Here is a 72,089-nt window from a genome sequence, read left to right on the forward strand (position 1 = left end):
CCACAATTTTATATCTAAAACCGTAGATAGGAAAGGAGTAAAAACAAGAAAAGCATAAGAGACCTCATGTATTTCAAATTCAAATCATTTTTTTCAAAATTAAAAAAAAAAACGACCTTGCCTATTTATTGTTGGCTTTTTGCTAGGAAGCATCATTATTAAGACTATATTTCAAAATAGATTAAATTATGCAATTAGTTGCTATATTTTGACAAAGTAATAAATTTAACCTTTGTATAATAATTTGTGAAAATTAAATTCTTATATTTTTTAAATTAACAATATCAATCTAATTATTAATAGTATTAAAAAATTTCTATTATTTATGAAATCATGGTATTTTATTACTAATGTGGCATTAAATATGATAATCTGTTAATAATGATATGATTCAAAAATTTTATTTTTTTTCTATCTCTCAACATTCTTTTCCTAAATCCAAAAATCTATTTGTCATTTTGATTAGTTATTACCTATACCAAACATGCTATTATTAAAAAATTAACTGCTTTGAGCCAATTATCAGCTTGTACGATAAAGACACTTGGTGTTAATCAAAAATAATAAATTTAGACTCCATTTTAATTAATTTTTTATTCAATATTTATTTTAAAAACTTCTTAAACTTTTTCAAAAAATTTAAATAATTCTTTTTCATTATATTTAATTAAATTCCTGTACCTTTATTTTAAATCAAATAAACTTTTATAATTAAAAATTAATTAATTAGTATTCACATCAAGTGCCATTTTAATGCCATATGCTAATTAATTATAACAGAATATAAGACGACCATATATGACTATATTATCATGCCACATCACTATCTATTAAAATAAATTAACTTGTCACATGAACGTTACAACATAAAAATAATAAATTTAACTAATGACAATTAATCAACTGTTAATAATAAAAACATATTTAACTCAAAATAAAATTAAAAATTTTAATTAAACTTTATAAAAAATAAATTTATTTAAAATTTTCTAAATAACTCAAAAATTATTTTAAATATTATATCAAATAAAATGAATAAAAAATAAAAATAAAAAACAAATGCATAATCAATCAGACGAAAATAGCCAAAAACGACATTATTCTAAGAAAAGTACATATACCATCGGAATCCACCCAACAAGAAGTATATAGTAACAAAAATATTTGAAAAGGAAAACAACAATAGTATACAATGAATGAGAGAGAGGGAGCTACTTGCCATTTGGACACTCCAACAATGAAGAAAATAACAGAATTAGGCTTACCAAATAGGCTCCTGATGGATGAAAAATGGTAAAATTTTGATGCACCCACTATATAGCTTCTATACACTATCAAGTCACTAAATCTTAACACCTTATTAATGAGGTATTTTGAAAGAAATAAAAAGTTGATATTAAAACCTGATACCGTTTTGAGTCCTTATCAACCTTTTATTTCTTTCAAAACAATACCTATTTATGAGGTGTCAGAATTTAATGGCTTACTGTATATAGAAATTATACACTGTCAATGTATCAAATATTAATCCACGAAAAATTACCTTACAAAACAAAAATTTGCCCCATGCTGTCGGGGGAAATTCCCTTTCCATTCTGCTCCAACAGCCAAGCATAAAATATCACATTGCAGGTGAATAATGTGCATACAAACTGAGATATGCTGCAAAAATGGTTCAGGGCTACCACAACCCAACCAGAAAAAAACACTTCCAAACTTAACCCAATTTTGCTTTCCTTCTTTATGCTATCAAAAAGGACAAAAGAATGTGGATGTTAATGTACAAAGAACATCAAACTTCATACTAGTACTAGAGTTATTTTCCTTTCCTCACCTCTTTTTTGGGGTACCGCAAATATGATCCATCTCTGAAACATAAACCCCCACGATTTACAATATATGCTATAAAAGAATTGATCTACTAAATGAAAATCGCCATTACCCAACCATACGTCAGACTTGCTACAAGCTTTATGCACCTTGGCAATCCTTTGTAACATTCCAAAATGCTTCTGGTATAGGAAACTATACAATACCATCGTAACTGTTTCACACAGAACTTTTGCACCGACTTCAGAAAGAATCTGCTCTTTTTAGTTCAGGCAAAAAAAAAACCAACACACTGCAGCAAAAAGATGCTTGGCTCCCACTTTCAAACTATCCATGATGACAAGCCAAGAGTTTCACCAGATGCACATCTTTTGCAGGAAAAAAGTTGCTCAAAAATGTAATGAATGCACATTATTTGAGCTACTTCACACGAAATTCATGTCTGAATACGGTTAGATTCTGGGTGAACTTGTCTCTGTTCTTTGAATCTAAGCTTCGAGTAACATCTGTCATAAGTTTGTCAAAACAAATGGATAGCCTCTGATGTTGATCCACGGGCTGCAAAATGATGCACGTGTCATATGATGGACACTAAAGGAAAGGAGTAAGATAGGTGAAAGTGAAGATAGTAATAGAGAGACAGAGAGGAACCGAGGAAATTTATTAGTCCTAAGCTAAAATCATCACTAGAACTAAATATTGTGGCCATTCACAACATGAAACCGACGGTTAAAAGAGTATTGCAGACAAAAGTAAAATTCTAATAAGTACAACTTGAAGTCCAGACAGCATCAATTCCCTCTTCACAAAAGATTCATACAGCATAATTTAATAAAAACAAACATCACAAAAATTGCACAGCATAATAACAGTGCCACCAACAGTAGTAGCAACCTCTGTCCTCTCTGTTAAGAGGATTTGAGTAATTTTCGGTATGTCAGAATTTCTAATAGTAATTGTTCACGTCTAAAATAATAGATCACAATCAAAATTCATGTGTTTGTCAAAAATTATAAATTGATGCAACCACAACTGCAACTTTCTGCAATAGCACTGATTTTTAAAGGATACGCCACTTCATACACAACAATTATGAAAGATCCATATAAACTTTAAGGTTTAGTCGACACACTGAAAAGTAACTGTACCCTGGCTTCATAGCAGTGGAAAAGTTACTAGCATCCCTTTCTGTTTCCTAATTTTTAATTTTGACCTCAATCTAAGACATTGAGCGAGAAAATTTAGAATAAGGAAAACTCTAAAGTTTAAAGTATCTATGACCCATTCAGGTTTCATCCATGAAAGATGCTACTCCAGAAGGGTCCTTAAAAGCCATTCCAAGCATGGTTCTAATGTTATGCAAGGTCGAAGCATAGGCGCGGGGGGAATAAGGATGAATTGATGAAAAATATCTAATAAAAGGAATATTAAAGTTGAATAAAATGATAAGGATAATGAACATGAAAATTTAAAAATTTCTTTTCACGGTTAAGTGAAATTATTGGATATATAAAAGATTAAATAAAATTAGTCTAATTACTAACTTTTTTCAAAAAAAATAAAGAATGGAAGTTTCACAACCTTAAAAAACGTTGAATTTAAAAAAAGAGAAGCCCGACAGAAAATTAAAAAACGAAAAGCTATAATGTACAATTGATTTAATGTACACAACATATATACTTATATACTAATTAGTTTAGCTTTTTTAATTGTATTTTTTTGTCTACATAAAAGGCAATAATTTCACATATAATTAATGTCAACATGCTTGTTTGATTAATTCAAAAGATAATATCATTTTAAGAAACTAAAAAAGTTTAACGAATAATAATTATATAAAAAGGGGGTAAATTTTCTATTGAAAAAGGAAAGAAAATCAAATTACTGATTGAATCCAAAAGCAAAAATGTTAACAACTTGCCAAATTTACCATTTCATTGTGAAATTTCCTAAAGGGGAGGGGGAGGGGGCCAATAAATTCTCAGTGGGCCGAATAAGATTTTACCAATTTTTGGGTGAAAAGATACATATGGCTAAAGGCAGCTTTGGGGAGCAACGGCCCCTGCCACCACCTCTGCCCCAAAGTCAAAGTTTGTTCATATGTATTTGTTGTCAAAGTCCAACTTGAACTAGGATTGTTTCCAGTTTGCTGCATGTGGTTTTGACTAGTAGCCTTTTTATCTAAGGCTTGGTTTACACTGTCATTGATCCTTCATAATCTGATGTTTGGAGACTATCAATTTTGATCCTAAGACAGTTCATTTGAATCAAAATGCCTAAAAACTTAGAAGCTATCTAATGTAAAACCTTTCCATCATTTTATATTAAGTTATATGAAAATTGTCCAGGTATTATGTAAAGGGAATCATATTGTTTTAATGGTAACGCTGATCTTCATTACAAATACAATTTCCTCGAATTGACTAAACAATTAAGCTGAGGAAATATTTAATTGGCAAGTAGCAAGGAAGCCATAGCCACTGAGCATCAGCCATAGAATGTCAACATGTTCTTACATGTAGCAGCTTTAATGAAAAAAGGGTATGACTTTGGCTAATACTATGTTGCTGATCCAATGCTAAGGAAACAAACCTATCTTCAAAATTTCGTTAACACATATGAAATTTGTAGCAACAACTACGTGTAAGCAGAAAATGTCTTGAAACAGCATTAAGAAAATATGTTGCTCATCCAATGGTGAGCAAAAACAAACTATCTTTGCAATTCTGTTTACACATTTAGTCCTTACAACACTAGAAGGACAGAAAAACATGTAGAAAATAATGTCCAAAAAACTCACCTGTGAACCCAAAATTTGAGCTTTCAGATCAGCAAATATCTGCAGAGCAGTAGCAGTTGTCAACTAAATATTTAAGAAAGTTTGCATGAGTGTTAAAATTCTAAAAGTTCAACGAGAAGTGATCAACTCCAAATTCAGTTGAGATTTTGATTGGTTTTTAAGTATCAGCAAGCACATAACAGAACCATATAATACGACATTGCGGCTACAGAGTACTTGCAGAAGGAAAGGAATAACAGATGGGCATAGGTTAACAACAGTGTGGAAAAGAGAAAACTCAATAATTTGAAATCATACTATTATAGATGAAGACAAAATATCAAACTGATTCATGCCCAATATTATAATTCAGTCTTAAAAATAAAGTACAAAGAAAAAATGATGGATTAAATAGCACTGAGAGAGGGAGACAAGCAGAGCAACAGATTCAAATAACAATTAAGCAAAATATTGCAGCCAAACAGAATTTTATTGGTTGAAGACTCTGGAGGAGGGAGGGACAGGATCATACAAAAATAAACTTAGAAAAGAACCATGAAAAAAGGGGACCATGATGTGGAGCAGAACTTGCTGGCCTCCTTTTTTCCGTCTTTAAAATAAACTAACAACAAAAAAGGGAGAAGAAGCACTGAAAGAGAAGAAACATGAAGAGGATTGCAAAGACCAAAATAGGGAATAAAATCTAGATTATCATAGTAGTCAAATGCTTTCTAGGCCAAGGTACTACATGCTAAAAAGGGCAGTCACTTGTGAGGAGATGAGATCAACTGAAGTAAATATCTTAGAAACCAACTATAAAATTCTATGTGATATTTATAGCATAAGCACGTCCTTTTTTCCGTTGTTTGATGGGGGGGGGGGGGGGGGGTGGATAAATAGCACATCTTAGTTTGGTAATAAAAAGTCATAGTTTCTGCTGGTGTCATACATGAACTATCCATAGCATAGCAAGGGGTTGCAATTAGAGCCTTTCAAGTCAATCAGGGTGAGCACCTAGGTGCCACAGACAAACGCCATCTAAAAATCACCTAGCACCTAATCCTATAACATCCTTCTGCAGCTTCTTTCTTGTTGAAGGCCATGGCAAATGCCTTTATTTATGCTGCCCTTCCAATTTTAAATATATCTAGCTACCCTTGTGACATGCAATAAAAGTAAGAGAAAAGGTGAGCAAGCAAGGGGTGTTGGGGGGGGGAAAGGAAAATATACTTATTTATGATAGAAAGCAGCAGGTCAAACTATAAATTCTACCATAAGTTTCTATAAGAACCCGTCTCAATCTACAACTCTCTCATCTCCAATATATATATATGATAACGTTAATGATATGAGAGTTTTACAGACAACAAGAAGGATCTAAGTCATATGGTAATTAAAATGACAACGTTCTTCTATCCCAAAATTCTAGCATAAAGTGATAATAAAAACCACATCTTGATGTGTAAACCACACCATATATCAAACCTGATAAGGCTTAATGATAACTAAAAGCATGGTTGCCTTTACATGGCCCATGGCCAGTTTTGTCATAAACGAACCGGGCCATATGGTTGAACTGGTTCAACCGCAGACCATTAGCCTCTCCAGTCCAGACATGTACATCAAGTGGCATGCAATGCAAATTAGTCAAAAACCAGAGAAGCCGGCAACTTGTTGACTTGGCAAAAATAGTTGTTAGAGACAAGTAAAAGCTATCAAAAATCAAATCATATCTTATATTTTTATGATCCAACTATTTAAAAAAAAAATCGAATATGGGATATAAAAAATCAGATCTACAAAATTTCATAACAGATCTGTCAAAAGTTTTCATAGCAGATTTGGTATAAAAAAATTTCATACCAAGATCTGTGCTAAGCTGCTGGCTTGGGCAATGATATAAATGGAGGAAGAAACTGAGAGAGAGGAAGAGAGAAACACAGTTGGAAGTGATGAGAAGAAAATGAATTAAAAGAAAAACAAAAAAAATATAAGAAAAAAACTAGCTAAATGGAATTACAAAAAGAAATGAGAAAAGAACGAAAAAGGAACAAAAGTTTGGCGTAGCAATGTTGAGCCTGCTCTAAAATCTTCAAAGGTTTGAATTATCATGGAAAAAAAATGAAATGAACAAGAAATTGATCAAATGGAGGCAGCTGGAAGCACTAACACATAATGGAGGCAGCTGGAAGCACTAACACCACATTTGTTATTGATATAATTAAAGGTGAGCTGTTAAGGCATGAGAAGTTGTAAGGTAATTTATGTTGACATCCTAAAGATTAAACAGCTAAATCGAACCATTCAAACAGATTCTCATCCTGATCCGCTTATAGAAACACCGTGCATGACAATGTTTTCTATCCTTATTTTTCACATTAATAATGCTATAATTTTACAGACAGGACCAAGGATTTGAGTCATACAGAATGATAATGCTAACACATTTTATTCATGTTTCCTTACCAATCTTCACTATACAAATTTCTAAAAATGTTCCATAAGTATATAATTGTGAAAAAAAATCAATCATCTGTTGGACATAAACTTAAAAGAGGATTTAGCAGATAAGTTAAAGGAAGTATCAGCAAATCATCACCTGCTCACTGATAAGAACTAAGCTCAACATAGGCCTGCTAAGACTCCATTGGTTGCCACAATCCTCAAATAAAACTATCTCGAATAGGGTCTTTAATATCTGTAATGAAAGAACAGAATGTAATTGGACTGTCTAAAAAACAAAAGATAGGGAAAGAAGCCATCACGAATATTAATGGTTCAAACCACAATGCAGGATTGATGCCTTATAACAGTAACTGATGTTAGCCTTTAAAGTTCAACTTTCAAATATTAATTATGGCTAACATTATGTGCTATGTAAAGTAGGAGTTAATCTCTTAATATTACATGAAAAGGAAAGGCCATTATTTCTTGATTATATTAGCAAGTTACCAACATTACTGATTTCACGACCTAGATTAGGCATGCATAGCACAATCTAAGCGCATGAAGAGAGGGCCTTTTAACTTATTTATTTGTAGACAACCAGAAATGAACATGTACATTTTGGTGCATAAAAGACTCACCAAATTCCAAAGCAAAATAGGTTTTTAACATCATACTTCAAGTCCATCAAGCATAGTATCTTGAATTTGAGGTCATCTTAGGTAAATTCTGAACACATCTTAGGTGAATTCTGAACACATTGTTCACCCGGTATTTCACATACCCTGTTTCTTTCTTCTTTTCTTGACCAGATATGGCCAAGACTATAATTCTTCTAGGCAATTTGGTAACATGCATAATCACACAACTAAGAATGATGAATTTGCGCTTTCATTCAATTTAATAAAGGTAAATATTTTATTCAAATACATCCTTTTTCTAGTTTAGGATATGTCACATTTCTATATTTTAATTTTCTAAAATCATTTCTCATCAAAACAATGGTGTAGCTTGTATGTATGACCTCCATATGGTGATTCAAGTATTTGATTCAAATCCCTATTTGACTATCATCTGAAATTCACATATGTCAAAGACTAACATTTTGCTTGGTAGAGGGAATGGAAAAGGGAAAATAGGCTTTTTATAAGAAAAAATAAATAAACAAGCAAATATATATATAACTCACAAAAAAGACTTTTCTTCTCATATACATTTGAAATTGAAGATAAATACCAACATAGAAAATACTCACAAAATCTATAAAGCAATCAAACAATGCTGAGAGAGAGAGAGAGATGGCATTTTAAGCAACCTTTTTTGTACATGTACATACTGATATTTGCTGAATGTTACCTTAAATCAGAAGTAAATTAAATCTCTTCACATAGCATTCTCAAAAATTAAAAAAAATAGAATAATTCAAATACTTATCAAAATCTTTATTATAAAAATAATTCACGGTTTAATCTGTCACAAAAATAGCACTTATCCGCAGTAAGAAATAAAAAAAATTATCTTAATAACAGATATTAGGTTCACAGGTTTCGTTTACGAAAATCTATATTTTATTTACAGAACTTCATACAGTAGACCTAGCACTGAAAAAGATTTAGTGGACTGATCATACTTAAGTAGCTTTTTTATAAGATTTACTTATTAAATTGATAACTAAATACATTATAATTTCAAGAGTTCATAGTACTTTATTTACAAATTTATAGTCTTCATTAATAGACTTGAGTCCACATGATTATGGGCTTACAAAGCATTTGTGTTACTGCAAGTCAATCTCACATTATGTATGTTATGGTAGATACATAAATATTTCATAGGATGCAATGCGATACAACATATTTCACAAGATAGACTTGAAAAAGTTCTGAAACAATATGACTCTGTATAATGTACTGGAGCCAACTTTACATGATACATCAAGCTCTTAAATAGCACATGAATAAGATAACAGTGGAAGAAAAATCATGCTGTAAAAAATAAGCTAAGCAATCGAATGGGACAAAATGTGCAGAAGATTTTTGTGTTTGAGTTGTGTGGTATTATGCACCAAAACAATAAGATGTATTAAGAGTGTATAGAGAACATAGAGAGGAGAATGAAACAAACCAAAACACACAACACATGTACTTCTTAACACTAAGTGCAAATAATAATGAGGAAACATAATATATTAGGAACTCCATCACTTACTTGTGGAAACAAACTAGGACAGTCTGCAATATGCTGGGCAAGTTTGACAGCAGCTGGTGAAGTGGGTGCCTCCCCCATAGTGATGTTGTTGAAGTAGAAAGCAGCCAAATTATCAACAGCAGATGCACACTGAAACAAAATGTTTAGACTCTGAGATTGAGTTTTAAATATATATGTGGTATAAAGGCTGGGGAAAGGAAGGTGGTTAGGGACATCAGATGTAAAATTTCAATAAAGAACTCAGTTAAATTCTAGTTTTGTGATCATGAAACAGCTTGAAAAATAAAAATAAACAGTTCTAGCAATAAAAGAAGAGCAGGTAAAGATCCACAGAATTCACAGCAAGATACAAACCTGTGATGAGATATTTGTATCCAGGCCTTTTAGACCAGATTCAAGGGAACCAACAATATGCATAAACGTTGCAGCATCCAAATTCAATATAAAACTAATGTGGCTGTTGAATAGAACCTCTAAGAATGAGAAATAGGCCCTCGTTAGCTGCAAAAGAATATGTAAACAATATGATATTGCCATTCATTCTAGTAAAATAGTTCAAGACATTTACATAACAGGACGATAAAGAAGCGCTAATCGTGCCTCAGTAGATTTTTACATAACAGGCTGATCCACTATTAGATCTTCATCATTTTTATTTTGGGTGCTTGCTTACAAAAGCAATGTTTGTTCTTTTCCTTTTTCTTTTCTAATCATCAATCAGTTCTCAACTTTCTTTTCACTGTCTAATGCATGTATTTTCCCTTAAAAAATCTCTTCCTCTTCCCATCTACCATTCTCACACCTCACAATAAACCAGTGGCTAAAGTTTACTATTAAAACAACAATCCATTTCAAAGTTCAAATTAACTAGCATTGGAATTTAAGAAAAGAAAAAAAAATCTACAAATTGAAGGTAATGTAAAAAGATATAAGTGAAACCATGATTTGATTCATCATTTTTTCTAAGTGAGAAAATTGCAAAAACAAAAGGAAAAGAAAACCAACTAAATCTAAGTTTGGACATCCAAATTTATTAGTGAGAGAGACACATAGAAGAGTAGATGGATAAGAGGAGGAACAAAGAGAAATGTCTATTATTGAGAGATTTACAGTTTTTAAAATTTCAATGAAAAGATTGAGCCTAAAAAATTGAGAACTTTAAATCTAAATTGTTTTGGGAATGGATAGTAGAGAGGACGGCAGACAAAGCGAATGATACAAAAAGATTGAATAAACACTATGAAAAATTAGAGAAAAAAATTTGAAGGGTGACAACATCATAAAGAAGGACCAAAAAAGTCCTTTTAGGTGAAAAAGTACAAAAGAAGTGGTTGAATCTGAAAATGATGGTAGTGCATCAGTTGTTGGAGCATTTACATCATACTGTTGGCTGAAGGATGATTAATATTTTAGCTATCCTCCTTTCATAAACATTATTTGTTTCTGCTCCTCAAATTTGGTGACTTGTTGATGCTACATTGATACACACATGCTCGTGCATATACAAATATATAAGAGAATCCACAGAAATGTAAACATCAACCAAGTCTACCAGCAAAATTACCTTAGTCACACTTTTTTTTAATTGAGATCCTTAATGAATCAATATATAGAAAATATTTGACTTCTCAACTAGTAAGTGCACAAAGTTCAAGTTCTTCAAACGCAAGTTTGCCAAAAGATTTACTACTGATTAGACAGACTCTTCTGACAATAGAATTGTGAAAGACAGTTTGCAGTGGAAACTCAAATGAAGAAATTGCACTCAAAATCTTGCATACCTTTCGAAATGCTAATATATCAGCCAACGGAATTGACAATGTCATCTTTAGCGCAACATCAAGCGCATCAGAGAGTGCTCTATCACCGTAGAGTTCAAACACACCAAAGTTTACATAGTTTCCAGCAAGAGCTGCCATTTAGTAAAAAATGACAAGTTAATTTGTGATTTGCTGAAATCTTAAATAAAACACAATAAGCAACAAATACAATTTTGATGGTACCAAAAAGAAGGTCAAAATTAAATTCCTGAAGTAAACGAATACTTAATGTTGGTAATTAGTAAAAAAAAATACTACGATCATATAACAGAAAACCAGTAAAAGGAAACTTTGCACCTAAATTATATAATTTTCTTTAGAATACTCTAGCGCCTTTTTTTCTTATATATGTTCATATAAGCTAGTTTTAATATCGATCCCACTTCCATTGTAGAGAACCTTAAAGAGTTTAGAAAAATCTAAGAAACCATGAACAGTATGGGATAATGAGATGATGGCATGATCCAAAGAAATGAATCGTCTTGGGCAATATGGGATATCTTAGCCTTAATCATCTTTTCTAGCTCTCACTTGAAACTATTCTTTCAACTAGTTTCTTATTCAGTATCAACTAGTAAACCCAATCCCAGAAAATTAGGAAAGCAAAAACAAGTAAAAATCAGCACATCATGGAAAAAGACACAAAATCCAATTATAAAACTTTCAGCTTTGAATGGAAATGAAATCTATGAAGAAATTCAAAAGTTCAATGGATATAAACAGAAACTCAAAAATAACAGTTACCCTACACCAAAAGATGAAAGAGGAAAAAGAAAATAGGAGGAAATTGAGCAATGCTTGAGGAAAAGGACCAAAAAAGGAATTCCATGCTGCTTCTGGACTTGTGTTTTAATTTGGGGAGGGGGGATTTTGAGGAAGGGAGTAGTTGGAGGCTGGTGCATATGCTTTGAAGAGAGAAAAAGGCAACAGTGATATGAGGGACTGTACACGTAAGTGCTGAAACAAATTATATAATACATAAAAGTAACATATATTCAAGCTGGGCCACAACTTCAATTCTAGTGTCCAGGCACAGTGCAAAAACTCTTCAGCCTGATTTTCTTACCAGGAGCCTGCTCAAATATTGGACTCGGCTACTAGGATGGTGGGTTGCTAAGCCTGTGGACAGCTCGACATTACATGTTTATAAATCTTTCAGAACTGCAAAACTTCCTAAAAAGATCAACACTACATGCTCGACACAACAAAACTTCTTAAAAAGCTAGCTCATCGTAACATTTAAATGTATACACTAATGAACATCTATATCAAAAGAGAGTGGAAGCACAGAAAGATAAGGAAGAAAAAAAATATAAAAAAGATAAAAGAACAATACCAAGCTAATGAAACATGTGCACAGTAAATATAGAAAAGTATTGCTGGTACTCCAACTAAACCCAAAATAAAGAGTGCCTTAGACTTTATTGATCTTCAAGACCTAAAAATTAGCTTTACACAGGGTTTGCCACTCCTTGGTTCAATTTAGCGTTTGGAGTCTTCATTGATCAAAAAAATAAATAAATAAATAAATATAACAATTGCAGGTTCATATTCTGACCTCTTGCTAGAATAGTTAGTGAAATCCATATTCCCTTGTACTTGAAGGCATATATATCAGCCGGATTAGGCAAAGATAATATCCTTGTCCCATATGCTACAAGTAGTTTACTGACTTCACGGAAAAGAAGAATCCCATTAGGAGACGATGAGTCAAAAGTCAAGCGTTGTGCTTTGTTCAAGACAAACTCAGCCATGAATTTTAACAATGGGGTGGTAACCTGCAGTGTTAAATGAAACAATTACATACCCAGGACTAGAGTTTATGGGCCTGATACTAATGCTACAAATGCACCACATATAAATAAATATTAAGATGGCTAAAAGTAAAAATAATAAAATAAAAATACAAAGACTAGAAAAAGACATGCAGAAGTTACAAGTAACTCTAGTTCACAATATCGTCCGGTCATTGATGAGGTGAGACAATGGTGGAGCAACTGTAACAACCAAATTACACAAGATAGAAGCAAAAAATAGTTTCCTGAGTCCAATCTTAAGTAATACTCATCAAAAATAAGTGGGAAAAGTTTTTTGAAGGCCCAGGACAGACCTAGCTTTAATATTCTGAATTCTCTGACAAAAAGAGTACAACAAGATAGAGTGCTAAATAGATGAACAAGACAAGACCACAACAAATAACAAATCCAGCATAGCAGCACCTGAGAAAAAACTGGCAGAGATGCCAAGAGTAGCAAAGGTAGTTAGGTCATCTACAACATTGCCTCACTAATATGAGAGCAAAGTTGTTCTATTAATGGTAACACATCTGCTAGAACAAGAAAAACTTAATTGAAGGATCTTCGAGCCAAATGTATAAATGTGTAAACAAAAATTGCTACGTTGAGACCCTAATGCTATAACAAGAGTTAAGAATGTACCTCTGGTGTGTCAGTCCAGTGAGTAATGCCTTTCAAGATAAGTGGCATGTGCGCAGGATATAGCCAATCAAATAGAAGACCATATGTTCTACGACTAAGGAATTCAAGAAATGAAAAAATACATTATTTGAGGAATTGCCTACATTTAGAAGAATTCACGTATTGCACATAATACAAACCTGTTTGTGGCCATCGCAATACCTCTAAGATCCCTCATTAATCCAATTAAAGCATACTTAACTGCATCAGTACGAAATACCGAATCAGGTGTTGACTCCAGACTGAGAAAGACCTGAAGCACCACAAAACATTATTTTAATGACTAAAGTGTAAATGAAAAGATAAATAATGGAAAAACAACAGAACAATATCATGTTAAAAACCATAAAAACAGAGAATTGGCATTTATGCACTTTAAGTCATACAATAACAATTTTTATGCTGACAGTTTTTTTTTTTTTTTTGAAAAGCAAGCATAATTTTATTAATAAATAGTTGAAATACAAATTTCAACAAAAAGAGGTCCCAACACATAGCCAATATGAACCAATCCAGAAGGACAACTCCAAGTCTGTTACCCCATACCTTATAACAATTAACTAATTTAAGTCTAATGAAGCTAGAACAATCAAATAACAAGAAGACAACCCATAACCTCAACAAAAGCACACAGAGCTTCCAAAGAAATTACAGAGGCATCCTGTCGAACATCCTTATAGCATAAATGACAACCCATTAAAGCAGATACTACTTGCATTTCCCATCCCCCAAAAAGCAGCCAACTTCATCCTTCAAAGGTTATGATACGAATCATAACAAATATTGGTACCAATAAGCATATGTAAAGGGGATTATCATGTCACTTTGTAAAAGAGAGAGAGAGTACTTGCAAAAGAGGTTCCATTGAAGACTTGAATTTCACAGGGCTATCCTCCATGAATATCAACCAACCAATGGTGTAATAGAAAGTTGTCCTGCTACGGGAGCATCTATATTCTTCTAGGAAAGGAAAATGCTCTCTCTGAAATAAAGTTTCAAGAAATAATTTCATCATCAAGAATTCATGTAAAACAAACAAATTAAAGCAATTAGACAAAAAAGAAATATGTTGTGAGTGGAATTACAGTATGATTTGCAATTATAAATTTAACAGTCTCCAGCTTCAGAAGCAACTTTCCAGTCATGTATCTGCCGAAATTATTCATTGGTCAAACAAGCAAATTACTGAATTGGGAAGTGCACGACTTTTATCAGACCAAACAACAAACAGCTTTAATTCTATTAGACAAAAACTGAGAAAAGCTTACCCAGATGCCAGCTCCAAGAATAAACTTAGAGTATGATCAATGACTTCCTCACTCTGAAATAAACAACAATTAAGCTAATGTATCGACCATCGGCATGATAATACCAAGACGTAGCAAGAACAAAACACTCACCTCTGTGTAGCACTTTAGATTTGTAGCTATCTTCCCAACAATCACATTTAACAGTAATAGGTGATCATGGAGTCCAAGCAGCTCAGATAAACGAGCATATAACTGCTGTAACAGAAAGTGAAAGGCTCAACTAACATACAAACCACTAGATTTTACAAAAAATAAAAAAGAACTTTTTTTACCTTAGATGAATGCATTGCTTGATCACCGACATAAGACTTGCGAAAATGCTGAAAGAAGGTAAGAATTGCTCGATCAAGTCTTTGTTTACTTAACTCACCATACCTCTGCCAAATGCCAAATTCATGGAATCAATGACACAAAATTGTAAAATTCAAGAAATATTGTTCGTGGATTAATAATAATGCTTCAATGCATAACAAGAGAAGGCCACAACATGTTCAGTACATGTAAAGGATCTACCCATTAAAGTGGGTGATTGAGAACATGATTAATGGACCATCAAGAAAATAGATAAGCAGATGTTCAATAGTAGGTAATAGTCTTTCAAGTTTAGTATGGAAGGAATGAGGGTGCATTTGGTGCACAGGATAATGGAGGATGGATAAAATAAGGTAAGTGGATTTTATTAGATACTATCATTCCATCCAATATTTGGTGTGTGCAAACCTACCCTATACCTATCATCCTAGCCCATAGGATTAAAATAATCCTCCCCTTTTCCATTGGATTAAGTCATCAGATGTTCAGCCCTTCAACTTCCAGTATATAATTTTGAAATAATAAACTTCCAGCATATTAACTAAAAACAATGGTGACAAACAAAAAATTGCCATGTCAATGAAAACATTGACCCACAGGCAACAATAACAATCATGCCACTTCCATTCATACAACAAATTAAGCTTAACCTCCTCAATGAACAGAACTTGCATATCAAAGCATGGAAGAAAATCAAACATTTTGATCCCAACAACATCAATAGAGCCTTACTATTAATCTAACCATTCACACAACAAAAGGCAACAATCTATAGATAATAAAATGGTTGCAACATCTTATCCTTCAAATTTCAAACAAATTATCCCCCTATTTTCTAGAATAAGATAATAATAGTAATATTTTTCTTTTGATGTTGCACCTAGGTCTTCCCACATTAAAACATGCTAGAATTTAACACTATACTCCACAACAGTTGCAATTATAGATCCAAGAATACAAAAGCTATACGTATTGTTAAGCATCCACCATAAACCAATTAGCCATAGGTGAAAAGGCATAACCTTAATAAGGCTGCAACAAATCATCAAATTAAACTGATGTGGGTAATAACACTTCTCACATGTAGGCCAAATACTAACAACCGAAATAAATAAGCCTACCACATTGACAACTAACAACAAATAACAAATAACAAAAAACAAACAGAGCAAATCAACTTGGGGTGCCATGCTAGGCATCCAATCTAAAACCAATCAACAATAGGTGAAGAGGCTCAAGTTGAATATAAGGCCACAACAAACACTATTAACTGTGAGATAACACCACTTAACCCATTATTCTTGACAAACACTAAACATGCATCTTACACCACTCAAATACACCTTAAGCATTACCAGCCAAATTTCATTTCAGAACTTTGCCTAGACGTGCTTGATGCATTAGAGATCAAACATTACCCCTACCCATTCACAAAGACCATTTTCCACTCATCACCACCCCTTAGCATGGCTGGTAATGACTTTTTAGATCAGATTTAGAGAACACCACAGAATCAGTAACTAACTGAATATGTTTCCTAAACAAGGTCAGGAAACCAATATTTGATGGTAATTCTGTAAGTGGCAAGCCAACCTCACATCATCGATGAACAATCCTGTATAGGAGCAAGGCTAGACAAGCACCAGGGATTATCATCTCATGAAATAGGCATCCTACAAGCTGGCATGTAAGCTAATGCAGCTCTAGAACCAAATCACTTGCATGTTAGAAAATCATGGTTTGCAGTAAAACAGATGGCAAATCAGCGCTAACCAACTCTTGAGATTCTTCTAACAACTGCTAACCTTCAAGACCTTGTTATAGTAATTCACCAATCTGGTCATTCTACACAAAGTCATAAACTTGCTAACTATAAGATAAAAACCTTTACGTCAACTACTCTCAGCTTCAAACTCCTCCTCAGATAAAAATCATTTATATTGCTACAAAAAAAGGAATGAACAGCTTTATTTTAACAACTTTCTTTTGTAGGTTATCACCTCTAGAAAATGCATAAGCATTAAGCTTAGTGTGAAGTTCCATGTCATGATTACATTACCAAGGTTTGCCCAAGAAAATATGAGCAGTATTCATGAGCACAAGATCACAGAAATCATTATCATCAATATTACCACTCAGTAAAAGTCTAGGATGCTCCTGAATCACAGAGTTAGCTTATTCTCTATGGGAAAAATTGGAAAAGCAAGTGTTGTGACGTGAAACTAGTCCATTTTATTTGTAAAAGGCTCACACCATTTAGAAACTCAAAAACAAAAGAGTATTATTAGCCCAATTTCGTTATAGGAAACACAGCAGATTAAAAGAAGGTTTAAAAGAAACCCAAATAACCAACTAGACCATGAATTATTAGTTCAAGATTAAGTCCAAAACCCAGGAATCACGTTAAACCTTATTTCTTTTCCCCTCCCCCTTTAGAACACACAAGCACACCAGCTTCCTCTCATTGTCATCATCTTTGTGATGGCAGCAGGCTGCCAAGATGAAACCACTTTGATCATGCCACTTCATCTTTCTTCCTCCCTATTTTAGCTTCTTTGTTTTTTTTTTTTTTGTTTCCTTCTCTCTCATTGACATACTTAAACCTTTTCTATCCTTACCCACCATGGCACCAACAATCTAGAAATCCTGTCTGCTGCCAACAATGTTGTTGGCATGCCATGAACACATGCCTTGGGCTTTCCACTGTGTCAAAATAGATCCCAAACCCTTGTCTCAACAAAGGTAATCAACTTTTGACAAGTCCAAGCAACATAGTTATACAATCATAAGGGGAGAAAAATAGAACTTCAACGTCCAAATCATACAACTTAATTTATATATTTAATTAAAAATAAATATTATCTAAACTGAGTTACCACTCCTGGTATACCTGACTGTGTAATCCACTATCAGTGACATTTATTAACTGCAGAACGCGAGCTGAGAGTTCTGCATCAAGCACTTCTTGTGACTCCATACTGCATGAAAGAAATGTAGCAGAGATCGATAACTCTGAAGGATGCCAGCCAAGTAAAACTAAAAATACCATCCCAAAAGTTCGAACAATATGACTAAAATGTCCACACAATTTCATATTAACAATCAAGTGACCAAAATTTTCAAGAAAGATCAATTAAATCGTTCAGTTAGTTAATGTTAAATATGCCATATTAACAACCTGATATGTTCATATTTGACTTAGTTTGCAATTTTTTTCCCTTTTTTTAATTCTTCTTTCTCCTTTTTCAGTTTTCTTCTATCTACACTAACTACCACAATTTTCTCTCTTCATTCTGATTTCCCCTTAAATCCTTTCTTCTTTTATACCTCTCTAAAATCACTCTCATTGCAATGTCCTCAAACCATACACCCTCTATCTATTATTTTTTCCTTTGCATACTCTTCAAACCTAGTCCAGAAACCCCAATTCTCCAGCTCATAGAATCTCAGATGTCTGGACAGATCTCTCCCTTTAAAGCTCATTCCCACAGGGAAACTTAATTATGTAATTACTTTTTGTATTTAATTGAATTTTTAAAATTATACCCAGAAATTTGCTGATTTAATGGAAAACAGAAGAAACGGAGGACAATATAGAAAGATCTCCATAACTACAAGGACAAAGAGAAAACCCTCCAACTGTGTAACTACCAAAATCAATGTCCAGGATGCTAAAAAGTTGGTTCTAGTCATTCCAAATCCCACCCTTAATTTCCTAGAGAGGCTATAAGTTAAAACAGTAATAAAAGCAAGATCTCCTGATATGTTCTAACAATAGAGTTCTTCTCTGATAAACAGGTTTGAGGGAATTGACTTCAAAATCTTTTTTCATTCATTTCACTTGTGAAACGACCACCAGGAATCTCTCAAATTTCACTTGTGGATATTTAGGTGGATCAATTTTAAAAATGGGTTTTTTATTTATTGGGTCATCTCTCTTTTCTTTAACATGAGATATTTTTCATTTTCATTTCCTTCTGAAAGAAAGCAAAGATAGGTGTTGTTGTATTTTGTGGTTGTCTTTCAGTGAGCTAAACACAATTGCTATTCAGCTTTCATTAAAATTCAAACTACACCAATATTTCAGTTATTATTAGTTAACTTTTCAATTTTTTTCATTTTAATCAAATTTTCACATTAGAATGTCAAATAAGCTGAAATGTGGCATTCATGTTAACACGTGACACTGATGTGGCAACTAATTTGATAAATTTAATGCCCACTCTAAAAGAATGTGATCATTATTTCTTGAAAGCAGTCACATGACTGCTACAATTAGAATGTTTGGGACATTTTGGTTATTGGGTCAGACTTAAAGGAATAATGTAATTTTACAGTTAACAAAACTAAAATAAAAAGTAAATAATTTCTTACCTACAACCAGTACATTGTTTTATCTTAAGAATGGCAGCAATAATATGAACAATCCAAGTGAGTTTAGCTTCAATAACAGAGAGTTCATTTTTATCACAGGTCTGCAATCTTGCTCTTTCCTGCAAAAGTGAATTAAAAGTATTGAATAGAGTAGAACCATCAAGTGAAAATATCTGTCAATATGCCAACTCCAAAACGAGGCCTCACCGATAAATTACCATACCGTGTATGACTGCAGAATAGGCTCCATCATGTTTATTATATACAAGCCACTGCTTTCATACTGCAACTCAAGTATATAAAGAAATCAAGAAGCCAATAAAATAGTATAATAAAACACAATTCAAAAGAAGATTAGGAATTAAAAGTATCAGATCCTCTGCTCATTCTACATATCACAGTTGATCAGCATAAGTTTTGTAAGATGTAATAAATGCCCTTTGACTTTTTTTTTCCTTGCAATGAAATTCTGAAACTTTTTCCCAGCTACTAAAGCTTAAAGGTTTTTAAATACTTAAAAGAAAACTCATAAATTCTAAATATGGCATTCATTTGGAGACTTCCAACAAGGAAAGACATGCAAATCTGAGATAAGGGAGCTAAAGAAATGCTTAAAAAATCCAGACCATCTTCAAACAAATGAAAGTAACGAGAAGAAATAGCTATTAAACCTGGAATCTGCAAAGGTAAGGAAAGCAATCCAGCTGATCCTGAAGCAGTTCAACATTATCCAATGGATTCTCAGAAAGATCATCGGGGAATCCAGCCTACAGAACACACAGAAAAGGGAAAATAATATTCAAATTATATCAATTAATCCCAAAGGCTAAGCAAGAGGCAAGATACCTGCACGGAGTTGAATCTTGATGTGAGAAAACTCTCGGTGATCTTAGGAACAAATTCATCCAGCAAACTTGGAGCATCACCCTTCAGATATGGAACAGATGACACCAATCTGGACCATAGCCCTAATAGGTAGTATACACTGCTACTGGCCCACTAGTACAAAAGTATAAACTTAATAAGCTTCTGTTGCAGAAGGTATTATGGATCAAAAGTAAATGGTTCAAGGTTCTCAAACAAATGGTTCACAAGTAATGGCTCAAGGTCCTAGAAAAATAGTTTACAGGTTGTTGGAGGCCTCATTAAGCCACATAAGAACATAAATTATTTTCCTAAATACTTGAAGTAATAAACATCAATCAACCTGCCAGGATTGCAAAGACTTCAAAGTGAACTCAGCAACCAATCGTATCCAATCACTATAGCCCTCCACATTCACTAGCTCTGACAACTGTGACACAATTTTACAAATTTCGTGAACATGAGCATTAATTCTTGTTATTGCAAAGTAACAAATCAAATTCATTTACGAGTGTCATTAAGTAACAAAAACACATGATCCGCCAGCATTGCAACTAAGATGATAAAATCAGCTAGCAATTTAATGGTTCAGAATCAGAAACAGAAAAATAAAGCCAAAAATTAACAAATAAATCACACAATATGGCAAACTCCTGCTTATATCAAAATCATCACACATAAAAACAGGGACAGTTGAATTGCATCAAGACTGTTTACAAAATTTTCTGCAACTGCATGGCACATAGCAACCCCTGTGTGCCTTAGAGCCAAAAAATATGAATGAAGGCTACCACACAGAGGCATATATGGACTTGAGTAGAATCACACAAGAACATAAATCAAACCAAAGGAGATCAGATGAATTGGTTAGAGATGATTAATCAAAGCCACTTTAGCATTCGGTTCCAAAACTTTTATTAGCCATTTAGCTTCTACATCTCAACAAAATATAAAATTAAATTTTAAACCAGTGCTAACAACAAATGGCATAAAAAATTGCAAAGTAAAATAAGAAGATTTTTATTGTCAACAACTTACCAAAAGATTATCACGTTCGGTTAGTTAGCTTCAAGGCATTCAGCACTTAAACCTACTTCACCAGCCACACAAACTGAAAAATATACTCTGTTAACCATTCCATCGAGACTTTTCCAAAATGGGTAAGTGGATGTTTGGCCCGACTTATGGAAGAGCTTTTCTACTACAAAAGCAGAAGCAATCTGTCTGGCTCTCTAATTTTTAAATGTCTAACTTATGCAGAAGTCCATTTTGGGCTTTTAGACAAAGCTATAAGTCAAAGCTGTTCCAAAATGTACTAATCTGTAGTAACAAATACTTAATCAGATTTTTTACATTATCACTTTAACCTTAATAATTTATAAAATTATAAGGAGAATTATATTATTCCACGCTCATCTGTTTCATGTGTTTCAATTTTTCCACTTGATTTCATTTTGTTTTAATCTGATTTTTTTTTTTCTGTTGACTTGTGTTTGCTAGAGATTTTTTAGGAATAATTTGAGGAATAATTATTGTATTTTGTGTCTGATTATTAGGGCCTAATATTGTGCTTTCTATATTAGTGATAACTTCCTATTTTAGGGCTGTTTTAGGGTTAACATGTATATATATAGGCTGCTGTGAAAAATATTTTTCATGACAGAATAAAAACTCTCTTGTTTTTTCCTCTCAACATGGTATCAAAGCTTCTATCGACTAAAGAAGCTATTTTTTTTATAGCTCGGCAATAGGGGAATCTTGTGTGCTACCCTTGACAGCTGCCAGAAGCCTTGCTTGACTGGGTATTTTGCAAGTAGTTTGTGCATTTTTTACTGCAGTGTTTCAAAGCATGGCTGATGGGAAGAAAACAGCTGCTTACAATAAGATTGGTTTGATCCGTGAGAATCCCTCATTACAAATCAGTCCCACAAAGCTAGATGGAACTAATTATCTTGCGTGGTCAAGATTTTATCTATTGTTCATCCAAGCTAGAGGTCTGAAAGATATGTTACTGGGAATAAACAAAAACCAAAGGTCACCAGTCCCACCTACAACCGGTGGGAATCTGAAAACTCTCTTGTAATGTCATGGCTCATTAATTCCATGCAACCTCAAATTGCCCGAGGTTACCTGTTACTAAATACTGCATCTAAAATTTGGAATGCAACATCTCAAACCTATTCTCAAGTGGGCAATGATGCATAGATTTATGAATTGCGGAATAAGGTGCATGAGACGAAACAAGGTGAGATGACTATTGCTCAATACTAAGCTGAATTGAGTGGTTTATGGCAGGAACTCAACTATTACCAAGATTTCCAAGCAGCATGTTCTGAAGATGCAGCCAATTTTCAGAAATTAGTGAAAAAGGAACACATATATGATTTTCTTGCTGGTTTAAATATAGAATATGATCCAAGGTCAATCAGACAATGGCCATTTACACTGTGATTATTATGGGAAGACAAGGCATACTAAGGAGACTCGTTGGAAGCTGAATGGTCGACCAACTAGGAGTCGTGGAGATGGGCTCGAGAAGACCACAAGCTAACCTATCCGAAATAGTAGAAATACCTAGAGAGAACTAATACTGAGTCTTTCCAATGAAGAAGTACAAACCCTAAAGCGTCTTTTGTCTTAGCTTGATTCTCAATAAACCACAGTTGCTTCCTCCAATTTTATGGAAACAGGTACTACTTTTCTTGCCAATCTTGATACTCATAATGATTCATGGATTATAGATTCTGGAGCAAACAAACATATGACAGGCTCTTCCAATAAATTTTCAACTTATTCTCTATGTTCAGACAATGATAAAGTCCGTATAGCGGATGGATCTTTAACCTCTATATCTGGAATAGGTTCAATCAAAGGTACTCCCGCCATTAATCTCTTTAGTCCTTCATGTTCGTAGTCTTCCTAGTAGCCTTTTATCTGTTAATTCAATTACAAAAGCACTTAATTGCAAAGTTGAATTCTTTCCACTTATTGTGTTTTCAGGACCCAAAAACAAGGAGAACGATTAGCTTTGGTAGACTACAAAATGGCTTGTATCTACTAGAAAAAGGTTGCAGTACCTCGATTCCTAGTATAACCCTAGCCCTATTAGGAGAATCTATGAATATTAACCAAGAAACAATCCAGCGGCATAGACGATTAGGACACCACTCTTTTTCTAGTTTAGAAAGATTATATCCTAGTTTGTTTAAACAATGCAAGTTGGATTTGTTATTCTGTGATGCTTGTGAATTAGCTAAACACACCAGACATTCTTATCCTTCAATTAATAATAAGAGTTTAGTTCCTTTTAAGACTATTCATTCTGATATGTAGGGACCTAGTCGAACAGTTTCTCTATCCAATTACAGATGGTTTGTTACCTTTATCGATTGTTGTACTAGATTAACTTGGATTTATTTGATAAAAGCAAAGAATGAGGTTTTTTCTTGTTTTCAACCATTTCACAAATTGATTTGTGCACAATTTGATGCCAAGGTTCAGATTCTGAGAACTGACAATGGTACAAAATACATGGATGGTATGTTTAGTGCATATCTATATTCCAATTGGGATATGGTACCAAACTAGCTGTGTGGACACTAGTGCACAAAATGGAGTGTCTGAAAGGAAGAACAGGCATCTATTAGAAGTGGCTCAATCTCTCATGTTTACTATGAATGTTCCAAAGGTTTATTGAGGCAATGCAGTACTTTCAGTCGCATACTTTATTAACAAAATGCCCCTAAAAACACTTAATTTTAGGAGTCCTTTAGAAGTTCTACAAGGTAGTAATGCATATATTGTTCCTTCAAAAATTTTCGGATGTGTTTTGTTCACAAGAGGAAAGTAGGTAAGTTAGAACCTACGGCCCTTAAATGTGTGTTTGCTGGCTACTCTGCAACTCAAAAGGGATATAAGTGTTATCATCCACCCTCAAGAAAGTACTTTGTAAGTATGGATGTTACCTTTAGGGAGTCTGAGCTTTATTTTTATACACCTCAATCACCTCTTCAAGGGGAGAATAAGGAGGAAGAGGTAGACGTGATAGCACCTGCCCTTATACAGTTTTTTAGTCAAAATCCTAGTTATGACAAGGAACAACCTAAAACTAGGCGATTGGATAGGCCGAATTTGAAAACTTATACACAACAGGAAAAGACAAATAAAGCCATCCAGTATGTAATACCTGATCAAGCGCCATCTCTGAGTTCAATCCCTAAAAATGTATGATGTGTCTCCTTTAACTTTGATTGCTCTAATTCTAATTCCATTACTAATGATCTTGATGTTCCTATTGCTATCAGAAAAGGAGTCAAAGCTTGTACTAACATCCTATTTCTAACTTTGTTTCCTATGATTCTTTGTCTCCTTCCTATAAAACCTTTGTATTGTTTGTTTCTTCCGTTTCTATTCCATAGGGTTGGCAAGAAGCATATCATGATCCGAAATGGAAAGAGGCAATGGTTGAAGAGATGAAGGCTTTGGCAAAAAATCAGACTTGGGAACTTGTTACTCCCCCATTGGGAAAGAAACCAATTGGATGCAAATGGATGTTTACAATGAAACATATGACAGATGGTTTAGTCGAAAGGTACAAAGCTAGACTAGTGGCAAAGGGCTTCTCCCAGACCTATGAGGTGGACTATCAAGAGACTTTTGCTCCTGTTGCAAAAATGAATACTATCAAAATCATGTTATCATGTGCAGCTAACCTTGATTGGGACCTACAACAGTGATATCAAGAATGCCTTCCTACATGGAAACTTGGAGGAAGAGGTGTATATGGAAATTCATCCAGGATTTGATGATGAGAAGACTAAAGGGAAGGTTTGTAGATTAAAGAAAGCATTACATGGTTTGAAGTAGTCACCTAGGGCATGGCTCAATAGGTTCAGTAAGGCCATGATCTCATTTGCATATCATCAAAGCAATGCTGATATACCTTGTTTATTAAACACTGTAATGGTCAGATCACATATTGTTTATGTCAACGATATAGTTGTGACTGGGGATGATAAGAAAGAGATTGCCCAACTCATAAAACTTTTAGCTTAGGAGTTTGAGATAAAGGATTTGGGTATGTTGTGATATTTCCTTGGAATAAACGTTGCTGATCTGATCAAGGAATCTTTATTTCTCAAATGAAATATATTTTGGATCTCCTTGAAGAAACCGATATGTTGGGATGTAAACCAGTAGATTTTCCTATTGAAGGCAATCACAAATTACAAGCAGAAGTGGGTGAGTCACTTGATTTAGGCCAATATCAGAGGTTGGTTGGGAGATTGATTTATCTCTCACACACCAGACCAGACATAGCTTATGTCGTAAGTTTGGTAAGTCAATATATGCATGACCCTCGGGATTCTCATCTAGAGGCTGTTTTCCGCATTTTAAGATACCTGAAATCTGTACCTAGAAAAGGACTGCTCTTCTCTAAACATGGTCACCTAAAGATAGAAGCTTTTACAAATGCAGATTGGGCTGGATCTCCTGATGATAGGTCAACATCTGGTTATTGCACAGTTATAGGTGGAAATTTAGATACTTAGAGGAGCAAAAAACAAAATGTGGTAGCTCGGTCAACTGCAGAAGCAGAATATAGAGCTATGGCACAGGGTGTTTGTGAATTACCATGGCTGCAGAAAGTAATGGAAGAATTCTGATTGTCAGAAGGGAAATGTCTATCCTTGTTCTATGATAACAAGGCTACTATTAGTATAGCTCACAATCCGGTTCAACATGATCGAACAAAACATATAGAGATTGACCGGAATTTCATAAAAGAAAAAATAACAGATGGTGTTTGGTGGAGAATTTTTAGGAATAATTTGAAAAATAATTATTGTATTTTGTGTCTGACTATTAGAGCCTAATATTGTGCTTTCTATATTTGTGATAACTTCCTGTTTTAGGGCTGCTTTAGGGTTAACATATATATATATATATATGCATATGTACACATACATATATATATATATATATATATATATATATATATATATATATATATGTATATATATAGGCTGCTGAAAATAATATTTTTCATGACACAGAATAAAAACTCTTGTTTTTTCCTCTCAACAGTTTCCAATTAACAGAACGGTTCTTTATTTATTTATTGTTTCACTTTATAACGTATGACTTGGTTTAATGAAGTTGAGTCTTTCAGTTAATTTATTTATTAAAAATAAACAAAATCCTACCAATAGTTTTCTACATCCTACAATGCTTTTCCACTAACAGTAGCTTAGCTTCTCTTTACAACATTTTTAGAGCAAATCTACTCCCATAGAATTTCCTGCAGAAGTTGCCACCAGGCCAAACTAAATTTGCAAGATCTCTTGGGATGATATTACCAAGCCACACAGCCAGAAGAAAACGCATATAAGTTAAATGAACTAAAAAGGTTGAACCATAGAGACAACATACAAAGATACAGTTCATCAAACATACAAAGAAACATAATAACTTGCAGTTGTCAGACATACATAAGCCACAAACACGCATGTCCACTTATACACACAGCATAAAGATACTTAAAAGCAATAACAAACATGAAAATGGGAGGAAAAAAAGATATAGAACTTATAGAATTACCTGATAATTCACCCTAAAACGTCCAAGAAGGCGACAGTACTCATGGTAATTATCATGATCAGCAAGACCTGACATCCAATGTAGACATGATTTTTAATTGATAAATACTGAAGGAAAAATTAATAATTGAAAAAAAAAAAACATAATAGAATACAAAACACAGCCTGAGAACCCAGTTCCATTTCAAAGGACAGGAGTGCCCAAGAGTCAAGCCATTGGTGTAAACTTCTCTAAAATCAACACATCAATTAACTGTTATTATTTGATTTCCAATGAAGCATATTACAATTAAGCCACATAAAAAGTGATTACTAACAAATTTCAGCACACAAACAAACAAATATCAACAGAAAAATTCTATGCACGAAAGGGCTTGCACAAGTAGATTTTAGTTTAGAATTGTTACCCATGGATCCAGATCCATAAGTAGATAAATCCAACCTTGTTTAAGTATTTTCCCAAATTGGTGATTCATACCCAATAACTACTAGAGGGATCAATAATTCAGGTTTTCAGAGAAATATTTCATCCAACCAGATATGAGACATAAAAGTAAAAATTGCAAAATTCCGTTTAACAGCTATTTTAGTACAAGGCAGTCCAAACAGCTCTATAAGCATGTCTTTGAAAGCTATGCCTATGGAAGTACTTTCCCTTAAATTGACCCCAATAGAACTAAGAATCATTAAGACAACAAAGTAATTAAAACCTTAATAATAATAGCATACAAGCCAACGATACCTTGTCCTGATTGGAGAATTTCTTTGGTTCCTGTCATTAGATGGGCCAAAAACTTGGAACGGGCTGCCTCATTTGCAAATAAAGAACGTCTTACAGATGCTAGTCTTACCAAGCATTCCAGTGCCTAAAAGAAAGGGTTAATAGTGTGAATATAAGTTTGAGTATAGCAAACCCTTCAATAATCAGCAAGGAAAATTCAATTAAAAAACGAGATAATAAGTTGAATTTACTAATTTCAATAGAAAAAACAAGTTATGCTTTAAAACCATACATGCAACAGCACTACAACAGGCAATAAGAAATAATTGCAATCACTGACTAACTATATACAGAAGATATAGTCAAACTTTAGGAATAGTCAGCAAGATTTTTGCTTTTCTCATTCTTATTAGCAAAAAGTTCAAGTCAAAGACCCAACAAATGCAATCACGTATGCAAGAAGAGAATATCATGCACATCAAATTGGCTTAGACAATGAATTATGCTACAGTTACAATTTAGCAAAAAATAATGGGCTTGGAATTACCCTATGGTTACACACACACACAAACACAAATCTTAATCTGATTTCTTTCCAATATCCCAACAACCACTAACACAGATGCCTGCAACACTGATTTAATCACCTTCCAATTGATCACTCTACCAATCACTTAATAACTACTTCTACACTATTGCTACTTGTTGGGTAGCGACAGTCACCCTAATTGTTACCATAACCAACATTTCCTGGCCCAGGATGACGATTTAACAGAAATTCAGGACCAAAACTGCATTCAAGCCCTTATTACACACAACTACACATACAAACATGAATACATATAAACATAGATACATATATAACTATATATGCATGTACTAGATTACATTCACAAAACAAACTATAGCAAGCTACCTACTATGCAAGGGAAACTAATCTTGTAAAGCCTTTCTGAGCCTATCTAGTTACCTCAACAAGGAGTTTTTTTTTTAATGCTTTAAATAAATCACCGGTTCATATTTCACCTCCCTAAAACCTCCTCTTTGCTTGAACCAACCTTGCACCATAATTCATCCCTCACCAGTTGACTTTTCATTTCCACCATTGTAAGTGTGATATTCCTTTGGCACTAGTAATGGGAACAAAACAACCTATGTCATGCATTATCACACTAATCATAAGCAGAACATTAATTTGTGAAAACCAACATATGCTTACATCCATCTCTCACTTATAATACAAAATATATTTATTGACTTCGTTCATGTTTGTCCACATACACAGGACACATATATTAACCTTAGAAATTAATACCACAACAACAGTTCTATTTATAAACATCATCTATCATATATAACAGAACTAACACAATCACAAAGCATGGATAGCAAGGTCTCCCACAGAAAAATGAAGCATCATACCTATATACTAATAACCCATGCATAACCTTCTAAACAATATGTTAATTTCAAAGTTTAATGCTATCCAGATACCAGTATCTGGTTTACACGGGGATTCTGATCCTAAATTAGATACCTAAAAAATTAAAACAAGAAGTTCCAAACAGTGAGGCATAATTGCTTCCAACAATTTAAAACAATATATATTAAAAAGCAAGGAAAATGTTAAAACAGTATAAACAAACCTCCTTTGAAAGAGGAGCTTTAGTAATGGAATAATAATCAAAAAATATCTGAAGTGTTGAAGAATCCTCCAATACTGGCCTCCAAGATGATGGAATCTGTAAGGTTAACACCATATACTTGGTTATTTACAAATAATGCCCAATGAGAGACTTTCAAGCAACTAAAAGTTAAAAGAAGTGCACAGTTGAGAAAATGTTCCATAGATACCTGAACGGTACCAAACTCTTCTGAACTTTCATCAATTGATGTCCCAACAAAATCAAAGGATAAACATTTCAGTGCAAGAGAAAGTGCCAGCTCTTGCAATCGACTTGCAACTGCATATTTCATATAATCACCAACAAAGAATCACATGAAAAAAAATGAATAGGGCAAGAATAAGGAGTCAAGGAGAAGGGAATGGATCCAAATAGAAAACATGAGCAAATTAGCATGTTACCATCATTTTTCAGATGACGCAGTGATGTTAAAGATATTTGGAATATTTGAAAAAGTGACTGATCCCTGAAGGAACAAGCTACCCTTCGATGATGTGTTGATGACAACCCAGGATTAGGCTGAAAGTTAAGGTGTCAAGAAACATGCAAGCACATGAAAAAATTCCATTGCAAGTAAATGAATGAGTAATTGTAATTGAAAAGAAAAAGAAAAGGAAAATTAGAGTATTAAACAGTACCCAGTTCTGGATCAAAGGTGAAGTTAAACAACCTAGGGATCACTAATTAGGATCTAGTGTCTTCCAACAAAAGTAACAGCATTTATAATTTTAATTTGTTGGGGGGGGGGGGGGAAGGGGTTAGGGGGTAAGCCTATGTTAAGGTTTATTCTAATGCTATATTCCTGTTAATAGTATGCATGTTCACAGGTAACATAAACTGCAAATGGCACCATTGTAATATGAACTGTGGCATACTATAAAGTGCTGATCAACGACCTTCCTTAGTACCCAATAAAAAGATAGCACCAGATTCTTGGAAACATATCAAGAACAGCCAAATAAAACTGCTTTCAGCCACATATGGATGCTTCATAACTGTCCCTAAACTTCAGATGCAAACACAGAATGGGCCAAGAAAATATCTTCGGAAGAGTAATTCACTCATTACAACTTCATTTTAACGGACATGAGAAAATAACATAACAAAAGACCAACAAATGCAATCCTTCTCACAGTTTTTTGCTATCAACAAAATACCTACACAAAAATTATACAAACTCACCACCATATCAATAGTATGGAGGTCAAGGACATGCAGCATGTTCCATCCCATAAATTAACATAGCAAAAAGCATGTATTCTTTCACAGGAATCCCGTGGCAAAAACATATTAAAAGAGCAAGTTTCATACCATCCGATACTAATTAGCAATTATCCAGCATCAGAATGATAAACTAGGAATCAAGTAGAAAATAACCTGGTTCATCTCAGAGACAAGTTGATTTAGTATCTTCAAACCGATGGCATAATGTTCTGAAGTTCCCTGGTAAAGCAAAATGCCAACAAGCAGGAAACCTCAGCAAACTCTACAAACTAACAGTGCAGACAGCAAGTAATGTGAGCTTCAAAAGTTAGCGATTCATCAATGCACAAAAACAGCACAAGCATTTTAACAGGAGATACTAATAAAATTGAAAATTGATGATGCTAATATGAACAAACAAAAATAGTTGCAAAACGCGTATTTTGACTTCAATAGAGCATATCACATTAAGAAAATTATACAAGACAGTTTGGCCATGCACAAAGAAAACACATAGTGGTTTAGTGAAGTGATTCAATATTTGAACTCGCATTTCAGGTGCAAGGAAGTAAGAAGGCTAAAAGCTATGAAGCCAAAGACTTCTCAATACACATATTATATATACAGGTGTGTATCTATACACCAGTACAATCAACAGAATTAAACAAAATGACCAACTTTAGACACATGATGCAACAGATACTCGCACACATGCAATAAGGTGTCATTTTAATTGTTACCTTTACTACATTGCCCTTTGCTTCCAGAAGAATTTAATGTCTATAAATGCACGGTTTTCCTTTTACAATATAAAACAATTACATTAACAACAGCACCATGCCTTTAAAAAAAACAGCATCCCATTAATCACTTATCAGGATTTCGATTTCTCCCACTTGCTTTTGATTTAAAGCAATCTTTTAGTAAAGAAACAACTAAACCGAGAGCCTAGAATGACAACCAAATCACCTGACTCAAGAAGTTGGTGGACTCTTTAACCACGTCACGGAATCTTTCATCATCAAACCATCCAAACTTAGTCACCCGGCTTAACAATTGAATCAAAGATGCAGTAACAAACTGTTCCAACTTCGGTCCTCTCGTCGCCAAATAGTTAAAAAGATAAGTCCCTATAAAATTTTTTACAAAAACAAAACTAAATTAAATCTTGTGAAAAATAAAACAGAAAGCAAGAGCAAAACATCAAGAAGCAAAAGATATACTCCACATACAGATATCGATACGAAGCGGCAGAGCAAGGCTATGATCAGTGACTTGTTTCAAAAGACTTGAACTAGCAAGCATCAAAGCGTAAGGAGTCAAAGCATTTTCAAGAATGTATTGGCATTGCGAAATGTAATCAGTGTTAACAGAAAAGCATTTCAAAGTGTTCTCGGCATGAGCTCTCTCCGCCGAGTCCTGCGAATTGTATAGCCTTTCGCATAACGCTTCTAACTGCGCCAAGTTCTCCATTCTTCGATCACCTGAAAACAAAAAAAAAACAACAACAAAAACGAAAATATAAATCGATTTGATCGTCTGAAAACAAAAAATAAGGGAGCTATGGTGTTTGTTTACCTTGTTTGGATCTTAAGCGAAAGATCTAAAAAGCGGCGGTTTAGCGGAATGTGAAGAAGAAAATGAAATACTCAGAAAATATCGAAGAGGGAGAAGGGTTTGGTTTTTCTAAGATGGGAAGGAGGAATCAGCAATGCTCTTCTTCATTTTCCTTTCTCTTTTTCCTTTTTTTTTTTTCCTTCTTTGCCTGTCGGGTTTGTGAGTCTATTTGTATAATACAAGTGTAGGTTTTCCTTTGCTTTTGGCCGCTTGATTTTATTACTGCGTCCCAGATCGAACGGCAGCTTATTTTTTAGTCTTCTTTTCGAAAATATAATTACTTGTTGGGGTGTGCAAATGGTCAATTCAATATTAAAATTTTAAAATTCGAACAAATTTAATTAATTGTATATAAAAATTTAACTGAATCAAATTATTATACTTAATACAACTCCTTCAATTAATTTGATCAAACAACATTTTAAATTTAAAATATATTTATTGAATAATATAAAAATAAAAAATATATTAATATATATAATAATTTAAATTCATATTAATTCAAGTTCGATCAATTCAGTTGAGAAATTTAGTCATCAAAAACTGAATTAAATTAACTAAAAGAACAATACTTACAATATCAACAAATCATAAATTTTGATTAAATCTTTTGAAGTAAGAGTTTTAATAAAAAATAAAGAGATTAGAAGAAAATAAACTTACGTATCTTTCTTGAAAAGGTTTCTGCCACCACTTCTCTCTTCCTCCTCCTCTTAGCTTTACCGTGCCTCTCTTTCTCTCTTTCATTCTTGGTTGATTTTTTTTAAAAAAAATCATTAATTAAAAAAAAAAAAGACAAAATCAATTGTCATCTTATAGTCTAGGGTTCTATATCTTATCTACTTAAAATTCAAATTGAAAGTATTATTAAAGAATAAGTGGTAAGTTTGTTTTATTGAGCAATCAATTGTTGGTATTGTGGTGGTGAATTTACCACAATTCACTAAGTGTCAAAAATAAAAATCTCAAAATAAAATATACGTTTTATCTTATTTTAATAGATTTTTAATTTTTTAGATGTGATTACGTTATTTGTAATATGAATTATGTGTTTTTCTTTTTATGTAATTAGATTATTTGTTTCCTTTATAAGCGAAATTTTTGAAATCCATACTTTACACAAATACATGAATCCACTTAGATCCAACTACATCAATTGATATAAAAAGAAGGTTTATTGTAAGTTTTGTTTCCTTTCTAATCAAACCAAAAATTCAAATTCATTTTAATTTAATCAATTTGTTTAATCCGAAATGATTTTACTAACCCTCAAATGTTTATAACTCTTCTTTATTTATATTTATTAAATAAATCAAGGGTCATTACCTTAGGTCATTGGCATTAGAGTTTTTATTTTTTTCGGATAAAAAATGATATACTAAATATTTGTGATACATGTGTTCACAATGTATGTTACCATCATAATCTAATAGTACTTATTTGTTTGCTATAAAATTAAAGTTTTAGAGGTCAAATAGCAATAAAACTAATTTATATATTTTAAACAAGAAGATTTTAGAGTATCTTTTGTACACTCTCAACTTAAATTTATGGTATCCAAAAAAATATTATTTTGATTTTTTTTCATTATTCTTATATGACTTGGCTGATAGCCCAATAAATTGAAACAATTTTTTGCTTAAATTAATTTGATTTTACAACTCAGCATATCCTTATATTTGATAATTTAAATTATTAGTTTTTTAAAGAAACAATTCCTTAAAAAAAAAGCAAAGAAAATAAATAAAGTAAAAGAAATACATTATTTTCCTAATCTCATAATTACAACTCTTAATATTATACTCTATATTCGAACCCTAAGACTAGGATTAATGTGTTTTGTAATATAATGTTAGAAAAAACTCTTAAATTATTCAAAAAATTTAAATAAATTTTTATTCTGTAATCATTATGACTAAAGAAAGGTGATAAAAGAAACTTATTTAAAAAGTTTTTAATAGTTCAATGATTTTTAATATATTATACCTCTTTTTTTGTTGCACTTTGTATGTTTAATAAACTTCAAAACTAGTGAGATTAAAAAACATATATTTCTATTAAAAAAACCATATATTTCCCCAAAAAAAAAGAAAAGAGAAAAGAAAGCCATATTTAAAATTAAATTACAAGAAACCCCTGAGCGTATACCAAAGATGTATGTTTCCCATGTTCAGTTCTTTTTAAAAATTATACATAAAACATGCTATGCACAAACAGGATTCAAGGAAAATTCTGAGGGATATAAGACATCCTAGTCAATTATTTCTCCCTCTTCTTCCTCATTCCTCACAATTCCTTCTCCACTATCAGCTTTCTCCTCCCTAGCATACAAGGCCACTTGGTCAGCTTGAGTGTCATGTTTATTTTCATCATCTTCATCGCCATTAACATCATTATCGTCCTTGCTTTCACGATCACCATCATTGTCACTGTCATCGCCATCTTTATTCTCACCATTAACAATACTTTGGATCATTGTCTTGTCGCAGACTTCTAGTTTATCTTCCCCAACAACCAAGGGTTTCTCTCGAACTATCTCACCCTCGCTCAGACCATCCCTAACAACCACCAGAGGATATTTCAAGGGCTTCTCAGGCCAATCCTTGAAGAAAGAATTTATAACCATGAATCTAAAAACCTGCAACAAATGACTTTTATCTTTCCTTATATCAGCACTAAGAAGCTTCTGCAAAAGGGTTGGGCTCCTTTTGTTGACAGAAGTGCCATCAAATGATTCCTCATTAGTTGATCTTCTTTTCCTGGAAAAACGGTCTCTTTTATCAAATCTCACTCTTTTATCATGCCTCTTTTCAAATCTCCCCCTCTTTGTTAATGGCCAACTGTTCTCTTCTCTTCCATTCACCTTTTTCTCTGAACCTAACAGATAGTGTGAAGGAATTTCTGCAACTTCAACTCCTAATTCAGCTTGCTTTGCCAAAATTTCCTTGAGTTGCTGGAACAAAGGTTTTGATATATTAAAGAAAATAAGTTATCAAGAAAAAACCTTACTTATATAGCTCAGTGACAATGAAGCATTATTCCCACCACCTTGCTGTAATTTTACTCTCTAATTGCCTATTTTTATAACAAGTTTATATACAAGAACCAAAAGTTTTAGCAATTTCTTCATGCTCATTTGAATTGTTAGACATGCTAGGTCCTATTAGGCAATACCAGTTGTCTAGCATCTTGGATGCTACTACTATAACTATTACATATATGCGTAGGACGAGACGCTAGACCTGTTAAAGATGGAAACCATCAAATAGTTATTGATCAATGGCTCCCTTTTAACATGAGATAGGTCACATGCTCAAGTCAATGCAATACTTGCAAGTTCTTAATAGATCAAGAAATATATACCTCACTTCGCAATTTGGCAACCTCAGCATCTGATACTTTCCCACTGAGTTTCTGCAGTAAGCAAAGCTGATTATCATGAGACATATTTCAAACAAAAAAAAATTGAAGAGCATTCAGCAACTTAATCTAACCTTCTTTATGTTGGTTTTTGTCGGATAGTGCTTCTTACGTTCTTCACGCCACTGTCGTATTTCTTGCTCCGTGTAGGTCAAAGCAAGAGATCTTCTAATTTAAAAAAGAATTGTGGACACATCCAAACAGAGAATAATAGTTAGAAAGAAGGTAAATCTAGGGGAGAGAGAGAGATCTATAACAAAATACAGTAGGATGTCAACAAAATTGATCACAGCAACTGAATTTGATTTATGCTATGGGGTACAAAAATGATCAGAATTAATGACCATTTAGAAGGCAGCTGGTAAATGAATTGAAAACTATGCTTGGCTAAAATTCATCAAACCAAAATCTGAGGTCAATGAATTACATGAAAATTGCCACTTGCAATTTATAGCTGATACAAAACAAGCAACTCACAATTATGGCTTCAGTTAGCACTATATATATTTATATATATATTTTACATTCCCCATCAAACAATCAAATTCAGGCGCTTAAAAACACTCTGAAAAGCTGTGAAACATTAAAAATTCTGGTATCTATACAGTACAAGAACAAGGGATGGAGCACGACCATTCCGTGCAAAAACTGGGATACCATTCTCAATACTTACAGTCCTTGTAATACATTGCAAGAGTTACAAATGGACATTTAGGGCCTAAATTAACTGATCCTAAATTTGCCTATCATCAATGATTTCATCATGATACATCTTCAAGAATTTAAGCACCTCATGGAAATCAAGTTAATTAAGGGTTAAGTTTAGGGCAAGCCAATAGTTTTTAACATGATTGCATAGAAATGAGTCCCACCTTAACCGCTATTATAATATTCAAGGAATGAAGTTTCCAAATCAACCATATAAGGCCCATTCATCTGAAACTCAATGGAATGCATTGTTGGAATGACTCTTTCAAGGCTGTTTGGGTGGTTTAACAAAGGATTCATCAACCTTTGTTGTTTAGGTAATATGATCTGATCATATGGCTTTATTTTACATTTAGATTCGGTGCTCAATACGGCATGAATGAGATCCTAGGAGGGTGAGGTGCATTTTATTTGTTTGTTTCCTTCCGCTGCAATTTTGTTTGTATTTGATGCATGACCAGCCCTAACCCAATATGCATCTCCACTTAGACCAATCCTATCATTTAACTTCTTATATTTTAGGTGATACATGTATCAGCTCCGCTGACACTACTGTTCCATAATCTATACCACTATGGTAGAAGATTCAGGTAAAATATGCACTTCCTTAAGATTTAAAAGAAAAAGCCCCAGTCTACTATCATTTGATATTTTGATAAAGTTTAGACCAGAAACAACTTGTCAGGAATGCCCAATCACAACCAAAAGCTCACATGATTTATTAAGTAATATAACATTTATTGCCCAGCCAAAGACCTATTTCAACTAACAAAGCCATTAATCAGTTGGATGTTAAAATGCATAAACAAAGCAAAACAAAAGCTGTCTAATTTCAGGCTACCCGCCATCGTGGTGTAGTAGCCATCATTTCAAAGGCAATTTGAACTAAATAAATGCTTCATTTTTTTTTTTTTTGTTAAATATCTCATGTTACAATGGCATTATTCTCAAGCAAACATCACTTTCACGCAGCATAGACCCAATAAGAGTTTTCTTTGCATCTGACAAGCAAACATACAATATATCGGTAAGACCAAGCAGAACTTACTTTCTCTTTTCCTTGTCTGGTTTTGTAGAATTAGAATGAGGAAATTTAGCTGCCCTCTCATCATCCTGCCCTGTTATTTTCAACCAATGGATGAAGAGATATTAGAAATTATTTCAAAAGAAACAAAAGCAAAAGGTTAGGCAGAAAGGAAGCCAATTCCAAGCCATAGTCATCAAAATGTGCAGTTAATGGGAAATTGTTTGGCAAGTTTCTTAAGAAGCCAAAATAATTAAGTAAATAAATATTGCAAATCAGACTCAAAACATATATCCAAAGATATCTACATATTGGCATTCACACATGGACTCAAATAAATCAAACAAGCTATATTTTCTCTTTCCCCTTTCTCATTTTCTTAGTTTCCTATCAATAGGCAAGAATTTAAACCTCACAACAGCATTAGCTCTCCCCATCTCATACCTCAATGATCTGAACCCCAGACCATAGCTACTCAGGATCTTGATTTATTAATGTTAAAAAATAACCTTCTATACTTATCCCACCAAAAACAAAAACCCTTCAATACTAAATTAAATGTTCAAATATTAACCAAAAAGCAACTTCCATCAATCACTCTATACACCTTGCATATCTTATTCTATTTCTTGAATACTACTTCACTTACATGAACATATGAACGAGGATTAACCAATGTCAAATTTGAGAATTACTGAAATCAATCACTGAAACAGTGATTTCAAACAAACTGACTCTCAACTGTAAGAAAATTTTTTTTCAAGAATTCAAGCAATCTAGTACTTGCATAGAAGTATTATATGTTTCTAAATCATTCACGAATTCCACATCTCTCAGTCATATTTGTATCCAGCATTTACATGATGAGAGGAGGCATGGGGAGAAAGGATAGGGTTTTTTGCTTGCAAATTTCAATAAACGAGTTGAAAGCAACAACTCAGGTTGAGGGTTCCTAATCAGAACCCTGACGCAAACAAGGGAGAACCAGTTTTAAAACCTACGAGTAGCAGGGATTTTCCACCAAAATCCTATACAACTATCCTTAGAAATCTTTGTTCCACCCTGTCCCAGAAGTCTATTTTCAATCAGCCCATTGGATTACTAGTTAGGAAACAAATGGCATATCATTTTCTTTAGACCATAGAAGACCAAAAGCAAGATTTAGAAACCAGGATTTCAAATTAAAACTAGTTTTCCAGAGATACAGAGGGTAAATTTCACCAAACCCCTTTTCCCACTTTTGTCACTGGACTCTAATTTGTCCCAATTGAGTAAATAAAGTTCTTAAAGTGCATTAAATTCAGTCATTCTAACCTGTCTTGTTTAAATTAGACACAAAGATGATGTGACACCATATTAGAAGTCCAATGTCAAATAACCATAAAGGAAAGCTTATCTACACACAAACCAAATCATGCATTCGAATGTATATTTACTTAAAACAGAAAATTAGAAATTATTTGCAATTCATAAAGAGGGGAACCTTTTTTCTTTTGTCCATTAGATGATGCAAACTTTCTCTTTGCATTATCCACTTGATGAAATCGAGACTGCTGAAACTTAGACTTATGAAATCTACAAAAATAGAATTTCAGCTGCATCACAAGCCATTAAAGTCTTTCACAAAGAGAAGCTAGAAACAAAAAGATATTTAAGAATACACACACCCCCATTTTGAATCCCTAGCAACATTTCTGCCTGGAAAATTATTCAAATTCTGACCACTTTTACCAGGACTGCCCTGCAAGAATTTAAAAGACTTCAATTAATTGCAGCAGCCAAAGCAAAGAGATACACACCAGAAATATCGTGGAAAGGAGCATTTCACACAATATATCGAGATATCATTTCCTGCTTAACAATTAAAGATATTATTAAAAACACGACAGCAAGGCAGCTTCAGAAATTGTGAGTTTGGTAAAAGTAGAACATGAGCTAATAAGAAAAGGTCCCCAAATGAAGGAGTATCCCCATTTATGAATAAATCGTTCCAAGTTCTCAAAAGTCATAGCAGAACAACTCATCCTTCTTTCTACATTTAAAAACAAAAATTAATTCCAAAGTTGGTTGAATCTCCAATGTTAACCCTACCAGATTTGTTTTAAACCATTCTCACATATCAAACAATGGGAACCGCTGCAGTATTAAAAGAATAGTTTTGCTAGAATCAGTGCTTTACTCTAGCATAGGCGATCGGACTTTCTTGAACCAAATTTAGAGTAATATAAACTACAATGGCACTAATTATCTAGTTCTGGCACAAAGTTAAAACAGTAAGAGAAAAAAAATAGATACCATTGGCTTTCTGAATGATGGGCCCCCTAGTACTTGTGCACCTGCTGCGGAAGACGATGGCTTTGATGCGTTAACATTTGCCAAATTTTGCTGACTCTGGTTGGCTTGCTGCTGTATCTGGTTTTGCTGCATAAATCCAAACTGTGGATTCGGAGGAACACCGGCAGGATTGAGGCATCCCATTGTTTGACCACCAGAAACAAACTGAGAGAGATTTGGGATTTGGTTCAAAAGTTGGCCAATGCTCTGCAATTGGTTCTGCAAAAAAAGTTGTTGTTGCTGCTGATGCTGCCCATTTGTCAAACCCATATTATTTTGATTAAGTTGTTGAGGTAAATTTAACCAATTGGGTTGATTTGGGCTCTGCAAAGGGTTATTGAATTGGCCATGAAGTTGTTGGAACATTGAAACATTGTTCAAGTTTGGGAAAATGGGACCAAATTGAGGAACACCCAGATGGTTATTTTGTGAGGGAAGAAGCTGGCTAGCTCCATTCATGAAACCAACATTATTTAGCAATGACATAGCACTGGAATTATTACTCAATGGAATTGGCAGTTGAGGATTAAAAATAGCCATTTGGGGCTGCATCATTAACATGTTGTTGTTGCATTGGTTTTCCACTGCAGAACTTGATTGGAAACCCTGCTGTTTAAACAAAATCAAATCAACGTTCAAATTTTCTCTTAAAAGAATAAAGTACATAAAAAAAGAAAAGAAAGAAAGGAAAGAGAAAAGAGGTACCCTAAAACGTCCAAGAAGTCGACAGTACTCATGGTAATTATCATGATCAGCAAGACCTGACATCCAATGTAGACATGATTTTTAAGTGATAAATACTAAAGGAAAAATTAAAAATTATGAAAAAAAAAACATAATAGAAAACAAAACACAGCCTGAGAACCCAGTTCCATCTCAAAGGACAGGAGTGCTCAAGAGTCAAGCCATTGGTGTAAACTTCTCTAGAATCAACACATCAATTAACCATTATTATTTGATTTCCAATGAAGCATATTACAATTAAGTAACATAAAAAGTGATTACTAACAAATTTCAGCACACGCACAAACAACTATCAACAGAAAAATTCCATGCATGAAAGGGCTTACACAAGTAGATTTTAGTTTAGAGTTGTTACCCATGGATCCAGATCCATAAGTAGATAAATCAAACCTCATTTAAGTATTTTCCCAAATTGGTGATTCATACCCAATAACTAATAGAGGGACCAATAATTCAAGTCTTCAGAGAAACATTTCATCCATCCAGATATGAGACATAAAAGTAAATATTGTAAAATTTCATTCAACACAGATTTCAGTACAAGGCAGGCATGTCTTTGAAAGCTATGCCTATGGAAGTACTTTCCCTTAAATTGAACCGATAGCCACAATAGTACTGAGTATCATTAAGACAACAAAGTAATTAAAACTTTAAAAATAATAACATACAAGCCAATGATACCTTGTCCTGATTGGAGAATTTCTTTGGTTCCTGTCATTAGATGGGCCAAAAACTTGGAACGGGCTGCCTAATTTGCAAATGAAGAACGTCTTACAGAAGCTAGTCTTACCAAGCATTCCAATGCCTAAAAGAAAGGGTTAATAGTATGAATATAAGTTTGAGTATAGCAAACCTCCGAATAATCAGCAAGGAAAATTCAATTCAAAAACAAGATAATAAGTTGAATTTACTGATTTTAATAGAAAAAACAAGTTATGCTTTAAAACCATACATGCAACGGCACTACAACAAGCAATAAGAAAAAACTGCAATCACTGACTAAATATATACAGAAGGTGCAGTCAAACTTTAGGAATAGTCAGCAAGATTTTTGTTTTTCTCATTCTTATTAGCAAAAAGTTCAAACCACAGACCCAACAAATGCAATCACATACGCAAGAAGAGCATATCATGCACATCCAATTGGCTTAGACAATGAATTATGCTACAGTTACAATTTAGCAAAAAATAATGGGCTTGGAATTACCCTAAGGTTACACACACACAAACACGCATCTTAATCTGATTTCTTTATTTCCAATATCCCAACAACCACTAACACAGCTGCCTGCAACACTGCTTCAATCACCTTCAAACTGATCACTCTACCAATCACATTATAACTACTTCTACACTATCGCTATTTATTGGATAGTGACAGTCACCCTAATTGTTACCATGACCAACATTTGCTCGCCAAGGATGACAATTTAACAGAAATTCAATACCAAAACTGCATTCAAGCCATTATTACACACAACTACACATACAAACATGAATACATATAAACATAGATACATATATAACTATATAAGCATGTACTAGATTACATTCACAAAACAAACTATAGCAAACTACCTACCATGCAAGGGAAACTAATCTTGTAAAGCCTTTCTGAGCCTATCTAGTTACCTCAACAAGGAGTTTTTTTTAATGCTTTAAATAAATCACCAGTTCAAATTTCACCTCCCTAAAACCTCCTCTTTGCTTGAACCAACCTTGTACCACAATTCATCCCTCACCAGTTGACTTTTCATTTCCACCATTGTAAGTGTGATATTCCTTTGGCACTAGTAATGGGAACAAAACAACCTATGTCATGCATTATCACACTAATCATAAGCAGAACATTAATTTGTGAAAACCAACATATGCTTACATCCATCTCTCACTTATAATACAAAATAGACATATTGACTTCGTTCATGTTTGTCCACATACACAGGACACATATATTAACCTTAGAAACCTGTCATAAGGTGGGCTATGAACATGTTGCAGAAACAGGTCCAACAAAATGATTAACACTGTAAACTACAAGTCCCAATTTTTGTATTTTCTTCATTGACAACAAAGCACAAGCACATTATTTTGTGCTATGTGCACTACTTTCTCAAACTACATGGTCTGATACTACATAAGACAAAGAAACATATATTTCAAATTGAGAAAAAAAAAAAAAGCTTGTTCCAGATTACACTTTGTTTAAAGCTTCATATTCTAGTTGCAATGTGAAGGACTCCTGCAACACCTTAATAGATTCTATTTTTAGTTGAATCTTCAATATTCCACTGGATCTTTAGGACTCCAGTCCCATCTCAATATGATTTATACTCAGGTATATCTATTATCTTCATGTTTTGCTGCATTTTGGAGGATTCCCACCCCAACCTTACCATATATACTATTTTACTTAAATCATTGTCTTCTGTGAAATTTTCATGAACTACAGCAGGTCAGCCCCACATCAATATAATTTATATTTAGTTAAATCTTCAAGTTTTGCTGCATTTTCCACTCCTGCCCCACCTCAATATTTTTTACACTTTGCCCCATCCTGTCTAAATCCTTATTATCTCCAGAACCCTTTTTCCCAAAGAATTTAGGCATAACCTGCTCTCAGCTACACTAACATATCTATTCCTCAACAGAACCAAAAATTAATACCACCCCAACTATTCTATTTATAAACATCATCTATTATATTAAAACAGAACTAACACAATCACAAAGCATGGATAGCAAGGTCTCCTACAGAAAAATGAAGCATCATACTTATATACTAATAACCCATGCATAACCTTCTAAACAATATGTTAATTTCAAGGTCTACTGCTATCCAGATACCAGTATCTGGTTTACACGGGATTCTGATCCTAAATTAGATACCTAAAAAATTAAAACAAGCAGTTCCAAATAGTGAGGCATAATTGCTTCCAACAATTTAAAACAACATATATTAAAAAGCAAGGAAAATATAAAAACAGTATAAACTAACCTCCGTTGAAAGAGGAGCTTTAGTAATGGAATAATAATAAAAAAATATCAGAAGTGTTGAGAATCCTTCAATTCTGGCCTCCAAGACGATGGAATCTGTAAGGTTAACACCATATACTTGGTTATTTACAAATAATGCCCAACGAGAGACTTTCAAGCAACTAAGAGTTAAAAGAAGTGCACAGTTGAGAAAATGTCTCAAGCTACCCTTCGATGATCTGTTGACGGCAACCCAGGATTAGCATGGTGTTTGTTTACCTTGTTTGGATCTTATGCCAAAGATCTAAAAGGCGGCGGTTTGGTGGAATGCGAAGAAGAACATGAAATACTTAGACAATGTCGAAGAGGGAAACGGAGGGTTTGGTTTTTCTAAGATGGGCTTCTGGCCGCCTGATTTGATTACTCCGTCCTAGATCGAAGGGCAGCTTGTTTTTTAGTCCTCTTTTAAAAAATAAAAAATATTCGTTATAACGGGTGTTTGAAACTCGAAAAAGTTTAATTTATTTTATATAAAAATTGAACCGAATCAAATTATTATACTTAATCCAACTCCTTCAATCAATTTGATAGAACAACATTTTAAATTTAAAATATGTTTATTGAATAATATAAAAATATATTAAAATATATATAATAATTTAAATTCATATTAATTCAAGTTCAATCAGTTTGGTTGAAAAATTTAATCATCAAAAATTGAATTAAATTTTTTAAAATAACAATGCTTACAATATTGAATATATCATAAGCCTTTTTAATCGAACCAAAAATTCAAATTCATTTTAATTTAATCGATTTGTTTGATTTTACTGATCCTCTAATGTTTATAACTCTTCTTTATTTGTATATAGTAAATAAATTAAAGGTTATTATCTTAGGCTTTTGGCATTAGCGTTTTTTTTTTAGATAAAAAATAATATACTAAATATTTGTGATACATGTGTCCACAATGCATGGTAACTTCATAATCTAATAGTACTTATTTGTTTACTACAAAATTAAATTTTTAGTGTTCAAATAACAATAAAACTAATTTATATATTGTAATATCTCATCCCCTATAATATTAATTAATGCAGATATTTCACGAATTAAGATGAATTATGGTTACTGATGATTTAAAAAGATATGTGAAAATGGAGGAATCAACGTTAAATATAATAATGAAATAATATGAATTTATTATTGACGAGTGTTGAGACGACGTAACATCAAAAATCGATATTAAAAAATTAATTTTGGCTAAAGTGAGAGGGAGTAAGAGACCGCCATAGTCAACCCTATAAGCTATGTATTTGACCATAAGGCAATGTGCACATGAAATCCAAACTTTTATGAAGCCATAGTCGACCCTGAGAGAGAAGTGGTCGACTACACCAAGCCAAACTTCAAAAATACAAGCTTTCTGGAAGAGGATCAACTTGAGAACTTTCATACTTGACTACAAGTGACCATTAGATACAAAATTTAAAAAGAAAACAACTAGTTTCTTCCTTTAATCACCTCCACTGACTCCAAGACTTCTCCAACTATAAAAATGATCATTTGGAAGCATTTCAAGTTCAAGAAGAAGAAAGGAAAAAACCGAAACCTTTGAAGATCATGGTCTTGAAAAGAAAAAAAGAGAAAACCAATCCTACTTTAGCTGAAACCTTTTTTGTGCTTTCACGTCAATCTTTGTATTCTATCTTTAGACCCAATCTTAGACATTCTTCTTCCACTGTATCCATTTAGCAAAATCTACTTTTTAGAGGCATTTTTGCTATTCTTGTAAAAGTTCTAACTTATCCTTGAAAAATTAGTATGGGTTTGTAATGAGCTCGTTGAAAACCATAAGTTTGTAGTTAAACCCGTTAAAAACAATAAGTTGTCCCTTGATTCCGTAAAAAATCAATGTAATGGTTATGATTGATCCCAAAAAATAGACATTGTATGCGTTTATGGTTGAGCTCGTTAAAAACCATGATTTATTGCTTGATCCTGTGAAAAAGCCATTGTGAGGGTTACCGCTTCATCTTGTTAAAATGAAAAAATTCTTATTAGTGGATTGAAAAGTTTTTAGTTGCCAATGGAGTGGATGTATACATTTGAGAAAGTCGAATCACTATTTAATTTACTTTTATACTTTATGATTTATTATTGAAATTTTATTTTAGAAAAATTACTTACCTTGATTTTAACACGTATGAAATCCCTTTTGAAAAAGGTTTGATTTTCACCTAATGTCTTTATTTTATCATTGCCTTGTTTTTGCTATACTTCATTTCAAGAAAAACCATTTTATAAACTACACGTTTGGTTTGTAAAATAGACAGGAATGGAATAGAATTGTTATTCTGTAGAAATAGAATAAAGTGGAAATAGAATAGAATAGTTATTACTTTGTTTGGTATTATGAATGGAATAGAGCAGGAATTGCTATTATGACTTATTACAGTGTTTGGTTGGTAGAAATAAGATTGGCATAAAAAAGGAATAGGTGATAAAAAGACAGAAATACCCTTGACCATATTAACATTTATTTTCATAAAAAAATAAAATTATCCTTATTATCATTTAAATACACATTTATCCCAAAAGACAATTATCCATCATAATTATATTCATCCCAATTACTAAAAATAATTATAATTTACTCACATATTTTTATAAATGGATAATTATTTTAAAATATAATTTAATTATATTATATTTTATCCATCATAATCAATTAAATTTGTGTATAGATGTTTATTTTTAGCCAATTCTTCACATATTATGAATCATTTACACTTGTGTTTAGAAAAAATATTGGAGAAGAAATATTTGGCAAAAAAATTAAAAAACTAGTAGAAATAGAAAATCATGTTTTTTGATATATTAAATAGATGCTTGTCTTTGAAATTAAAAAGATAGTCTTCTATTTTTTTCTAAAAAAAAGAGTAAGTTATGTCTTTTGATATATTAAATAGAAAATCATATCTTTGAAAATAGAAAGATGGCCTTCAAATTTTCCTAAAAAAAATGTAAATTATGTCTTTTGATAGATTAAATACAAATTCATATTACCTTTTAAAAAAAGAAGAAAATCATTTCTTTGAACCTAGCATGTGGTGCTGAGGAAACATAAATGGCAAAGAGAGAAATAACGTGTCTTTCAATTTAGATAAACATTCCATCTCTGGGAAGAAAATGACAATTTACAAGTATAACTAGTGCATATTAGCATGGAAAGCAATAAATAATAAAAGAGCCTTGTAATACTATAAATGCCTTTTAGATGAAAATATTATTACATATAATCAAAAGATAAAGTCTAGTTTACAAAAATACACTGACTTTGAAAGTAATGGATGAATATTTATGCTATTACACTAACTTACAACATGCATAAAACTAATAAAGTCGCTACAATAACATCACCTTTATACAACCACCAACATAACGGTCAACTCAAAAGGGTTTAGACTTGTTAATGAACCTCATAATTAGTATCAACATCAACCACAAGTGCCAAAAAGTTACAATACTAGGAACTTACCTTTGCAAAAAGTTTCAGAGGCATCCAAGCTCAATGGTTAGCAAGAAATGTCCTCAGCCATTCAAGTCTTCGATCAGAATCAATACTAAAAAACACAAACATAAGAGTTGGAGATTCCAGAAGTTTAATTGAAGCTAGAACCCTTTCCCTCGCTGTCAATCCCTCTACTTGACTTAAAATTCCATCCAACTCTTGAGCCTTTTGTTGGATGTTCACCTCTGCACCAACACTTTTGTTAAATTCAATTCCAGCCTCTTTAATGTTTTCACCCAATATCGTTGCAGCAGCAATAATTGATTCGGATGTGATGGGATCACCTGTCTCATTTAGCCTTTTCCTCTTCCTTGTTGAAGTTGTTTCACTTTTAGGAGCTGATGTTTGAGGTTGAATATTGGAGAAATCCTCATCCTCGAAATTATATCCAGCTAGGTTTTCACCTTCAGTTTCCTCATTGATTGTATCATTACAGTCCTGCATTTCTTCAAGGATATCTGCTGTAGTTTGTGCATCTTTTTCTGTTGCATGATCTCTTGCATAAATAATACTAAGCTCATTGAAAAAAGGAAAACTCTTTCTTTTAAAATGGGCAATCTCCTTGTGACTCTAATAACAAAAAAAAAAAAAAGACTATTAGTTATATTATTATTAAGAAACTAATATGAAAATAATTAAATAACCCAAACCCAAAAACTTACCTGTATGTAAGATTCCCACACAGGATCATCAGCAACAACCATGTTTCTTTGATCATCCCACCAAAATCCACTAGTATGTGTCCCTTGCACCATATCATATATAATAGCCCATTCTTTTTTCAAAGTCTTTATTCTAGACTCTATGTGGAGCTTCGCCTTCAAGTTTGCATCTGGTAATTTTGTTGCAAGCATATTTTCAAGTTCTATTAAATAACCCCTTTAAACCCAGTGTCAGCATTGTATTTTCCTATATTGTGCAAATCAATCAAAGCTATAACAAGTGCAACATCTTCATGATAATTCCATTTTCTTTTGGTTCCCTTTGAACTTTGAGAAGCTAGGGTTGAAGATGTGGACATTGTTTTCTACCATCCACCAAATATTTAATTATAATGCTAAAAAAATAAAAGATAAAAAGATATATCTAATAATATATTAAAACTGGTCAAACTTTATTCACATGATAAAAAGTACAATATAAACAACACAATTAACAACAACAGTTGACAAAACATTAAGACACTCAGAACAAATTAGAAAATAGCACAACTTGTACTGGCAAAGGAAAGAAACACTAAAACAGTCCTTCAATTACAATATGCCTAACAAATGCCAATCATCATTTTGCCTAGATGCTTGCCATTCATTGAACATCTGATTTACTAATTTCATTCTGAAATTACCCCAAACATCAATAGGATCAATAGTACTTATAAAATCCTCATCAACTGCTGTGTTGGTTTCAATATATTCCCCTAAATCCACTTCAATAGGATCAAAACTCATCTCCCTCTTAATAAAATTATGAAGCAAACAACAAGCTATAATAATCCGATTATGTATCCTAATTAGATAAAATGATGGACTCCTAAGGATACCCCACCTCATTTTCGATAACCCAAAACATCTCTCTATAACATTGTGAGCAGCAGCATGTTTCATATTAAAAATTCTTCAGGACTACTTGGTTCATGGCCTTGATGCCATTCATTCAAATGGTATCGTTGACCCCTAAAAGGTGCAAGAAAGCCCTCACAATTTGTATCGCCCGCATCAACTAGATAGTAACAACTTATATAAAACAAACTAAATAAGTTATTTACTTATTTAAGTAGAATAATCATATAGTACATAATTTGAAATACCTTCCCATTATCATAGGAAAGCTTACCATGAGGCACTTTAAGTCCATTTCTTCTCCTTAGTGCATCTCGAAGAACTCTGCCATCAGTTACAGACCCTTCCCAACTAGGAAGAACAAAGACAAATTGCATGTCAGGTGTACATGCATCTAACATATTTGTTGCAATATCCCCTTTACAAGTGCGATATCTAGGTTTATCTGCACTTGGCACCTTAACTTTGATGTATGTCCCATCTAGAGCACCTAAACAATTCTACAAATCGGATGTAATGAATTACTAATAAGTTAACCTATTAATGTCTTGTATATATATAGTTAAAAAAAGTTATAAGATCAATAATCTACCTTAAACCACTTCCACCGATTGCCAGTTAAGTTTGTTGGAATGGGCTCAGGTTTTTTAAACAAATGTTCTTACAATTTCAGCACTGCATTTAAAACATTATGAAAGTGCAAACTAATTGACTCACTCGACCTTCTAAAATTTAAACTAATTACTCGATTCTTAACATGATGAGCAATAATATATAAGAATATTGCTACTTGTTCATTTGTAGGCATGTTCTTTGTTGACTTCAACCCTCCAATACTTTCTAACATTTCACATAATTTAAAAAAGGCTTCTCTATTCATCATAATTTGTGAAATACATGAAATATCATTATCATACACAAGTCGCCTCACATACTCTCGATTTGCAGGAAAATCTAATGCATAAGATCTTACTCTTAGCCTATAAGTACATAAAGTTGACACTGCAGACAATATAGTCAAGAATGAACTAACAGCACAACAAATCTCCATATAAAATTTAAACATAGCCAGTAGGCTTTTTCGTCATTTAGTATCTCTTCTCAAATACAAACGAACCATGACTGCAAAAAATAAATATTCTAATCTATTTTATTATGTACAAAAAATATTAAAGTTATATGGTAACAAAAAAAAAAAAGTGACAACAAAAGCACATTTCAGCCCCATAAGTAAGCCATATGGAAAAATTGTGAAAGGTGGTGCAGTTGGGTTAGAGAGATATATAGGAAAAAAGAGGGTTAATCACATTTCTACTTGGTGACCGTTAATCACTTAGAAAATTTGTGCTCTAAAACTAGGAGAAAGCAAAAGGCCAAAGTGGTCAACAACACTTCCGACTTAATATTTTCCTAAAGTATGATTTCGTTTTAATAAAATCTTTTTGCCGTAGTGGAAACCAATATTAATATTTCCAGTTCATGGCTCCTTTGGCAATTCAGCCAATATAAAAACTGAAGCATTTTTAGTCCACTACCTAATGCTATATGTTATCGTTTTCTTCTGCTACTATCATAATATTATTATTAAGTTGTCAACATTCTTTTGGAAAAATCCAACATAATTATTAAAAAAAGTCAAACTAACTTGATAAGATATTATCAAATAATGAATCTAATCATTTTGGGATACTAAAACGCTTTACATTGAAGCAAATAACCTATGTTTAAAAATAAGTGAAGTTATAGAGCTTTTACACTTCACAACACCACTGATACAATCAGCATTACAGATTCATTAACAAAATAGACAAAGAAAGCAAAAAGTCACAACTTAAATTGGGCTATTACTCGCCTAAGGGGCACTAGCTTCTGCTTAAACTGGGTATGGATGAAACTGCACAACATATTCACAACACAATTAAATTAAAGATGCATAGTTAAAAACAGTGTCAAGGCTTAACAATGTTGTGCTTAATTCTACAATGGCAAACATCATGGCCAGAATCAGTAGCTTAATGATAATTCCAGATTATTATTCTCATAACAAAAATCTCTGAATAAGCCAGAGCATTAACTTGAAAATTCAGTATTAGCACTATTTCCAGATTTTGTCTCTATTTTTTTAGATATAAATCTATATTTATTCAAATCAAGCACAAGACCAACTTAAGGCGGTAATTAACCCAATAATAAACCAATTTTACCAAAACCGGCCAAAATTCCCAATTGTTTTTTACCACTAAAATCCCTAATCAATAAAAAAAAATTCAAACCATAATTTTTTTCCCATAAATTCCAACAACTAGGAATAAAAATTCATAAAATTCATGCCCCAAATTCACAAGTAAATCAGATATACTAAATCCCATGATCAACAATAGCAATAAAAACCCTTAAACTAAAATTTTGTTGCCGAAAGGATTTAAAGCAAATACTTGGACTATGGATGGTTGAGAGAGAGGGGAAAAAAGGTGAGAGCGGTTGAGATAGAGGGGAAGACTGACTGGTCAGAGAGCGGTTGAGAAAGAGGGGAAGACGGATGGGTGAGAGAGCGGTTGAGAGAGAAGAGGGGTAGACAGGGGAAGACGGGTTGAGAGAGGAGAAAGAAAGAGAAAAAATTAAAACTTTTTATACGGGATAGAGTTGTGATTTTGTAAATCTATTGAGGGTATTTTAGTCCTTAAACATTTCAAACCTATTCCATGGGTCACGGAATAGATAAAACCAAGGGGGGCACGAGTATTACCCATTCCAGACTTAAACCCAAGTTGATAGAATTACTATTCTTGAGGAATTCCTATTCCTTATTCTATTTGACAACCAAACAAGGGAATAGGGTTTGCATGGGAATAAAGGGGTAATAACTACCAAACGCGCCAAAAGTTTTTGTGGTTTGCTTTATATTCTTAACATCTTATTTTTTATTCTTTATTAAGTCTTTTTTTTATCATCAATACACTTTTACTCTTGGAAATATTTTTCTTGTGTTACAGTTATTTGTTTTGTACTTGAAATACATTTAAAGGATCTCAAAAATAATCATTTTCTTGCATTTGATGAAGTAGTTTTGCAAAAAATTTACATATGCATCATAACTCTCTTCGAAACTTTTTTTGCATTTTTTGAAAATAATTTTCTTACTAAGGGTTAACTATAAGATCAGTAAAGTCGACTACAAGGTTTTTAAATTATCTTAAAATGAGTTCTTCACAAGCATAGTCGGCTAGAAACCTTTTATAGTCGACTATAGCATTGTTTTCTAATTCCTCAAGTTCAAAGTAATTTTTTTTAAAAAAAATCCAATTCACCTCTACTTGGACATATTTGTTGATTATTCATTAATCTAACATTTCTAACAATTATTATCAGACCTTGATCTCAATCTTATAGGAATTTCTTACTAGTTCATCCAAAACAAGGCATGACCTTTAAGGAAATTATAAGGAGAAAAGTTGCTTGAATAAATGGGGCTAATCATTAAATTGTAGAATAGCTAATAGCATGAATTGTGTAAAAACTATCTACTTTGCTTGAAAAGCTCACTTTGGAAATTAATCACAAGAAATTGCAAATGGGGCAACTATGATTGAAACATTCATGCTTTTGTTCTAATACATTTTGAAATTTGCTATCACCTTACAATCTTTTTGTATTGTTCTTTTTACAACAATCCAACAATATCTTAAATATTAACTTTGTCATTCCGTTTAACTAATCTACATAAAAAGCAAATAAAGCCTCCATAGGTTTCACCAAACATAGAAAAAAAATTAAAGAATCTAGCTATTGTTACATTAAGGAATACTTATCAAACCTCGTGTAACACCCCGTACCCTCGTATAGTAGTCAATGTAACCGTCCCAGTAAGACGAACGGCTAATTGGTACTAAATTATATCCTAAAAAGCGATAAGGAATGCTCCAGAGTAAAATATTTCGTACGCACGGGAATAATAATTAAATAATCATGTCCTTGTCGGGAATAAATTAGCAAGTTAAAAGATAACTTGGAAGTGAATTGGGACATAATAAGATGTTCCGAGACCAAAGGAGACAAGTGAAAAATTTTAGAATAAAATAATATTTTATTCAATAAAATAATATTAAAATATTGATATTTAATTGGATGTTGAAATTAGTCCGGAAGAAGGATTATATGGTCAATCCAAGTGGGGAAGAAGAAGTACGAATGAATTTCGGAGATAAATAACGTAAGCAAGACTTGCGCGTTTTTATTAAATCGAGCTAGCACGGGTAAGTAAATATTTAAATATTATGGTGATATCGCGTCGAAGTACAATTTTGATATTTTGGTGGTACACGCGTGAAGGAAGAAAGATAGAAGGAAATTGAAATTTAATAAATGTTGAAAGGACTAAAATTATAAGGATGAAAGTTATGGTAAATAAAGAATAAAAATTAAAGCTGATTGTATGAACTTTGATTGGTGCAATGGTGATCAAATGTGAAAATAATAAAGTGGAGTGGATGTGATTTGGATGGGACCATGAAATAATAAATAAAACATAAAATAGAAATTGTGTAAAGGATAGAAGAATAAAAGAATAAATAAATGAGGAAGATAAAGAAGAAGAAATGAACGACAAAAGGAGAAAAAAGGCAATTTAAGACTTGTTTTGAAGAGGTGGGGGTCCGGCCAAGTAAGAAGAGAGTAAAAAAGAATGGAAAACTAAGAAGTAAAATAAGAAAAAAAATGGATGGATAAAGGATTAAGCCAGCCAAAGTGGACAAAGAGAAGAAAAAAAACTGATGGTAGGGGCTGGCTGAATGCAATCAATAAAGGTAGAAAGGAAACTAAAATATTTGACAAGTAGATTGACTTGTCAAAATGGGGATAAGGTTGGTTGGAGAAGGACTAAGAAAAAGGGAGAAAGAGAGGAAGAGGAAAAGTTGAAAAAGAAAGAAAGAAAGAAAGAAAAAGAAAAGTCGTCGGCCAAGGAAGAAAAGAGAGAAAGAGTGTTGGTGAGAGAGTAGAAAAATGGTAGCAAGAGGGTGAGAAAGAGAGGCTGTGTTACCGCTAGTTTGTGTAGGAAAAATGGAGGCTGTTTGCTGTCGGATTGTGAAAGACAAATGGGGCTTTATGCTGTTGGTTTGTGTAGGAGAAATGAAGGTTGTTTGCTGTCGGATTGTGAAGGACGAAGGGGGCTTTGTGCTGTTGATTTTTGAGGGAGGTAGAAGAGGTTGTGAAGCTAATTTTGAGAGAGAGAAGGCCTACTGAGCTGTGCGAGTGAGGAGGAGAGAGAGGCTGACCGACTGAAAAAGGAGAGAGAAGGAAGGAAAAGAAAGGAAAAAGAGAGAAAAAAATAACATAAAATGATGAATGAATAAAAAAAATGGGCATAGCCCAATAAGGAAAAGTAGAAAGAGCCCATGAGAAGGGTCCAATACCAACAAGGAAGGAAAGGTTCAAAAAAAAAAAAAGAAAGGTGGAGACTTGGGCCAACCTAGCTCAATTTGAAAGTGCTAAAGTAAAGATAGTGCACTATAATGGCATGTCAGAGGAAATGACGAGTGACCGACAAGTAGAAATAGTGATGTAATATCTCGCTATTTCGAGGTGAGTAGGGGGTACCCATTTTAAAAATTTTCATAATTATATCTATATATTTATTTATGTATAATTTATTTTGCATGCAAAAATTGTAACAAAGCATGAGCTGGTAGAAATTTAGGAAATTTGTGGTTGCTATGATTTTTTAAATATGTTTTGAATATATATATATATATATATATATATAGATTATATGTAAAGTGTTTTAAACCAGGAAACAAACTTTTCAAGACAATGTACATCAAAGAAAAGTGTGCCTTATATTTGTATGGTGTGCATTCATAATTATAATATTTACTCGCCATGCGAACTGTCGTTTCGAAATTCATGCACAAATTTTATTTTAAGGGACTAATAATAAATTTCATCATACCCTATATTAAATGAGTTGGAAGAATTTTGAAACGAGATTTCAAGGACATAACACAATTTTTGAAATAGTTTTATTTAATCGAGAGATTCGAGAGTAGGTCGGATGTCACATCGGTTAAGTGTGACCTTCGTGCATGAGTGAGCTCTAGCTAGAGAATTTTTGGGTCGTCGACGGGCTGTTAGACATGGTTGGGGCCTTGGTTTGTGATATACGTGGCAAGGCCATGGGTGATATACGCGGTTGCGACCACTTGATGCTCCGATGTCGGCCAACATCGTTGAGATTGCCATGACATTATGTGAGATCCGGTGGAAGCGATGCTCCCAGATATTATTACGTGGTAGCGTGACCACAGGTGTTATTGTAATTCTTACTCGAGAGTAAAGTCTTTTTGGATTTTCGACTTGTGATTTTACACATGGTGAAAAATATTAAGTTTTTGGTAGCTCTCTTGTTCACTCAATGATGTGGTTTTAACACTTGACACATGAGGTGGTTTACAAAATTGATTATAAGTTTTCAAAGGTTTGATTTTACGAGAGCTTGCCTGATTTTACAAAATTGATTTGAGAAAATGTTAAAATGATTTCAACAGTAGAAATCTTCTACGTACCTTAGTTTTAAAGGTATACTTAGAATAATTTGCTTTGAAAAAGTTGCTAAATGATTTTCATGTGGTAACCTTATTTCGCACTGGTTTTGATATGCACATATCGAGGGTTTGAATTATTTAGAAATTTTTGCATTAATTTATTGATTTATCTATAAGGCACACATTCTCTTTTAAAGTTGATGGTTTTTGTCACGACCTAAATTTTGGGGTATGACCGACGTATGGGCCCTATGGACGTAGTCCACTAAGCCCAAGCAAGCCTATTAATCTGACATGTTCATCATTCCATCATAAACTGTCACGACCCGGAACTCCCATCGAGCCCGTGACAACAGCCGTGAAGCCTCGATAGACATTCTTCCCCCGAACGCCTTTCGATACCTCGCAAGGCTTTTGTACTAGTTTTTCCATTCCTCTCTCTCTTTTCCTTTTCTTTTTTTTTTTGAATAATAAAATAAACTAAAAATATTAATTAAAATAATCTATTTTCATGTAAAACAATATATATATATATGTATATTTTTGAAAAATAAAAAAAATTAATTTTCTGCACATAAAAATAAAATAAATTTATACATACTATAATATAGAAAACTAGAGTATGCAATTTAAATTACAATGACACGTGAGCCCCCAAATAACTGAGAAGGTTTAAGTCTATAACCTTACTTTCTAGGATGCAACTCCGAAATTTACTTCTCGATGCAATTGACAGTCTACTGCCTATTCTGAGCCTGAAAAATGTATAGGAAGAAGGGGTGAGATTATAAAATCCCAGTGAGTAGACAAACATTATCAAAATAATCTAAAGCCGAGTAATAGGAGACAATTAAAATAATTCATCTCAACCCATATAAATAATTGGATTTCATCTAATTACTCAACATGGCTTATGCACTTTTCAAAAACTTGGCCCTTGCCAAAAAACCATTCTCGGGGATACCTCGCGAAAGCATCTTACCGAGACCGCCAAGGCTGTTTATTGTCACACACACAAACACATTTCATCTCTGACAACACAGCCGTTCCTTGGCGTTGGCTGAGTCCCACTTTCACGTGGTGGCCAGCGTGAAGTGTACTCAAATCCTACCTTGGGAGTTATCCTACGCGCCTCTCCAATCGAGGTAAGCTCAATAATTGGGAACCGTGCCCCTCTAATTAGGCTAGCCCACGGAACCCCCGTCACTGCAGTGCCCACTTTATAATCCACCAACCAATAAAATCACAATAGTATGACATGGCTCACTTAACACATTCAAGACAAATCAAAGCAGTTCACATATTCTTTAAATCATAAAAATAACCAGTCATACCCACATTTATCATAAGCCATTTAATGTAAAATCATGGATAAGCAACACAATCATAGTATAGGTCTCCAATTACTCTATTTTTGAAATCATTATTAAATTTTCAAATTTTTTTATAAAATCTCATTTTCCCATAAAACACAATAATTTTCCAATTAAACCATTTTTCCATAAAATCACACAATTAAATAAATCTACTCTAGATAATTAAGACGATAGTAAGTTTACTCACTGTAATAGGAGTACATATACTCCTATTCTCGATCCTCCGGTGTAGTCTTTTACCCTATCAGATAGCTCACCACCTATCCACAATACATGACACAAAAAATTCAATAATTTGTGTCAAATCAATATATATTATTTCAGGCTCTTATCCATGCGTATGCACTAGATAGGGTGTGAAATGTTTGGACATTTGCTTAATCACAGTGTCCGACCTAACTTGCCTATATACGGTGTAAATTTCTAAAATCTCCAATTCAACTCCAATTCCATCCATTTCAATTTCAATTATCCAATTATATCCACAATACCTCAATGACTGTGAATGTGGTCCAATTTATTAGTTCGGATAATAAATTACGCTTTTACCCCTAGTGGGTAAAAATTTCAATTTTTTTGCACCAAAAATTCCCATTTAATTTCCAACCTCATAAGTCATCATTTTTCCATCTAATTCTCTTAAAATAAAGTCAACCTCATCCTCACACACCATTGGCTAGATTCGACCTAGAGAAATTCATGGAGAAAATGAATATTTTTCTTGTTGTTTTACTCATAAACATGTTAAACTAACACTAAACACTAACATAGTTCAAAATCAAATTAATCTAACAACTTTCTCTCTCTAAACCCATATCATCAGATTTGAATCCATCATCAAAACACATAATTTAACCATAGAAAATAAGGAGAAATGCATGGAAATGATAAATCTTAAGCTAAGCTTGAAAAATCATACCTTTAAACACTTGATTCCTTGAAAAATCACACTTTTTCTTTGAATTTTCTCACTCTAGGGTTTGTTCTTATTTCTCTCTCTCTCCTGCTGGTTTTGGCTGACCCTCCCAATGAATAATTCTGGAATTTTCAAGTCTTTTAATAGGCTTAATAAAATATTATTATTTTATTTACCTTTTGAATATTTTATTATTTTATTTTTTTCTAGTTATCTTTTTGACTTTATTTTTCTACCACTCAATCCTCTTCACTTATCCATGTCTTCCATGAAATTTCTAGACTTTTCCAAAGTTTTGGTGGGGTAAATTTTTAAAAATTACACTTTTACCCCCGTAAAGTGAAAAATTACATTTTTGCCCCAAAAACTAAAAAATTGCCCATAGATATATTTTTCATCCCTTATACTCATACCATTCTCCAATTTGTCAAATGTGATCTAAATTCTCTCAAAATCTCAAATTTTATCCGTGAGTGGAAAAATTACGATTTTGCCCCTAGATAGTGAAAATTTCGGTTTGACTCCAAATTGATCCTCAAACTCCGAATTACCATTTTGAGTCATCCCTGAACTGTGAAACTCTTAATTTCACCTTAAAATTCCTATTTGAATTAGTTCGAGGCTCAATCGACTCAATGGTGCCATTGGGGGCAATATCGTCTTTTAACAATTTCTTGAACTTTCTAAATATACAAACATTCTATCGAGCATGTAAATGACGTAATAATTATTTTACAAAGCAGGGTTTGACATAAACTGCTAAGTCACATTTCATAACTTAGGGTCAAAATAATATTAAACATTTGCCACCTCATACTGGCATACCAAACAAGTGTATATACATTGTCTACAATATGTATCTTAATAATTTACATCAAGTTTGTCTATACACAACAAAGGAATACTCGACTTCCAGTGGAGGGACTCGACGTATATACAGCTACTGAATGCTGAGACACTTACCAAAAGATGGATACAAGTCTACGAGAACACCTCGTCCTAGTTATCGGCTGCCTCGTGATCTGAAAACATGAAGTTAAAAACGGTGTGTATAAACCTAGTGAGTGAACAATAAAGAAACAAGCATACCATAAGGAATGTTTAACGAAATCATAATGCATCAATTTTTGAAAACAATGCAATTTATTTGAGTTCTTATTAAACCCTTCATGTAAACCCCACATGAGAAAAATCACTTATTGGAAAGAGTCCATGCTCAACAAAGGATTTGGAGAATGAAAACTTTAATGACATTCATCCAAGTCAAGTCAATAAACGACAGATCCTCACTGCAGCGGAAAGGCATTCTCGCTGCAGCGAGAATAAATTTTTGCTGCAGCGACACTTGATTTAAATTATCAACTAACCGAAGGTTTCTTGACTGGCCAAGGGTTTCTCACCAAACCTCTTCATAGTAAGCTTAATTCATTTATTCCTTAATTTTTGAAATCCATACTCAAACATGGTAGCAAAGAAGTGAAAAATGCGGCAACAATTGATCAAAATGGGAGACAAAACAGAAAGTTTTTCGCTACAGCGAGAATGAATCTCGCTGCAGCGAAATTTTTGCCCCAAGATAGAAACTTTCTCGTTCATTCTCGTTGCAGCGAGAATGCTACAGTATTTTCTCGCTGTAGCGAGAATGCATTTTTGCTGTTGTAAGTTTTCGGCCAACCACCTTCCAAAAAAACTTAAAAGTTTCTCGTTGTAGCGAGAATGAATCTCGCTGCAGCGAGATTCAGAACATCAAGAAAAAAGCTTCCTTTTCCCTTAAAACAAAACCACCCTGCTAAATAACAAAAGCAACATGTAACACATGCAAACTCTCAAATTTCAACAAATCAAATGCTTACATTTTTGCATTACAACCATATGCCATATATGTGTATATATATATATATATATCAATCATCATGTACACCTTCCCATCATCATCATCCATATGCAACGGCTTATGCGCACTCCCACTCGCACATAGCCGGGTCAATATAATTACACAACCTTATTCGTATATATATATATCAACATAGTGCAGTAGTTCAACCATCCATAACAGCCACATATCACATCATAAAATCAATTTATCAAAGGCTTGTTCCCAAAGCACTCGTTTTTAGAGAAAGTTGAATAAAATCATTCAAGTATATAGTGCAAATAGTTTACATTCCCAAAACAAATTTTGAAATGCAAGTCCACTCACCATTATATTGTTGAGCCTTTAGCTGACTTTAATCCCCCTAGTGATCCAATTGGGGTAATGGGGCTTCGTTAGAACCTAGAATCACATTAGCATAAGCATTATGTTAATTCACACACTATAAACCCTAAAAGCTATCTCTTAACTAGCTTTCAATTGCCATTTTAAATGGCTATCTATGTTCACTACCTAATCACTTTAAAATGAATGAACATCCTCAATAATAAAACAGCTCAAAATCCCAAATTACTAGCTATTGTCCACAGCTAGAAACAAGCTTAATTCATCACTCACCCTAGAGTTTCTTTGTAGTTGAATTCTTTTCTAATAGCTTCTAAACAAATGTGATAATTCTCTCTCTCTCTCTCTCGCTCTCTCTTTCTCTCTCTAAAACACCCAACTAGTGAGAGAGAGTATGGAAACAAGAATTTTTAAAGGGTTTTAAAGTGAGAGAGTGAAAGAATACAAGGGTTCTAGTCAAAAGGGCACAAAGGTATGAAAATTAGAGCTAGAGAAAGAAAATTATGCAAGCTCCATATCAAGCTTCCGTGGAGGATGGAAGCAACGTGAGGTGGGAAGAGGAGAAGAAGAAGAAGCTGCTGGAAATTCAAGAAGCTGTTGGAAGAAAGAGATATTTATAGCCTAAGATTATCCACTCTAATTAAATTACCAAAATGGCCCTCCACAAATTAACTTATTCTTCTCTAATCTTTTATGTAATCTTTTTGCTCTTTTGACACTGGGACAAGGTCCATAATGGTCTAGAAATGCTCGGGTTCATGTAAACTTAAAATTCTAACCTGAGGTGAAAAATGACCATTTTGCCTATATTGTGAAAATCATCAAAATTTTTGTTTCCTTGTCATTTTACCCATATTTTCACCATTCATTTATGCCTTAGGCCTACTTAGGCCATAATATTGGTTAAAATCTTACTTTTATGGGCTCACTAAGGAAATGACGAAATTACCCCTGATCAGGGATATCGCGTATACTTCTATCTACGAGTCTATAAAGGTCATGGTCTCACAGTTTTCATATTCTTATATTTTTCATGTTCAAAAGTTCTACCTTATTGCTTGTTTTCCATTTACGCCCTACTCACGGAGCCGATGATCATTCAGTTTGTGAGACTCACACCTTTTTTTTTTTTCCCTTTTTGCAAACAAGGATCAGCCTAGCGTGAAATCATCGACGAGTACGGTCCACCGTGGATAGGTAAAGGCATCTCATAACATATTATCCTGAGTTACTCCACTATTAGAGGTCGTGTTGTAACACCATACTATTTAAGGTGTAATAGATATTGGTTTTTGGTATAAATGACAAATTGAAAAAGTTAGACTTTATTGTATATATATGTTCACGACTACATGATTCAAAAATTGCATTGTTTCATTATGTCTATGTTTTCAAATCATGATATGGGAATGTACATGATTAAGCATTAGCATGAATTGATGGTCGTGTATAGTGAGTTATTGAGAATATTCATTAAGGCTTGTTCGGGACCTGACTAGATCTCTCGAAGGTCTCGGATGCAGGTAACGATCGAGGTGGGGTTGTTACACCTTGTCCACTTAAAGCATGCACATAACAAATGGTGGCCCACATTCTTATTTCAATCTGAATTTATAAAGCTATTAAGCAAAAGAACATCTTTAAAGGCAAACAAACAATTTTTAGAAAAGATAGTTTCAAGTCTGTTGTCTTTGTCTCATATTTACTTAAAAGCAGAAAACGTGTTGCATGGTAACTTATAAAGAAGAGTTTGGGGGGGACTAAAAGTGGGAAACTTATCAATAATTGGTGCCATCATGTGCATATATGCTCTTCAACTTTTATTTTTATTGAAGTTTCAAGCATCTTTGAGAAAATTAAAGGATGAAAGAGAAAAAATTAATAATGTAAAAATCAAATAAGAGGTTACTGTTGATAAATTATTTATAAATAGAAGAAGGCACCAAGCGTAATAGGATAAATGCACAACTAAACTCAACAATATAAAAAGTTATGTGCAAAATACTTAAAAGAGAGAGTGAAGAAATGAGAGATTTATTTCCAGATCTGAGAGAGGAAGGATAGTGAGCATGCTTGGCTATTGGGAAAAGATAAAAGCTATCGGAGGAAGCTAATCACATCACCAATGGAAGAAATTGAAGGTGGAGGAAAGAATGGTAAAGAAGGGACTTGGGGACTTAGGGCAGGAAGCTTTCGTTCTTTTAGTTGGGAAGATATTGTCTTACCCTGATTAAGAGCATAAGACAATTTCTAGGGACAACAAGCCTTCTTCCTGTTGACTGATAAAATTTTTTACAAAATGAAAATGTTTTCAAGTTATTAAACAACATTGAGTTCAGAAAATGTTATCCAGAAAACATTTCAGCCAAAACAAATGGACTTTTAAATAAAATATATAAAATAATTATTTTGATTTGATTTTGAGAAAAGAAACTATATAATGAAATTAGTTTTGATTTAATTTTACCTTGCATTTCAAGGAAAATTTGGACCAAAACAATGTTTAAATAGAGGTGTTGTAGAAAAAAAAAATTTCCTAGAATTTTATGTCTAATTAAAGCTTGTTAATTTGATGGTAGATTTTACCTTATATCGACCAAGATTTACTCCATTTTATATCCCTATGCAAAGAATCTATACTTCACATTCAACAAATGGTGAGGATCTTGAACTTAAATTTATTGAAAAATGTAGACATAGAAATATTGGTCAATGTGGAAAGATGCAATGAAGGTAGAATTGAATTCACTTGCAAAATATGAAATTTTTTGACCTATAGTCCATACAACAAATGGTGTAAAACTAATGGGATCTAAATGGATATTTGAGTGAAAACGAAATGCAAAAAAATGAGATTATGAGATATAAAGCATGACTTGTTGCACAAGGTTTTACCTTAAGACCTGATATTGATTATGAAGAGACATATTCTTTAGTGGTAGATGCAATTACATTTATATATTTAATTAGTTTGGCAATACATTAGAATATTGAAATGCATCTAATGAATGTGGCTATAGCCTATTTATATGACTTGTTTGATATCGATATTTATATGAACATCTTTAAAGGATTTAAGTTGTGTGAAGCACATAATTCATGAGAACTTTATTTGATCAAATTAAATAAATCTTTATATGTAATAAAGCAATCTAGACGCATGTGGTATGATCACCTTAGTGAATATTTGTTGAAAGAATGCTCTAAAAATGATCCTCTATGCCCTTTTGTTTTTATAAAAAGATTTGGATCTGAATTTGTCATAATTGTTATTTATGTTAATAGCTTGAATATTATTGGAACTCCAAAAGAGTTATCAAAAGCCATAGGTTACTTAAAGAAAGAATTTGTGATGAAATACCTTGGAAGAACAAAGTTTTACTTGAGTCTTCAGATTGAGCACTTGACAAATAGAATTTTTGTTCATTAATCAAATCATATAGCAAAAGTGCTAAAATGATTCTATATGAACAAAGCATATCTATTGAGTTGACCAATGGTTGCAAGGTTACTAAATGTGAAAAAAGATCCTTTTCGACCTCGTGAGGATGATTAAGAACTTTTTGGTCTTAAAATATTATATCTTAATACAATTGGAGTATTATTGTATCTTACTAGCAATACACAAACTAATATATCATTTGCTATAAATTTATTAGCAAGATATAGTTTTTTTCCAACTTGAAGATTTTGGAATGAAATTAAACATATAATTTTATATCTTCAAGGAACAAGGGACATAGGCTTATATTACTCAAATGTAACAAAATCAAATTTAAATGGTTATGCAAATACTGGATATTTATCTAATTTACATAGAGCTCAATCCTAGATAAGTTACTTATTCACATATAAAGGTATAGCTATTTCATGGCATTATGTAAAACAAATTATAATTGCTACTTTTTCTAACAATGCAAAAATTTTAGCAATTCATGAGGCAAGTCATGAATGTATCTAGTTAAGATCTATAACTGAACATATTTGAGAAACGTGTGGTTTGTCAACCAAGAAGAAAATTTCAACAACGTTATATGAGGATAATATCACTTGCAATAACCTAGTTAAAGGAAGGATACATTCAAAGGCGATTAAACAAATCATACTTTGTTAGAATTCTTCTTCACTAATGATCTCTAAGAAAAAAGCGATATTGGTGTTCAACAAATTCATTCAAGTTACAATCTAACATATTTATTCACCAAAGCTGTTCTTATTGCAACATTTGAAAAGTTTACCCAAAAGATTGGAATGTGTCTTTTTAAATATCTTAAATAATGTAAATATTAAATGAGTAAAATACACACTATACTCTTTTTCTTCATCAAAGTTTTTTCCACTAGGGTTTTCTTGGTAAAGTTTTTAATGAGACATTATTTCAAAATGTATTATTTAAAAGAATTATGTACCTTTTTTCCTTTACTCGGGTTTTTTCCCATGATATTTTTTCTAGTAAGGTTTTAATGAGGCAAATTCTTAATGGTCAAAGTACTCAAATAGTCTTTGTACCCATGCATTTTTGTTAATTTAGTCCATTTACTCAAATTTTGATCAATTTAGTCCTTCAATTTTAGGAATTAGAACAATTTGGTCCTTCCCCTTTATGTCATCCAATTTTGCTATTAGAAGTGATAACGTCAGTGCTAACGTGACAGATTTTGCTGACGTGTCCATGAAATGAGAAAGAAATATTGATGTGGTAGTGCCATGTCACTTTGACATGTTGATGTGATAGTGCCATGTGGCACTAAATGATGACTAGACAATGCCACATGACACTGACATGATAATCTGGTAAATTGAGAAAAAAATTATTTCAAAAAAATCTGAACCACGTCACAGGGGTTAAATTGAATAAAAATGTATAGTACAATGATTAAATTAAATAAAATTGAGGTACTTAGGAACTAAATTGAACAAAAAAATTTTGAAAAATACAAATCTTTGAGTAGATGAAGCATATACTTATTAATACACCAAATGTTTAAGTATCAAAGATTTATGGTATTAAAAAATAAATATAAATATTTTCTTACCCACAATAAGTACATTAATTTATCTTCTTTACAAAAATTGAGTTTGAATTCTTTTTTTTTATTTTCAATACTTAATAGAGTTATTTTTAAAATATCATAATTAAAACCATTATCCCTTAAATTTTTCCCTTTTTGTAATAAAATTGATATTATTTTTAATAAGATTATTTCATAATCCATTTATAAAAAGAAATAAAAAGATTTAATTGCTTTGTATGTGTGTGTGTGTGTGTGTGTATATATATATATCTCTATAACATAAGTACTAAAGGGGCTTCCTCATTCACCCATGTGTCGACTCAGGCAATGCCCACATTTTCAATCTCTAAACCCATTAGTAAGTCCAACTTTACAAAAGAACCAATCAACCCACGTTTCCCCATTAGTGAAATTCATATATCTTTTCTTCATAGCCAGAAAAGCTACGTTTTCTAGGAAGGAGTTTTGAACCTGTCAAACTTGAAGGAAAAGGGTTTGAAATCTCTACCATGCATTCTGAAACAAATCCCAAATTGCCCACATTAGTAAGTCATTTGATCGTCTTGGTATTTCTTTGTCTATTCCCATCCCCTGTTCTTTGACTCCTCGAGTCGGCTTAGATTTACTTGATCGTTTTCATCTTTTTAGCTTCCCTCATTGTCGCTCCCCCTTGAGTCTACTCTATACTTCAGGCTTGCTCTTGGGTTAGCTTGGGGAATGAAAAGGAATTATGAATTTTTAATATTTTGTCCTAGATTATTTGTCAGAGAGTTTCGGTTTTTTGGATTTAGAGTTGTGTTTGTTTTTTTGGATTTCATTTTGGTTTTTGGATTTTCTACGCCCTGTCGATTTGTGTGGTCTGAGATAAGTGCCATGTCTAGCCTATTGGTGTAAGCCATATCTCTATTTTGTTTTTTGTTCTATCTTGCTTTTTATTCTTCACTTCAGTGTTTAGCACTTCTTAAGTTAGAACAAGTTTTTAGTTTAAGGTCTTTTCTCATGTTTGTCTTTCTTTTTTTGCTGCTTTAATTTTACCGTTGTTCAGTTTCACTTTTGTCATTAGTCTATTGAGATAATTGATTAATAACTGCTTATTTCGATTTCCTTTCTGTTTTTTGCACCCTCTTTTTCAGTTGAGTTGTTATGAATTCTTACATTTAAACAAGTTTCGAGTTTTGAGTTGTTTTTAAGACTTGTGTTATAATTTAGAGTGTTGTTCATGTTTCCTTTTGTCATTGTGTGTTTTCCCTTTTTTTTTTATTTTAGTGTGAGTTTTATATTTAAAATTCCTTTTACGATTTGATTATTCAAGTTATTCTTTTTTTTATTTTATATGTATGTAATCATAATCAATGTTAAACAACATAAGAATCATCTTATGAGTTCTGATTGAATTCTCATACTGATTTAAAATTAATGTTGTTTTTTTCTCTCTTAGTTTTGGCCTTGCAGTGCGTTTGTAAATATAAAATTCTTTGTTGATACAAGCTACTCCTAGAAAGCATAATGTCTTCTGATTGCATCAAGTTTTAGTTACAGTATTTTATTTTTTGCTTTGTCGTTTTAATTTATTAATCTCTTTTCTTGCTTAAGTCTTTGCATTATTGTCTTTCCAAGCTACTATAAATTTCATGTCATATTTTGCTTTTATCTAACACAAGCTATCAGTATTTTCCTTAAAAGATTTGTTGAATTGTTGAGAAAGAGGAGGAATTACAGGTGATAACTCAGCATAAATAGGATGATATTTCTTCCTTTACTAATTTGACAATTTAAGGGGGATGATGAATCTGCATTTAAATTTGGTTTTTTTCCTTGAAAAAAATAATTGAAATTATTGAAAAAATCATCCTAAATTTATATAAAAAAAATAAGAATGAGAAGCTTAAAACCAATTCAAACTTTGATTTATCTTGAACCATTATCAATGAACCATTATCTTGAAGTATTCTTCTAACAGTTCTACCACCAGAAGAAATTTGCCGCTGTAGAGTTCAAGTGCTAACAGTTAAAACTATAAACAAGGAAGAAAAACAAGCTCACAAATTTATATATTTAAATATTAAGTTGCTATATATACCAATCCACCATAGATTAATGAGCCAATTGATACAAGTGCCAAAAGAACAATAACAAAATTTATGTAAACTTGGTAGTCAACTCTCATCATAGACATTACCAAATTATCATCAGATAGAGAAAAGTAATTAAACTGAGTAGGACCAACAAGACCTCTAAAGCACATATTAACTTACTGGAAAGTAGCATTGACCAAAACCTATCTATTCCACTACAACATTATTGATTGTATTTTTAGTTTACAATTTCTCCATAAGTGGCAGATTTTTTTATTTAACAATTTTCTAATTTTAAAATTTAACAAAATTTTTTTTACCATTTTCATACATTGCCAATTAATTCTTTTTCTAAGTTAAAAATGTCAGATTAATATCTACACAATTTATGACCATTCCAACAAGGTATATCTGTAAAAGTAAAGATCGTTCATATTTGGGAATCGATCGATCCTTTTCGACCTGACACTTTGCTTAGTCTCGATTTCTTAGCTACTGATGCCCAGGAATACAAAATTTTCTTATACTTCTAGAATAAACCAATATATATTAAATAAGTTGATATTAAATTCATTGTCTATTATTGGCTTATCATGGATTTTCTCTATGATTACACAAATTATGACCAGAGAGGTGTAATGCATTTCATGATCAGGAGTTTCGTTGCACCGCAGTTTCGACCTCAACTTAAAGAACGGTGTCTCTATTCAATCAAGAAATTCTAAATTAATGACAAAAAGACTTCTTTCAATCCCATTCTATCAAATATTATGGGTATCTTTACCAAGAACATTGTCATCCAAACAATTCAGGATGACCTAGATACATACCCTGCAAGTTTTTTTTCTTTTGCATCTATTGACCAACTTAATTCACGAATTTGTAATGATACAATTTTGACAAGTCAGATTGTCTTCAACAAGTCTTACTTTAACTTTCCATTAAATTAGTTTTTTCGTGATTATGTTTAATTTTCTTTTTTTGCTTATTGTTTCTTGACAGATTTTATTGGAGCTCTCAAACAATTACCACCATTGAAAAAGTCTGTTTATAAAATCGGATAAGTGATGTTAAAAAACGCGACCTTTTTATAAAAGATTTGAGGTATGAAAAAACTAATGATTCTTTATATTTTGACTTATAGATTATTTGATAAATTGTTCCTTTAAATTGCAACGGGAATACGTTGAAAGTTGTTTTTTATGGTGATAAAGCTAAAACCATTGACAAAAATGAGTTGCTTGACAATTTCATCAGCTCGATTGTAATTGTTGCCGCAACAACTGTCAAAAAATACATGAGTTAGTTTTCCATGTATATGAACACCTAAAATAATATATGATAATCAACATTTCCCTTACTTTTCTCTTGTAATTTCAGGCACAACATACCTTGCTTCCTGCTCAGCTACAAAGTTTTATGTGGACCTTAATATTCCCAAAAAGATGCTACACAAGCAAAGGTTATGTTTATACCTAAGATGATGATCATTAAATTATCTGTTCAATATTATGTAATGATACATTAATATGCAAGTATGAAAAAGAGCCATTTAGGGTGTAAATCATCAACATGCACATGTCCCCCCAACAATTGTCAACAAAAGCAGATGAAATCAGAGATTCAACCCTTGCAGACATCAACAATGTTGATCCAACAAAAGTCCAAGTAAAAAGATTATTCTTTACATCATTTTAACCAAGGTTACAACAGAGCATAAATACTAACAACTCATGAACATTCCAGGGAACTAAGTTTAGAGTCCAAGGTATAATTGTTGACATTGATTGTTCAAATGGTTAGTTTTACAATTCGTGCAACGAATGTGGGATGGCTCTTCAGTTTTGTGTAGGCAAATATTGGTACATAAAACATGAGGAGAAAACACCTTTGCCAATGTAAGTAAATCAAAGAACTTTATTCCATCTCTTATATCTCATTATGATCATTGATTGCATATATTCATATTAGATTTATTGCTACCAAATTGTCATCAATATTTCATATTATAGAGCATTCGGTTTACACATTGTATCGTATCCTTATACATAACCTATTATATAATTCAAATTGCTTTAAATTTTCATTTATGCATAGTGGCAACAATATACTTTAAATGTTGCTATTATCATTTCTTATATATAGTCATGTCAAGATTTGTTCCTCACAAAATATAGAATATATCAGATGTTGTTGAGATTTTTGTTTATTTTTTGTATGATAACTTTATACATAACCTAATTGGTTTACAACTCATTATTCTTATTATCAACTCTCATGGAAATTATCAATTATGCACAACTTATTTTAGATACTGCATAAAACTTATCATCAAAGATAATACTGTGCAAATGAGTTTGGTTGCATTTGGTTGGCCTGCAGAAAAATTGGTTGGTGCATCGATCATCAAGTTAGCAACACTTCAATCTATGGAACAGATGACACTACCTGGACCTCTTAAAGCCTTGATCGATCGGCAGAAATTTTTCACTATTAGTTTAACAAATAAGGGGATCAAAACTGGATTTGCCAATTATAAGATATTTGATTCTGCTGACTTAAAGGACCAAGAATGGAACACCACAATTGTTGCAACTACCTCAAAATCATCAACACCTTCACCTCTCACTTTAGGATCATCAGCATTCAAAGCCACAACTGAAAAACTAGAGGAGCAACTTTCGCCAGCACTAATCAAAATGGAAATGAGTTGAGAGGTTTTTTCAGTGCCTACACTTGAGAAACAGCCTGTTTTGACCAAGAGGGAAGAATCCACAAGCAAAAAATACAAAATTAGGTATGTTTCATACATAGCTTCATTTTTTGTGTGAATAATTCCTCACATAAAGTTATTATAATTGTTAGCAATAGTATTACTATGTACTTCAAACTGCTTACATCAAACTATTAGGAGAATAAAATATCTAAAGAGTACAACTGTTGACAAATTTGATAAAACTTCTCACTTTTTATTTTGAAAGGGAAAATAATACTTGCTTTAACTGAATTAGGTGGCATCATTGGTTTTTCATTGTGAACTTAGACCTTAATTCTCTAGATGTATGTGTAACTACTCTATCCGCTTGAATAGTTTGAACCATATTAATGGAAGCAATTGTAGAAGATCCATAAAAAGTAAACTTTAAAGATTTTTATATACAAAAAGAAAGCTTATAATTTTTATAAGAAGCTAATATGAATTTACCTCAATGGGAACAAGAACATTGTCAACACAAAATGATTAGCCTGTCATTTAGCAAAGTTACTTAACAGCTTCATTTGACAAAATCTACTTAAGACTAATATTAAAAAGAAACGATACTTTCAACCATGTGATTGGACAGAGAAAAAAATGATGAATAACTAGAAGAATTGTCTTGATCCATTTACAAATACAAAAAATGGCATGCAACTATAAGATGTTGCAAGGAATTTCCCCATAATTGGACAACAACAAAAATAAAAAACAAAGTAAAAGGATTGAAACGTAGACTTTTAGGATTAATTTATAATCTCTTTTTTTAGCAATGACTTCATTTTGGAAGGTGTTGAGAACACAAGGTAATATAATATATATACACCTTATTAATTAATAGTCCATATTTCTGTTATTCATCATGATTGATATTCCTTCATTTAAACACATTTATGCCATCTTTTTAAGAAAACCATTTTTAGGGATTTGGCCCTTCCAAATTGCTCTTAAAAAGGAAAATTTTGTTTTTTAACTTAAGAATTAGCACTTAAGTAGCTTAACTGAGCCATTATTTATCATATAAAAAGCTATGCTTAAATGCTAGAATTGTTTGGAAATTATTTGATGCGAAATTCTTTACCCAATCAAATGTATAGCCAGCAGCATGATTGTACAAAATGTAGCAATTTGCCCATACTACTCTTCCCTATAATTTGTGGATAATGCTTTCAATATTTCGTACTATACTTTTGTGCCTTTTAACTCTTCATTATCAATTGCACTATAATGCTGATTGTGGCAAAAATCTTGTAATGCACGTCTAATATGGGAGATAAAAAGGATTTTTTTCAAAGTCCATTTGCAAATAAATTGTATTATATCTGAACATAAGAAAGTGTCTCTTCCTACATATATTTGGAATAAATTGTTGTTTCAAATCTTTAATAATGTAAAATATGAATGATTGAAAAGACATGCATAAACACTATTGTGTGTCATATCCATACTTTGACATAATGTTGTGATCTTTGCATAGCCATCATGATTGCACTACATCATAGGAAACTGCAGATGTTGCACAGAACAACATTTATGCAGTAGATATAAAAAGAAGTTTGTTGGATTGGAGTCAAATCATTTCATTTATTTGATGGGATCAATTTTGCACTTAATAGGTTGTTCATGTTCATAAAATACTACTTAGTCACCCTTTTGTTATCAAGAATGGAAAAATTTGTTAAGAATTATTTTAATTTTCGTCTTTATTATTAAATTAATTGTCTTCTTGCAATAATTAATAAGTTTATTTTATTCTCTTTTCATTCTTGCAGATGAATTAAACCATTACATGTTGATGCCATATAAATTCAATTTGCATATATAGAAACTTATTGTCATGGTTAGCTTATTGTCTGTTCATAATTACAATAGAGCATTGCCCAAGGCTACACAACAATCGAAGATTAAGACTGTTCAACCCCACCTAAGTGACAAAAAAACTTTAGAATTTTGTTTTCAGTCATGCCCGAGCCTGCGTGATATTTTTTGTTTTTAGACAATGATACATATGATGCTATCTAATGTTCAGTTTTTGTGTAAATATAGTTGGAGGGTATTGACTTTTTTTTAAGTTTATAACAATGGATGTGCACAAGTTCTAAACATTGTCTCATATCTTTTGTATGGAGGCAATATGATCTACCTAACAAGTAAATATTCACTTTTGCGACCTACTTAATACTCAAACTTTGACTCATACAAAAAAATATATGTAGTGACATAGTCACATTGTCTATTTGAATTGTTAATGAGTTAGTTATTTTCAACATATTCAATATTCATCATTGCCTACGTTGAAATTGTTATTTAGAAAACATTCTTTTAATAGCGATTACATTAATATAGTCAATTGCATTCATACAATGAATTAATACTAATTCTCCATAATTAATTGAACTATTTTAAAAAAATAACAAGACAAATTTTTGATACATAAAATATAGATATCAATTATTTATATATGATCATACATTAATGAAAATATTTTTGCTTGATTAAATCGATTTTTAATTCTATTTTATCTTTTCATTTTTTTATTCTTATTCCTTTTTTTGAAATAATTTAATACATTCAATTCATGCACCAAAATTAAAAAAAAAAACATGATTAAATTT

The 72,089-nt window shown here is 32.6% G+C and overlaps 2 protein-coding genes and 1 pseudogene across 10 annotated transcripts; all 3 read right to left on the reverse strand.

Annotated features, from left to right (window-relative positions):
- Positions 1-1,544: 1,544 nt before the first annotated feature.
- LOC18586961 (ARM repeat superfamily protein) lies at positions 1,545-32,378 on the reverse strand. 2 transcript variants are annotated; one of them, XM_018129453.2, is made up of 29 exons: positions 32,206-32,378; positions 31,860-32,111; positions 31,597-31,757; positions 30,802-30,867; positions 29,826-29,943; positions 29,594-29,703; positions 29,386-29,481; positions 27,761-27,884; positions 27,020-27,087; positions 20,763-20,849; positions 20,402-20,554; positions 20,227-20,322; positions 19,779-19,838; positions 19,556-19,674; positions 18,072-18,159; positions 15,142-15,246; positions 14,960-15,061; positions 14,828-14,880; positions 14,645-14,708; positions 14,407-14,541; positions 13,700-13,812; positions 13,521-13,614; positions 12,641-12,860; positions 11,044-11,174; positions 9,617-9,763; positions 9,263-9,391; positions 7,209-7,307; positions 4,631-4,669; positions 1,545-2,388 (listed from the first exon to the last, which is right to left on the reverse strand). In XM_018129453.2, the coding sequence occupies exons 2-29, from the start codon at positions 32,098-32,100 to the stop codon at positions 2,251-2,253; spliced, it is 3,156 nt and encodes a 1,051-aa protein (XP_017984942.2). In that variant the 5' UTR covers positions 32,101-32,111; positions 32,206-32,378; the 3' UTR covers positions 1,545-2,250. The 2 variants fall into 2 exon arrangements, with proteins under 2 accessions (XP_017984942.2, XP_017984941.2); XM_018129452.2 differs by having other exon boundaries at positions 14,960-15,064.
- A 1,917-nt stretch (positions 32,379-34,295) lies between these two features.
- On the reverse strand, positions 34,296-43,908 carry NUFIP (GATA zinc finger protein). 8 transcript variants are annotated; one of them, XM_088802553.1, is made up of 12 exons: positions 43,730-43,885; positions 43,473-43,567; positions 42,107-42,264; positions 41,156-41,279; positions 40,436-40,491; positions 39,692-40,339; positions 39,064-39,137; positions 38,880-38,971; positions 37,421-37,490; positions 35,739-35,832; positions 35,608-35,658; positions 34,296-35,197 (listed from the first exon to the last, which is right to left on the reverse strand). In XM_088802553.1, the coding sequence occupies exons 4-12, from the start codon at positions 41,190-41,192 to the stop codon at positions 34,496-34,498; spliced, it is 1,824 nt and encodes a 607-aa protein (XP_088658679.1). In that variant the 5' UTR covers positions 41,193-41,279; positions 42,107-42,264; positions 43,473-43,567; positions 43,730-43,885; the 3' UTR covers positions 34,296-34,495. The 8 variants fall into 8 exon arrangements, with proteins under 8 accessions (XP_088658679.1, XP_017984937.2, XP_017984935.2 ...); XM_018129448.2 differs by having other exon boundaries at positions 42,193-42,264; positions 43,679-43,863; XM_018129446.2 differs by having other exon boundaries at positions 42,161-42,264; positions 43,679-43,863.
- A 3,113-nt stretch (positions 43,909-47,021) lies between these two features.
- LOC108663633 (uncharacterized) lies at positions 47,022-49,634 on the reverse strand (annotated as a pseudogene).
- Positions 49,635-72,089: the final 22,455 nt, after the last annotated feature.

This window comes from Theobroma cacao, chromosome 10 (genome assembly GCF_053813885.1).
Source record: "Theobroma cacao isolate CCN51 chromosome 10, ASM5381388v1, whole genome shotgun sequence".
Lineage (NCBI taxonomy): Eukaryota > Viridiplantae > Streptophyta > Magnoliopsida > Malvales > Malvaceae > Theobroma > Theobroma cacao.

What these genes read in the sequence shown, in the direction of transcription:
- LOC18586961 (XM_018129452.2), bottom strand. Translation starts at nt 32,100, where the DNA reads ATGGAGAACTTGGCGCAGTTAGAAGCGTTATGCGAAAGGCTATACAAT. An exon ending in GCGTCATCTGAAAAATGATG is followed by an intron (nt 29,704 to 29,825) that starts GTAACATGCTAA and finishes TGAAATATGCAG; the next exon opens with TTGCAAGTCGATTGCAAGAG. An exon ending in AAGCAATGCATTCATCTAAG is followed by an intron (nt 15,065 to 15,141) that starts GTAAAAAAAGTT and finishes TTTCTGTTACAG; the next exon opens with CAGTTATATGCTCGTTTATC.
- NUFIP (XM_007010580.3), bottom strand. Translation starts at nt 41,192, where the DNA reads ATGACAGGAACCAAAGAAATTCTCCAATCAGGACAAG. An exon ending in GCTAGGGATTCAAAATGGGG is followed by an intron (nt 38,972 to 39,063) that starts GTGTGTGTATTC and finishes CTATTTTTGTAG; the next exon opens with ATTTCATAAGTCTAAGTTTC. An exon ending in CCAGACAAGGAAAAGAGAAA is followed by an intron (nt 35,833 to 37,420) that starts GTAAGTTCTGCT and finishes TTTTTAAATTAG; the next exon opens with AAGATCTCTTGCTTTGACCT.